Source organism: Convolutriloba macropyga, chromosome 8 (assembly GCF_964194025.1).
Source record: "Convolutriloba macropyga chromosome 8, txConMacr16.3, whole genome shotgun sequence".
Lineage (NCBI taxonomy): Eukaryota > Metazoa > Xenacoelomorpha > Acoela > Convolutidae > Convolutriloba > Convolutriloba macropyga.
The window spans coordinates 52,219,414-52,291,502 of record NC_134475.1 but is presented as its reverse complement, the minus strand read 5'-3'; the positions used below and the strand labels follow the sequence as shown (position 1 = coordinate 52,291,502).

General features: G+C 34.4%; 3 protein-coding genes across 5 annotated transcripts in view; all 3 read right to left on the bottom strand.

Annotated features, from left to right (window-relative positions):
* The window catches only part of LOC142344823 (eukaryotic translation initiation factor 3 subunit A-like), a 143,114-nt gene extending 130,588 nt beyond the window's left edge, over window positions 1–12,526 (bottom strand). For both annotated transcript variants that reach the window (XM_075396802.1, XM_075396805.1), the window contains exon 1: window positions 12,520–12,526. The gene's annotated coding sequence lies outside the window, so the exon portion shown is untranslated. The remainder of the gene's footprint in view (window positions 1–12,519) is intronic.
* An 8,421-nt stretch (window positions 12,527–20,947) lies between these two features.
* Window positions 20,948–24,918, bottom strand: LOC142344178 (uncharacterized). Its single transcript, XM_075395712.1, has 2 exons — window positions 24,785–24,918; window positions 20,948–21,308 (listed from the first exon to the last, which is right to left on the bottom strand). Exons 1-2 carry the CDS (start codon window positions 24,912–24,914, stop codon window positions 21,103–21,105), a joined length of 336 nt encoding a protein of 111 aa, XP_075251827.1. The 5' UTR covers window positions 24,915–24,918; the 3' UTR covers window positions 20,948–21,102.
* An 8,304-nt stretch (window positions 24,919–33,222) lies between these two features.
* On the bottom strand, window positions 33,223–50,795 carry LOC142344177 (uncharacterized). Of its 2 annotated transcripts, none has more exons than XM_075395711.1 (6): window positions 50,625–50,795; window positions 49,457–49,915; window positions 42,304–42,444; window positions 41,515–41,697; window positions 33,786–34,009; window positions 33,223–33,312 (listed from the first exon to the last, which is right to left on the bottom strand). In XM_075395711.1, exons 2-6 carry the CDS (start codon window positions 49,872–49,874, stop codon window positions 33,307–33,309), a joined length of 972 nt encoding a protein of 323 aa, XP_075251826.1. In that variant the 5' UTR covers window positions 49,875–49,915; window positions 50,625–50,795; the 3' UTR covers window positions 33,223–33,306. The 2 variants fall into 2 exon arrangements, with proteins under 2 accessions (XP_075251826.1, XP_075251825.1); XM_075395710.1 differs by having other exon boundaries at window positions 49,457–49,883.
* Window positions 50,796–72,089: the final 21,294 nt, after the last annotated feature.

The window sequence follows — 72,089 nt, the reverse complement described above, 5'->3', positions numbered from 1 at the left end:
TTTTGGGACATATGTTCATTGAGGTATAATTCCTCGCAGCCGTTGACATAGCTACACATGTATTGAGCGAGAACAACACAGAGGCTAAGATTTGTGAAATTGAAGCCTCCGCAAAATTTTATGCTAAAATGTGCTCAACAAAATGTGCAGGTTCTTTAAAGGCCAGATTTGCTTGTAGCACTTTTTGACAAAAACTGGATTAAAAATAAGGAAGAACGCAAATGAGAAAACTTTAATGATCTATAAAACAATGATTGGTTCTAAAAACTCGACGGAACAAAAGATGAAACTTTAATGAGAACCGTAGCTGACAGTTGCTGCGTCCACACATTGCTGAAAATTGTGGAGCTATAAGTAGCATTGAATGGATAAGTCAGGATGACTGTCGCACAGTAGAAAAATTTATGACCTTCGAAGCTATGTACATCGACAAGTTGAAGCAAGGGCCAAAAACATGCGGTAGTGGGAATTGGTAGTGGGAACTCACCCAAAAATTTTAGCTCAAATCAAATTTTTGATTGAAACTGAGGGCGAAAAATATTTTGTACGTGGCAAAACCAAAAAGCAAAACCCCAGAGGAGAGACACTATAGATTAAGAAAATATTCGGAATTATCCCAGAAAAAAAAATTTAGCAAAACTAAAAAAACCTTGGTAAAAAAGTATCAACGAAGATTATAACAGTTGTATATTTGAAATTGAAAACATGCTAATTACTGTAAATATGTAAAAAAAACTTCAAAACATTTATTTTTGAATGATTCCTAGAACTGTTTAAAATGTTGTCTCAGACAAAGATAGATTCTTGTTCAATTTAATTTTATAAATTTTTGAAACCGTTGCAAGCTCTCGATGAACGTAAAGTTCGAAAAAGTAAGTTTTTGAAATGAGATCTAATTTTTTATTGAGAAATCCATTTCGTCTGCAAAGACAGGAGAGGACAATTCACTCAAAGAATCCATTCCTAAAGGATACAAAAAAATTGCATTGGCCACATTATTTAAAAGTAAAAATAGTTTGATTTGAATGACTAGCTATAAAACAATTTGTACACATAGACAACAACAATCGTGAGACGGTTTCAATTCAGCTTCAAATAAAAAACCTGGTTCTAAATTAATATGGTGTTAAAGGATAACAACTGTGTCGTATTGGCGTTTAATGTGAGTTGATTCTATTTTCGGTATTTGTCTTCTTCTAAGTTCTTAATGAATTGTGTTCATTACTTTCATGTTTGTTTTGAAGTTTTCCAGAAAACTGTTGACATTTAACAGAAAAAAATTCAAATTTTTGTTAGTAATCGATAGAGTAAAAGTATTTCAAGATTTTTGAAATTATTGATGTGATGTAAGGAGAATTGTGAAACTGAAAAACCTCTTTTTGCAAATTGGCGTGATGTGTGCATCCCTCTAAACTGTTTGGAAATTTTTCATCAGAAAACAATTATTGGAAAAAAAACCTGCGGATGTTTTAAGATAGAGTATTTACCAGATTTCAATGAACAAGCATTGATGTATCTCAAGTCTGGTGCTTTGTTGACGTTTTGGTTGTCATTAACTTTAAATATTTTACTCAAATCAAAGAGTCCGAAATTGAACGTTTCAAAAAAAGTTGATTTTTGCTTAAACGTTCAATGGTTAGTACTGCCTCATGTAGATGCTCATTTGGCTGTGTGAAATAATAACTCTGTGAAACGCGTTAAAAATTTTAATTTATATTGTTTCATGTTTTCGTTTTTTGATTATTTGCTCTAATTTCAGAGATGTTTACACTGCTGCTTTTTTTCATCTTTCCTATAATTAACTTTTTTCCCTCTTTTTATGTTTCAAAATTTTACAGGAGTTCGTTTGATTATTGGCTCTGTACCTTTTCTATTTTTCTACCTAAGAGTTTACAATACTTCTTATTTGATGCAATCGCATCAGCACTTTGCGTCAATTTGTTTTCATTAGAAAATCCATGTTTCTTGGTAACTGACTTCTAATCGCTTTTACTCTTCGTTTATTTTTCGGACTCATGCTTTTCCTGAAATCTAATTTGGTTTCTGCCGATGCTTGTTGCCCAAAATTTGTCAATGAAGACTCTATTTAAATCTGCACACATCTAATTGCAGTATTTTGTTGGTAATTTATTCTCTTTTCTGTAGGAGCAAGGTTTCTATTAAAAATTTCATCAAGACGATTGTTTATATCAGGCCAAATAAAATAGTTTTGTTTATTTTCTTCAATTAAAGAAACTTACTCTGAAAACAATTTGGATTATGATCGGTTTCAAAAAGAAGTAACAAACGGTTCAAGAAATTGTGTGCCTATAATCGAAAAACAGTGTTCAGTCAAAGTTCTTTTTTGTCGGACATACATATACAAAAATTATTATTGGAAACTGTAAGCCTCGTCCTGACGGAAAGTATTGAAGTATAATTTGCCCAATTATGCTCAACATGTCAATACTAAATTCTTCAAATTCGAGATTAACCTCTGTAGATGAGAACACCTTTGAAACGTCAGCGCCTAACTTGACCAAAAAAATCCAAGGTATTGGGAACAATAGGAAACATGAATGAGACATTTTTCTGCTAAAGATTTGCTGACTTCCAGTCACAAGGTCACAAAGATCATTTATCTGCGTTTGAAATCAAGATTCTTCCAGCCCCCTTGTTGCTACTGTCTGATATGACCTATTTAAGCAAAAATTTTACTCAGCACTAAATCTTATGTTTAAGCTTTTATCATGGGTAATCCAAATTTCAGTTAATTTAAAAATAATTTTTGAGTGGAGCTGCTAAAGCAAATTTGATATATCTTGATACTCATTTTGAATGCAGTGAGCATTATACAGCAATTTTTTTTTACCCTTTTGAGCGTCAAATAGCGTCAAAACATCCTAAGCAGAAAGTTTTGAGGCATCTCTCTCCTGCAAGCTTGGAGTTTTAGCTTTAAATCGTTACGACCAACCCGTCAAGCTTCCCTGGCACAAATTTTCACCCTCAAGCGCATTTTCCAGCTTCTACATTTCTGTTTTCCCCACCTCCCCTATCTTAGTGCGAGTATATCCCCTATGTTAGTGACGCATATGCATTGTAACATGCTATATAGCAAGACATAGTTTTTAACTGGGGACATAAAAACACTGGGGGGCTGAAACAGAATAGATCCACTATTTATATGGTAGCATGTCGTATAATATAATCTTTATGTGGGGCACAAAACGATTACCGATTGCATTTTTTGCTCCTTTTTCCGTTAAAACTCCCATGAATGCTCTGCCATTCTACTTTCAGACTATAACAGATATATTCACTTCAATACTCTTGATTTCATGAGTTTAAAACATAGGTTGAAGAGCTTCCTTTAGAACCAGTTGCTGTTTCCAACATAATGTTAATTTATTTGTACTATATTGAAAGTTACAGAATAACTAATGAAAAGCTCGTTCTTCAAATTAACTCGTTAACAATTCTATTTTCCAATCCACTGAGGCTCTGATATTGATAAATCAGATATTCACGATTCAAAAAGTTTTAAAAACAAACTCATTTCTCCCTTCTTTTGTTAGCTTCTCCTCTGCAATTAAAAAAAAATCAATCGATCTCTTTACTTTTTGCAGGCTTGGCAACTGTATGCAACTATTGGTTTCATTAATTTTTTCCGATTCCTAGAACGTCGTTATTTGCATAAACATTGTAGAAGTGGTAGAAGTTCAAGCTTCAGAGCTCGTTTTTTAACGGATGTTTTCACTCTTGATGGTCCAAGTTAGGAGTTTATGAATTTGTTAAAAAAAATTGCAGGTTCGTTAATTGCAGTACTTCCTGCATGTGCACTTTTTGGTTTCAGAAAAACGAGTTTCGAAAAATTGTTTGTGGAATGGTGTGAGAGTTGCTTTGCTTGCTAAATATTTAAACTTTGGGCAGGTACATACAAGGAATTTGTAATGTTTGTTTTTGTTTGTCTGTAAAAGTTGTTGTCTGTTCTCTGTAGTCTTGTTCTTGAAAAAACAATTCGACTGATTTAGATTGTCTTTTTATTTTGCAATTAGTTTTTTGAATTAATTCTATGTTGTATTGGCTGTACAGGAAAGCTAATATGATAAAGATATTTGGTTTTCAATATGAAAGCAGGTATCTAATCTTAATATTGTTCCGTTGTAACTCAGTCGTTTTGCAACAATCCGTTTTGTTACTAGTTTCTAAAATTTCTCGACGTCCGCCATTTTGCTTTTCCTGGAATTCCAAGATCGGGAAGCGAACGTTTCTATGTTACTATGATCATTATATATCTACAAATTTTAGTTTCCTGTAAACTGGGCAGTTTCTGGTTTCATTTCTTTTGATTAAAAAGAGGCTTGCAATTGACTTTGTTCTCCTTGATAAAAGTACAAAGTTCAAATATAAAAATTGTGTTGCATATCCGGCAGCAACCTCGAACGAAAAATCAGCTTACCTTCTGGTTATCAAACTATTCCGAGCTCCCCCCCCCCCCAAAAAAAAAAAAATGACTAGATTGACTTTTTTAGCTACTGGGAGCTATCGATCTGGACCAAGAGTGGTTCCTGGGAGTCAAGGGAAAAAACAGTTTAGGTTTGTGGCGGTGATAGAACTCGCGCCAAGGCACAATCTTGTGGCGATGACATATTTGGAAAATTTTCCTTGTATCAAGCTTTCAGTGACATTCACTCTTTCTTGCAGTGGCAGTTAAACTAATCATCTTGCTTTTCTTCATCGAACTCTAAAATGAGTCCGTCGATCTATTCTTCTAAGCATTTTTCTTCTTTGGGATTTGTTGTCTGGGTTGCGCCGCAGTTGTTTTTTCAATGATAGTTTCGTGGACTACCAGTGTGTTATTGCCATTTCCTACAATTCTGAGACCATTTCGTGTGAATGGCAGTCTAGAGATTTTTTATCTCTAAACCACTCTGCTGTCATATTGACTTTTCTGTGGCAGTGATTTAAAAAAAAATCCTAAAATTTCTTGAAGAAATTTGTAGTAATAAGCACTAATTTGAGCTTCGAAGATGGATGTAGTCTCTATGCTCTCAGCTATCACATTTAGAACGGCTTTACCAATCAATTAGGCCGATTTTGGTTTCCTTTAGGTCTTGGAAGAGAATTCGGCATTGGACTTTTGTCATATCTACTGTTTGTGCATATTTGCGATCGGGGCAAGATGAAATACTGTGGCCTGATCGATAACGAAATTTCAGGAACTTAATTTTGCCTTGAAAATTTGGATCACTAGAGTAAATATGATGGAAGATGTTTCTTCCGTCTGAATTCGCAAGCTCCATTGCTCAAATCTTCTGATTTTCGTCACAATCTTCTTATTTTCAAATGTCTTTTTCAACTCTCGGCCAAAATTTTGCCAATATCTCTGGATTTCAAATTTGTTAAAAGAGTGTCATTGTTCTACAAAAATTCAACGCATAAAATCTTACAAAAATTCACCGCATAAACTCTCATGTAAGAAATGCGGTGAAAGCGGCGAATGCGGTGAAAAAAAATAATTCACCACATTTCACCGCATTTCATACAAAAATTCACCGCAAAATTCACCGCATTTCGTGTCTTTCCCATTATAGCCCCCCCCCCCCATCTTAGTGGTCAGATAACCTATATTCCCCCAATCATGGTAAATATACAATAATGGGGGGGGCTATATTTTCATGGGGGGCTATAATGGGAAAGACCCCGCATTTCTTACAAAAATTCACCGCATATGATTTCCAAAGTTTACTCAATCTGATTTAAATTCACGAGAAATTTTTAATACGTAAGTGAAAGTTGGAGCAGTGGACTAAGCAGTGGAAGGCATGTAGGAGGTCAGAGGTTCGAACCCTTGTGAGGACGATTCTTTTTTGTAAGAATACTGAGAACGCGGTGAAAATAAATAATTCACCGCGATTCACCGCATTCACCGCAAAAAGATGTAAGAAATACGCGGTGAAAATTATTTTTTTTTCACCGCATTTCATACGAAAATTCACCACCAAACCTCGACCCGGGTGGGTCAAATGGATCATTTTAATATCCATGCCTCATGGAATTGCGAAGCAGACTGCTCTGATCCGGCTATCGTGACCATATCTGCTCCAATATGCATGGTGGATCATTTGCATGTGTGTTGCGCATTTTGCAAAATTTTTCCGCATTTTGTGTTGTTGCTGAATAATTATGACACTCGACTGCAAATTGAAGCATAAACCACGCGAGGAAATTTAATCCTTCAAGTGAGTTTTTTTCAGTTAACCAGGTTTTGATGACTTTTATAAAGATTGGCTAAGGGTTTGGAAACATCTGACTTCCTGTCTGACATTTTTTGCGGCATTTTTACCCCCTGAATTCATTGTTTGAATTTAATTAAGCGTTTAAGAACCTTGATTTATGATTGCTTAAATTGATCGCTTGGTTGTGCCGAACGATTTCTTATTGCAAGCAAAAATTCGTATAAGCTTAGAGATAGAGAGAGCAAAGTGAAGTGTCATATATCATAAAAATTTACTACCTTTTTAACAGACCTATTCTGTTAAAATATTCTGTTAAATTATTTCTTATCAAACTGTTTTACAGTAAACTAAAGTATTGAAATCAAATGAACCTTCGTTTTGACAAAAAATAATGAACTACAAGAGAACTTTCAATTTCCGCAAACGCACTTACAAACGAAGTAGTTTTGTTGGTGGTGGTCAAGAAATCCGATAGGCAAGCAAGCCGAAATTGTGAAAATGAGGTCAAGTAAGCCGAAAGATTTTGGGATACCCGTATTTTAAGTTGCCCCTGGCGGGCCGGTGGGCCTGCGCCGCTATGACCGGCCCGCGGTTTCCGGATTACATCCCACAACGGATGAGAGGCATGGCCATGGACAGCGGTCCGCTAAGGCCAGTACCCATTAGATGTCTAAAAATTGACGTATTTTTGTTTCATTGGTGCATTGGAATACATTATGCATTATAATACTACGCGCAGTATAGATTATAACGGCTAACAATGTATTATTTCTGATAGATTACATAAATATTACATAACTTTCGGCTTTCTTTTCTGTCGACTTACTTTTACTTCGGCTTCCTTTGCGTTCACCAGTTTTGTTACAACAAAAGAGCCAACAGCTTATTGCACAAATACAACGAATCACCATTGTTGAAATCACATCTGTTGACGAATTGAATCTCATAAGCGCTAACTTACATTTGGAAAGTTATTAGAATCAGCACGAACCACAATGTTACCCTTCCATGACGAAAATTCATTTACCTCTTATGTATTAGAAATTTAAGCCAAACTCTTACGAGTAGAACAATTTTATTCATTCAAGATCCTGATGTTTGCTGCCATACTTCCATCACAAGGAAAAATTAAAATTTCCCGATATCAGAATTTTTACGGTTTTTAGCATGTAAAAAAAGTATGCGGACTAACGAATGATCAAATCAAAAAATCATCAAGTGGGTTTTTTGAGCGCTTACCGTTGTTGCTAAAATACAAAACAATTAATTCAAGAGATGAACGTACATATCAAATGACTAGACAAAAAACAGAAGGTTTTCACAACATGAAATCTATACAAAACGTGCGACGCCGAATTAATTGAAACTCAATGGAAGAACTACAAATCTTAACGTGGTTTATGCATCAGTTTTCAGCAGTAAAATGCGTAATATTTACCCAGCAAAAAATAAATTTGCGGAAAAAGTTCAGAATAAATGCCAAAACGCCCAGAATTTTTTCAGTACATATATAAACCGAACTTGTTTGAAAAGCTTATGTATGTATATGAGAAGTTCTTTCAACGAATTAAAACAAGCATAGGAAAAAATGACTCCAATGAATCATGTAGTTCAAAATTACAGTAATTAAGATCTTCTGATTGTACAGTGCCAACAAAGACAACAGATTTTCTGATACACTTGACAAAATAACAATCTGCGTCAGCATTCCATGAGGCATGGATATTTGAAAAAAAATCAAATTGAACCCCACAGCTCTAGTTCGTCCAGCCCAATTTTGGCACTCTCATCTAGCATTTGAAATCAGGAAAGACTGCCAATCTTCTGGCAGAGAAATTTGGAAGACATTTGATAACCAGGAGTCGGAAACTGAAGCTCGGCTATTCCTAGAAGAAATTACAAGAGCATCAGACGCACAAAGTAAAAATTTGATTTCAGAGCTGACTCAAAATATAAACGCTAACAGTAGAAAAACAAAACAAAGATATACAAAAATAACGCTTTATCAAAAACCTTAGACCCACAATAACCAAAAATTGATGCATCAAAAAGATTACAAATCGCAGATGAACAGCATTGGAGACCCATGTCCATTTTGATCAATTTACTTTAAAAAAAACTCGTCAGGAAAATTTTACACGCACACAAATTGATCGTTAAAAGGTCCAAATGAAATCACAACCACTCCTCTAACAAAAACAATCACAAAGAGATCAGAAAACTTTCCAGAAGATCATCTATGAGCAATGGAGCTTGCTGAGGCTCAAATGTTGTCGTAAACCGCAATAAATCCAAACAGCATATCGATTGAAATATATCTGGGCAAAAATGCAAACAATTTTGTTTTGCCCAGATTGTAAACTTTTAAGAATCCAAGACCTTTATCCGAAAAGAAGTCCTGAAAAATCTACCTAATTGAAAAGCAACCACAAATAACTTTAAATGTAAACCACTAGGGTTCAATTGCAAAACAGAAAAGCATTGACAATTTCTCCGACATAGAAGCACAAATATAGGCAATATACAATTCAAATCCAATACAAGTCACTTAAATCAAAAAATACTGTTTTTTTGGGCCTAATAGTTTATTGGGATCTCCATACTCACGACAACAGAACAGCCAATATAAAAAGTAGGCAGAACAAAATAAACAGACAATTTTCAAGACCGTACTCAGCCGTGTATGATAGAGATAATAGTCGCTCTAGGGTACAATTCTCAGGAAATCGTATAACAAAGCACGAAGTGAATGACAAAAAGACACTGACTGTTAGACAAAAAAAAACAACACTGAAAGTACAGATATTGCTGAAACAACGAAAACTGCAAATTTGACAACGTTACAATGGTTTTGACAACAGTTCTTTGAACTCATACTAGAAAAAAAACCAAGACAAAAGAAAAAATTTCTAACTACCAGTAAGAAAGTAAAAGTCCCACTGAAGGTTTCATTCCAACAAATTCATAACGAAGGAGCATCTGTGTACTATCCCTAAAGTTGCAATCATTACAAAATAGCGTCTTTTCAAGAATTTCGTCACCACAACATATCAAAATTGTTTTCTCGTTGACTCAGCAGCTGCTCTAAAGGTTTATAATAGTGACACGTGGAATGAAATCAATGAAGACCCCAAATATCAAGTCACAGTATCAAAACATGTTCTCTCAGCCGCAAGTCATACACAACTCCACTCGAGTGGAAAATAATTTGAACTATACGCCGAATTTGCAGAACTTAGAATATACGACGGGGAACCACTTACTACACCTCTTTTGTGTCAACAAAAACTTTCTTATACCGAGAACTACCTTTCTCGATAATTATGTAGATTCTGTAGTAAGAATGAAAAGCAAATTGCTAATTAATCCTCAAAATAAATTAAACATAACAATTTTTGTGAGTACTCAACAAAACAGTCGCCTTATTACTTTCATTTGCTTCCCATTACAACTAACGTATTCATAGCTCATGATAAGCTTAATAGTGCACTAACCAGAACACGAGCTGGTGAGCCAGTAAATTTACAAAATGAAAAAGCCATGACTGAATTCTTTTTGTACAACCAAACCAACCCATAAGGGACCCAGCTCACTCCAGTTGGCTGCAAACCTCTCACTAATACGAGACAACGGGAGACAATTGACCCGGACAGGAAACCACCTATCAGAATACCCTTTAACTGGAAAAATTAACATACTAACTGCTTATTGAATAGAGAAGCCTTTGCCTACAATTTCACTCGTAAAATTTCCAAAGCAGTTTGACAGATTATTGGCTTCAACTAACACCTTGAAAGAAAAAACTCTGTAAAATGGATGTTTGCAGCAGACAAAAATCAAAATTGTGAAATCTATGCCAATCGCAGACTGAGAAGATTCTTATTATATATATTGCAAATGTTCATTAATTATTAACTTGGTCTCCAATATATTCAGCACCATGTCCATACCAATAATTCCGGCAATAAACAAAAGTCTTGGCGTTATAACTGAATTTTATCTTCATTGCTCTCCAGAGCCGGTTAGTCAGACAGAGCTAGATAAGACAACTTCGCGGGGAGAACTAGATTGGTCTTTATTATTTATAAAACTTGAGGCAATTAAGAAATCCTATAAAAGTAATGCCTCACTGGTACTGCAAACATGGAACAAATGCAACGCATTTTAAGGTGTTTTTGGTAATGGGATATTTTTCAACATGTTAAAAACTGATTGTTGTTACAAATATAATAATTATAAATACTCGATTGAGTATTTTGTACATCCACTTGTTTTCGTTGTGGACATTTTCTGGTTCTAATTAAAAGTTATTGCAAATAAATTTAACAATGAATTTTGCGAATTGCTGCTGAAACTTTTTTATATCCTATTGAAATTACCATAGTTTGAGAATTTTTTTGGATACTACTTTGTTATATCTGTTATACTCTTTTCCTAAATTTACTGTAAAAAAATCTCTCTTCCAAACCATCAAAATTGGAGATTCACTTGAAGAACCGGCGAACATTCATCTCCACTAAACAAAAACTTAGCTAGCACTATTGGCCAATAAAATTTCAAGAAAAATTTTTGCAGAGTGTTAAAGATACCAAAAGGGAAAATAATTATTGCCATTTCGATTGGGATGTAATCAAAAAGTTTAGAAACAATTTGATACCATTGCGTTAAAATTAGAAAACCGGGCCGAGTAGTCAACGCTGAAAAACACCAAAGACTCTAATATTGCGTTAAATATATGTAGGATCTACGCTCAATTGCATTCACCGTTACTCTTACATAGTTTTGCGTTTTTAACCTTAGATCTTACATAATTTTGCGTTAATTTTGGCGTGTTTTTATGTGAGTGTGAGGTGGGAGGCGGGTGGCGGGATTGGCGATAGGTAGTGGGGCGGCGATAGGTAGGTTTTTAAGCATAGATCTTACATAATTTTGCGCTTAATTTCTGCGTTTACATAATTTTGGGGGACTAGTTTTGGTCTTGTGTGAGAGTGCTTTTGTGAGCGTGTTTTTGTGTATATGTGAGGTGGGCGGCAGGCGGGGGGTTCGGCGATAGCTAGTGGCATTGCGATAGGTAGGAGGAGGGGGTATTTGGGTACATGAAGAGATAGGTTCCAGGGTTAGTTAACTGATTTTACAGTATCAAAAGAGATTTTTAATCAAGTTCAAATTACATGCTGTGAAAACTTGTTTAAAACTCAGGTTTATGAAGCTCAACAATTGTCTATGGAACCCCAAAATTTAGCTAATTTGAGACTACTAAATACAGTGATTATTTGGAGGATTTTCATTTAGAAACGCAAAATAAAAATCTAAGCTTGGAAACCGCAAAATTATCTAAGATGTACGCTTAGAAACGCCTAATTTAAGTGCAACGTGATGTTTCAGTCGCAGTTATAAAATGTGCGGTTCTTAAGAAACTTAAGCTACTGTGGGACGGGGGTAGACGAGGGCACAAGCTTGAAGGAGGTCAGTGCTTTGAGTCTCATCCGCAGAGTACTACGGGTTGAATTTTTGTAAGATCAAAGTTAAATTCAACGCAAAATTATGTTAGATATACGCTACATTCAACGCAAAATTATGTACAATCTGCTTATAAAAACGCAAAATTTTTTTTAAGATCAGCGGTGATTAGCGTGGACAAGTTGAAAATTAACAGCAAATTTCCTACGTAAATTTGCTTTGAATGCGTTGACTTTACGTCTCTAAACTCAACGCCTTCAAAAAAAAGTTATGTGAGAAAATTTTGTTGCATTTTTTGACTTTTCAACCCTAGTTACCACTTACACAATAGGCGCAAAGATCCACGGCTCGGGAACGTTGCGGAAAAAGTTTCTCTCGACTGTTCGTTCTTAATGAATTTAAAAAAGGAACAAGAAACAAAAGAGAAATCAATTGTTCATTTCTGGTATGCATGGAAGAATGAAACGCAGGCAGAAGTTTAAAATTTAACATGGAAAAATTTCCGCTTCATTTTTGTTGGTAGCAGACCAGTTTTGAGCTCTTGCCTACTTCGGAAATCAATTGTTTTTATCCATCCTGTTTCGTTTTAAAATGCATTTGCAGGATAAAAATTTGTAATGGAAGCCAATAAACAAAATTGCCACGTTTGTCAGATGCAATTTGGAACCAACTGATATTTTTCACAACTAGTGGAAGGTGAACTGTAGGAAACTGTAAAAACAAAGCAGATTGTGTCCAAGCAGTTGTTTAGAAAGATTTATTTCTTTAATGATTAGAAGTTTTGGAGGCCAAAAAAATGAAAACCCAAAACAAAAGTTTTAGATTTCAACATTCCAGCTAGATTTAATAAGTTTTGATTTTTTCTCGAGGCGACCAAACGATTAGTCTGTCAGAAGACCAAATTCATTCTGGCTAATAGCGGAATATAAAAAAGGATCTTGGCCTTTATTTGTTTTACTTTGTTTGATTACAAATGAAATCGTATATACATTAAAACAAATGACGGTAATAAGGTAAAACAAATAAAGGCCAAGACCATTTTTTGTATTCCGCTATTAGCCCGAATGAATTAAACATAAATATCCCAAAGTATGAGTCAAACAAAGAGAGGTCTCTGCCATTCAGATTTTCATTTAAGCTGATTTCCAGACTAGTTTCCACGTTAAGGTCTGCGGCTAAACAAGGACTCACACCGCCACAACAATAAAATTGTTTCGCCATGCTGTGGATATTGTCTTTTATTTGATCAACAAATGGTCTTCATTGTCTTCAATTTAATCGTTGCAATGTTTCCGTGACGATTGGGTCAAGCTGCTGTATGTAGAATATATAATTTTTCAAATCAATCAAATGACCAAGCTAAACAAAAATACTTATAAAGACATGAAAGCGCTTGATACAAACAACTTTTTTTGTTAATTAAATTGCGTTTTAAAGCAACAGCAGCTAGAAGTAATTATACTTTATCAATGCAACTAATCGAACGCTAATTAACAATGAACAAAAGCAACTTCGACTAATCAACAAGATCTATTAGAAGCTACAAAGCTAATAGACAAAGAGACGACCCCTTTGTTAATAAACGGCAAAAAGTCTAAGAGGGCTAATTACACTTACGGTCACGAAATCCGGGTAGCCTCAATAGCGACGACTCTTGGGTTTTGGTTCCTTGGGTTTATTCAAGGCACCCACGAAAAGCATAGAGTGAGACTCGTTATCCTTGCGGGTTTCAAACCAAGTATAAATTGCGCCATTTTCGCTGCCCCGGCTATTGCCCGAATAATAACCACAAATCCCATTGTCTGCATCGTACTCAATAATATGCACTCCCGTGATCTTGGCCGGGGCAAGCAGGTCGATAGTTTGGATACCGCGTTCTTTCAGGCTCTGATTAAGATCTATACGCGGAAAGTAGTAACTGTCGTACCACTTCTTAAGGTAACTGTCCCGAGCTACCTCCGACGCGACGGCGAGTGCTTCGGAATTGTTGATTGACCATGTAAGTCGTGTACTAACGCAGGCAAGGAAACATTTATAACTGTTAGTCGCGCAATCTTTCACGTCGATCAGTTCCTTCGGCAGATCTATTGAAGGAGCATCTCTAACATTAAAAGGAAGCTTCTCCTTAGGCTCCAAACCTAATGCCCGACAAATTGTTATCCGCTTCTTCTCACTTATTTGCACCAATCGTTTACCATCGATAGTAAGAAGACGTCGATAGGCGCATACAGTAGAAAGCGAAGTAAGAGAGCGGCATATATCCCGCAACTTGCAAATGTCGTAACAATCAGCGGCAAAACTTTCTAATGCTTTTCCCGCACCTTTATGGTCAAGAATTACATCGTGAATATGTTTTAAGTTTCCCATGCTGCTGAGGCGGGAACAACTGTTCTTCCGTTCTTTCGAAGAACGCCATCAAAAAATGATGGCGTTTTGACTTAGAAACGAAAGCGTTCCGGGACAAATTGTCGATACACGTATTAGGAATGATCTTATTAAGATGGTAGTCGGAAATTTGATTATATTCAATTGGGTCCATGGATAAAAGAAAAGGAACCAAATGAATAATGAAAAGAAAACAACGTTTAGATAAAAAGAGAAGAATATAGTTTGGTATATAAAGAAGTGAATCAAAAACGAGCTGCTTTAAAATTGTGGTATAAAGAATGATAGCAAAGCAGAATGAATGAGAACTAGTATCGAGTTTGATAAATTTGACTAAGAATTTAGAAAATTTTTCAAGAAATACGGAATCTACCAAGTTCGGTCAGCATCCCCAATTTCTGAGGAAAGTGACCTATCGACATGAAAATTTGGGAGCGGATAGAAATGATGATTTCAATAGGACCTTATCAGGGGGTATTTTTCGATATGAGAGTTTGAACCCGAGCTATTAGCGCCCAAAGTGAGTTAGGTCGAAGTAGGAGGAAGTCATACTTAGCGTCACTGTTATCTCTTACAAATCACAGGATTTGCAACCCTAAGTACGCTAATTACAAATGAAACATAAAACAGGCTTAAATCGTCTTTCCCGGGTCACTATCCCAGGAAAACTGGGAAAACGCTTAACTCATAAAACTTCTAAACTATTCATTGAAAGTTAACAAAAATCGGGATGAGAGTCCGAGGCAGCATGTCCTTCTGATAGGAGTAGGTTTTAAATCCCAGGATGATGTCATTTAAAGTTTTTTCCATGGAAAACCTAAGAACATGGAAGTTATTAAGTTTTAAAGGTTATGTCGGCAAATTGTTTTTTTCAAATAGCACATACAGTTTAGATTGGATAAAAAAGTTAAATGAGGATGGTTTGCAGTTTCTGTCTACACCATGTATTGCGCTATAGCGAAAATTGGAAAATAGCACAAGGAAACACTATGACTCCTGAAACAACAAAAATTTGCCCGAAATTGTAAGAACGAAGGAAAAAAGAAAATTATAGATTATAATGTTGAAATTATAGGCTAAGTCAACGCTCACTCCCTATGTCGACATAAATTTCGGATTACTCAGATTTCACAAATGAACTCTTCCATGGGTGTTTTCAAGCATGCAGAAGATAACGAAGAATGAAAAAAGAGACTCTAAATTACCCATCCCATTCTGAAACGGACCTGCGAGATTTCAGGAGGGCATTCATGTCGCAATTAGGGTCCCGACGGAAATTCAGACTACTGTTAGAAATATTTTATGGGTTGACTTTTTAAGCAGTTTTAAAGATAGACAAAGGGCAACTATAGATGTTTTTGTTTTGATAAAAGTATATAATTGACGTTTGGCCCATTGAGAAATATGTCGCCATTTAACCCAACTAGAAAATCTCTGTTAGCAGAAAGATGATTATCATTTTTGAAACGGAATGGTTGGTCATTGGAACGGAATACTTCGGAACATTCAGGGGACGTTAGGGAAATTTCCGAAACGTACGGGTTAAATTGCGACATGCGCAAATATTTCGTTGGCCTAATCTTGCAAATGGTGATCCTAGCATGACGACCTTGATTATTTGTGTGCTCTATCAGATTACTTTTGATGAATTTGGTATATGGTAGGGGAGGATTTTCGAACATTGGTTTTTAATTGGTTCAAAAGTCAGGTGATTCGTTTCTTCAGTACAATAGGGAGGAGCTAATATTATGCAAAGCATTTGACGTTTGGTATTTAGTAGGCGGATTGGTATTTGCGTGAACGAATTTGCATAACTTGTGATACAGTTAGGGGTAGTGCAGCTAGACTTGCTTCGTTGACCAATGAGAGTTGAGTTCATCTTCGGAAGAGCGTTCCAAAAGAGCGAAAGTAAAGAAATCAATGCAGCTAGCAATCAACCATCCCCCAAAGAGAGCGAGTACTAGAACAAAGAGGTGTAATGACAGAAGTTCACACAGGTAACGATTTCTAATGCCACGTGGCAGAAGGCGTTGGATCTAAGTTATTGAGAGTAGAAAGCCAAAACCGCGAGGAGAGAGAACGAAAAGAGAGGATACAGAACAGTTGGTTCTAGAGAGAACGAAGAGAGAGGATACAGAACAGTTGGTTCTAGAGAGAACGAAAAGAGAGGATACAGATCAGTTGGTTCTAGAGAGAGAAGAAAAATTTAAAAGTAAGTTTGAGGTTGATTAATCTTTGTCAAGACCAGTTGGACTGTGAGACAATTTGCAATCAACAACTTTGACTTTTAGATTTTGTTAAGACGGAAACGCATAATTTAAGATAACTTTAAAAATAGGACTGAAATAGTTAGGAAGACTTTTCAGAAACGGAAAACATTTTTCAGAAGTTGGGAATTGATTTGATGAAAATTCTTTTTAGAAGTGTTCACCCATTATTTAGTGTAAATATTTTTTGAGTTTATGTATCTACATTTTCGGTTGATTAATTAATTGCATTTGAGAACATTTCTTGCCGGTGTTTGTGTTACTTTGGCTTGATTACTTATTTTTGACTGTTAATTTATTTAATCAACGGAACTTTTGAACGGCGGCCGAGAGCAACTGAGGACAAAAGACATCAGTTTCAGCAAATAGACGACCCACCGAATAAACCTTTTGAAATCGATAGAGACTTGGGCGCTAGCCGGTCCTCAGCTAGAAGCCTTCTAACGACAAAATAAAAAATTCTACACTGTACAAATGTCGAATAAAGCGAAAAAAGCAAAAAAGTATTAAGTTTTGCTCATGCATGTTTTTGAGAAAGAGCGAGAGAAGAGCCCCGAAATTTTTTTCCTCGTAACAAGCTGCTTAGAATATAACTGTCTTATTTAGCCCAACAAATTTCTCCCATAACAATAACAATTTATTAATGCGACTGGTCATTTGTTAACAATTTTTGGCGGTTAAGAGGTTACAACAGCCTACTGGGAATTTTTCGGCGGCAATTAGTCGTTAGGCAGTTTTGCTGTTTTGCTTGTTTTTTTCTCAGTTTCTAAGATGTGTTTATGATGTGAAACCAAACATCGTCTTGTTTGTCTTTTTTATTTTTGGGATGTTCTTTAGTGAATTGTGCGTTCCAGAATACACTTTATTAGAAAAGATCTTGTTTCAGCTATGAAATAGAAAGGGAACGTAAAATCCGACGTTTGACATTTTGATGACTGAAGTTGATAATAGCGTGGGTCTATTGAGAGTCTTTTCCTAAATACACTTGAGCCAAGCTTGGTCTTTGCTTGGGTCGAGGAATTAGTTTTTTGGGGTGTAATAAACTTGTCGTTTTTTTCTTCATTTTTTCCGTGTTTGTGCAAGCATCAACGAGTTGAAACCAAACTCGCACTGTAACTGGCATTCTGAATTAGAAACAGTTGTTAGTTATCAAAAAATATAAGAAATACTTGCAGTAGAAGACTCAGTTGTTGACCATTGCAATACAACAGAATAATGGTAGATGTATGTTTTTCACAAGGCGGCAAAATCAATATGTGAAGTGCTGTGCAAATCACAGAGATAAAATGAACAGATAAATGGTAGTAATCATTTATGATGTCAATAGTTTAAGAACGTTACTTTATATAAATTTTACTAGGGAACTTGTAAAGGTATCCCTGTATCACAATCAGGCCTCCAGTTTGTTTGCTTGCATGAAAATAGTTATCCTAGTTGTTCCGACCCCACTTGTAGGGGAGGAACTATATATTCAAATGGGTTTTTTTGTTCAGACAGTTTTGTTCACCGTAGAGAAATGTGAGTTGAATGTCGTTTTTTTTCGAGAAGTTATCGCGTTTTTAAAGATTTGTGTGAACACGTGATGTTTGGCATGTTTTGTTCACTTTTAGCATAATTTTTGTTCACAATAAGATTTTTTCTATTGAAATACTAATTCAAATTTATATTTGATAATACAAATGAAACAATTTTGTGTTTCTAGTAGACGAAAAGCCATAAACAGGCTAGTTTTTGTCTCATAGGGAAGTTTACTATGGAAAAAATTCGATTTCTATTTGAGAGCTGTTATTTTAAATAAAATTTCATATTTTCTCCAATTCACTTAGAGACTGGTCACATTTTGAAATCAAAGTTCTGGTGATGACAAAGCTCAATTACAGTCAAATGACGACCAATGAATCAAAAAGTCCTTTTCAAGGAATCGCTCATGTTTTTTTATGGCTCCGAGTATGAGTTGTGGTAATTTTCATTTAAACTTTTTTATCTTTTACAGTTTTTGTAGTTTTTTATCTTTTACAGATATTAACTTGTTATTCTGAACTCTAAGTCAATCTCCCTTTTGACAGGGACCACTTTTTTTCTACTGTAACACAAATTAAACCAAAACTAATCTGTTTAGCAGGTTTATCTTCTAACTACTGTCTAATATCATATAACACGATCTTTTTGTTGAAAGTTTGTTCCAATTGGCTTAAGGAGGACTTTTTGTTGATCGTAGATAAGTTTTTCCAAGAAAAACGTATGGTTTTAATGGCCTTGAAACTGTCTTCTGCCATTTTTCTAACTAATTTTTTTTTGGTTTTTGCCTGAAATTATGGTCGTTCTCATAGTAATAGGACTTGTTGAGATGACTTCTTGATGATTTAAGAATGACCAAAATTAATGCTTTCCCATCGAGGCATAACTTTTCATCACTTATGATTTATTGACTTCCGTTGAAAGCTATTGAACTTTTATGGCTTTTATATTACGGTTTTTCCAAAAATTTCGTGGTTTAAAATTGTTTGTCAATGCTTGTTGGTTGTTTTGAAGTCATCAGTTTACAAGAAAATATTTCCATTGTTGTTGAAAAATGATTTGAAAATGAAAATTTTTTACTGAATAGCTCATTTTTTAACTTAACGGCTTCGACACATTTCTCTCATTTTTTCGTCAATTCATTGTTTTGCCTGTTTCCTGAACTTAAAGTAGTCGTAAAATGCCGAGAGATCTTTTAAGTTTCTAACTGAGGGACGTGAAAACAAAATTACTCAAAGCAGCATTTTATGGTGTTGTTTCTCTCAAACCTTTTTTTAATTTTTAGTTTTTTTGTTATATTTGTCAATTTTTATATGTTCCTCATCATCGACAGGCCCAGTCCACTTCCTTGTATTTCAAATAATAGCGTGTTTACTGATATTACCGTGTAACTGAGGTTTTGATTATTGGACGATATGCGTTTAAATAAAAGTTTTTTTAGTGGTCAATATTTGTGTTCTTTTTCTTTTCTTTAATTCACAAAATACAAGATTTCAAATGGTTTTTGATTGAAGCCTAAGTGAACAAAATTAATTTTCAATATAATTTTACATAAAAAAGTTTAATTAACAGCTGAAATAAAAACCATAAAATTCAGATAACAGCAAAAGATTTTAATGGCTTCTATAGTTTTAGCAAATGGTGTTTAACCTTTTCAGTTATGCTTCACCTTTAGTCCCTTTCTGTGGCTTTTTCTAGTACTCTAACCAAAAATAGGTCGTTATAGTTTGTTATTGACTTTTCAGTAAATTGTTCAATAATTTTTTTGTTGAAAGCTAATGGTTGTCAAGTCGTTTGAAAATTTTTTGTTTAAATAATTTTTGTTTATTTTTGAGGTTCGCCTAACTATTTGTTATTTGTTGTCGGCTTTTTGCCTAGTTTCATCAATATAAATTCCCATGTGCTTTGTAGTTACAAAAAAGTTAATTTGGGTAGTTAAGGTTTTATCTTTTTGTATTTCGACGTTGTTACTAGGTGCCTTTTAATTTGGATGTTGAATTTTTGCCGTAGAAAATGTTTTTTTTTTTGCTTTTGCTCAATTTTTGTTTGTTTTTTCTCTACCGTGGTCTTATTAATTGCCGATCTCGTGAGCGCTGTAATGTGGCATGGCATTAGCTAATTCATTCGTGTAACGGTTTTTTATCTATTTTTGGTTTTTTTTTCATTTGTTTGACAGTTAATTGAAAAATGTAGATGAGCGCGGATCGGAACACCATGTGCGAATGCTCATTAACGATCCTCCGTGTTCTGATAATCGTCAGTTGATCATCAATGAGCTTAGTCTGTGTTTTTTGAGCTTATGGCTTTGCTAGCATAAATATTAACTTTTTTTATAATATGTTTTATATCACTTCCTTTTTTCATTATAATTTCCTCAATGCTTAAATTTTGTACGACCATACCCGTTGATTACTTCAAATGCACTAGAACACTCTTAAAATGCATGTACAACTGTTGGGTCTGCCTAATGTTCAGCTAAACTGCAGCTTACACTTGGTTCAAGCAAAAGTTCAGCTGCTAGAACTTGGTTCGAGTTAAAGTTGACCATAAAAACCAGTTCATATCTTTTCATGGCCTGTTTGAGCCAAACAAGGTTCTTTAATGCCACCTTGTGGTCGAGGCACGACCTTTTTCTCAGTCTAGACAAAGTCTAGGGCATGGTAGCCTTTTCCTGAACTAATTGAAATTTTGAGCTTCCTTTACATCAATTTCATTTCATTAATATAATAAGGAAAAGATTATTCTCATTATTTCTTCGTACAGGAAGCAAAGGAGCAGAAGTTAAACAAGGCACGAGCCCAAAACTCAAGCGATCTCTCACTAATGGTTTTTCTGCTGAAAAGCCATTATAGTGAGAGAACGCTTGAGATTTGGCACTGAAACTTTCATTTGGTTTTCAACATACCACTTTTAGCGCATTTCTAAAAAAATTTTCAGCGCATTGTTGTGTAATCATTTTGCCCTGAATTTTTTGAAAGTTAACCGCAATTCCTGCATAATTTTTGGAAAATACTTCGACCCGGTTGCTATTTTTGCAATTCTTACTTTTAAACGAGCTGCATGTTTTTATCGACCTATCGTTGTGAAAAGAGAAAAAAGTAAGGAGATGATATAATCAATTCTTGGTTACCGTCATTGCTGAAAATGGAAAAAGTAATGATCTTCGTACGGAAACCCTATTTTTTATACAATCTGTTCGGGCTCTTTTTCGTCAAATGTATGATACACCACTACAACAGTCTTATTTAGCTATCTTAGACAATTAATAGCATGAAAATAGTCCCCAGCACGATTGTTTTCATAACAGGAGACAATTGCCAGCAATCGCTTTTGAAATTATCCGGGTCGTATTCGACGATGTTGCTTCCCTCATCTGACTTTAGTTCGTAAATCATAGTTCGCTGTGACGTCAGCAACTCTCCCATTTGTGCTCCGGGTTCAACCAACAGGAAGTTGATACCTAAACACGGGTCATTTTGGTCACAGTTGGAGCAAAACATTTGGCTTAGAGGGTTACAAGACATTTACCCTATAATGAATTGCCCAACTTTCCAAAATTGAGGCATGGCCCTAGCAATAATTCTGCTGTATATAATCTCACAGATTGTGCAAAATAGGGTTTTTTTCCCGTTATTGCCCCCACGCCATTTTGCACCTTCCGTTAATAGGTTTATAGCACAAATGACTACATATACATATCCAGTCGCTAGTGCAAATGGCAGACGTATCAAAATGAAGAAATTTTATTGCTGGCCAATCGGCATTGAGAAAAGATTGCTCCAAAATGCCCTCAACAAACTTGACCACATATACAAATACATTTGCGATTACAAATACATAAACGAGTAGGTGACCGGAAAATGGATCTTAAGGAGACTAGATCCAAAACAGAGAAAAAATGGGCCAATAGATCGAAAATTGTTCTCTATTCTCATTGGCTGAAATTAAGCTTTATCTGTAAACTGGCTGAAAGAAAGCTGGCTGAAAGTTTGGGAGCTTCCTCTTGAGCCATGGCAATGCTTTAGCAGCCGATAGGACTTGATATGAGTCTATCAAAACCAAAGATACCCTAGTAATGAGCGGATTCAAGTCTTGCAAGATTCTTGCAAAATGATTCAAAACTTGCAAGAATCTTGCAAGATGTAAATCCATGCGAAAAAATGAAACAGGGTACTAATGTCATAGAAAACACCTTTGAAGCAGATTGTTGTCTATTAAACAAGTTACAAACCTGAAATCAACAAAAAATTTTTAGCCCGGATTTAAATTTTTGCAAGAATCCTGCAAGTTTTTCAATTCAGCAAAATATTGTATGACTAATTTCGGCAGCTAATACTAACTGAAAGCCAGATGAATTGGCTGATACCAGAATTCCGATCAGCAGATTTTGATGTGAAATCTTGCAAGAATCTTGCAAGTTTCTTGCATATAACTAGAAAGATCTGGAGCCATCCAAATTTTTCCTTTTTAACTCCAATTTATTCACCAAACGACAAATTTATGTTCACATTTTCCTCTTTTTTTTTTAAAAAAAAAATAATTATATGAAAATTAACAATTTCTTTAATAATATTTCACAAAATACCAGGCTAAACTAAAAGTACCACACAATCTGCCTGAAATCTTTGTGTTAAAAACGCCGTGAAATTTGATTTAAATTGTCGTGTTTTAATCAGATCCTCATATCAACGTATAAGTTTCTCTAAATGTGTGCTTTCTGATTCAAAAACAATCGTTGGTCTAATTTGTCTAGAAAAAAGTTCTTGTTTTATTTGTTCTTTTTATTCTTTTTAGTTTTTTGCAAGTTTTATTTCAGAATGTCTTTTTTGTTAATAGGATCTTTCGTTGTTTTTTAACTCCGCCGATGCCGGGGTTAAGACTGTGCTGCAAGGGGAGGAGGGAGAAACAACCAAAATCATACTGGAAACGCTCAAAAATTCATTTCTTTCACACGATTTGATTTATTTTTCCAACAGATGTTTATCTTGTTTTATGTTATATTTGTATTTTCAGATAGCTGTGCGCGTTGGTTTTCATCGTTCCCTACCAGTATTCCTATAAAATTCTTTGTAAAAGTTCCGCTACTGCCAGTTCCAAAACCGGAATTAAAACGAAAGAGGGAAAAAGCAACACAAATCATTCTGAAAATAGCTTAAAAATGTCAGCTTTAACATCACTTGAGTAAATTTTTCGACAAAAATATTACCAATTTTAAGCTTAGAACTGACATTTTTAGCTCCTCTGCCGTCACCATACAGTCAGTTAACCAAAAAAATCAAATTCTTGCAAAATAAGACGAAATCTTGCTAGATTATTGCACGAAGAATTCAAGAACCTTGCAAAATAAATGGGAGAATTAGGTATTATTTTGCCAGATTTCTTGCGATATTCTCGCAAGATTTTGGATTTTTTGATCACTAGGGTTTTATCACGACTGAACATGCTATGTGCTGTATTATAAGTGACAGCTAAATTCTGATTGACCACTACAAAACTTGAATAATTTCATTTTCGATCTTTTGTCCCAATTCTCATTTTCGATTTATTGTCCCAGCACTAGACGAATAATGCGTATTTATAAAATAATGCAAAAGGTTAGCTTTATAATCAAAAAATGAATGACCAAAACAACTTGATTATACTGTAAGCATTAACCCGAATCAATAAATTATTAAACTATTCTCTGTAATTAGCTACATACAAGTTCCATCTTCTTCCATCAAATTTTCAAGCAATTTCTGTAAAATGCTTACATTTCAATAAATTAAATCAGAACCTGCCAGAATCACTAACAAAGCAAAGTTGTTATAAAGAAGGTTGCAAATTTGCGTTGGGCGTGCAAATCGAATGATATATATCTGGTTGGGGGAGGGGGACGATAACGGAAAAGATTTATAAATAGTTTCTCTCATCGTTAAAATTATGTGGCGTTTAAAAGCGTAATAAATATTTCGTATGGTTGGTTTTGGAATTTAGGAAACATCTTTTAAACAATCTGACGTTTAAAAACATAAGAAAAATTTCATTTTTTTTCGGTTTTAGAAATTAGGAAATGTTTGTTATGATACGTGCAATAAATGATGCCTGTTTTCAGTAAGAACAAAATTTTTTCGGCTAAACTTAGTTCTATTATCTAATAAATCCAAATACTTTTTGCTATAAGAAAAATAAACATTAAATTGCACGTTTTTCTATCCAAATATTCGAAATCGGTGTAACACTCATTAAAAAATTTTCCCTTATGAGATCTGTGCAAGCCCGTGAGTGTGGCATGGTCATAGTTTACTGGCTTATGGAATAAAAGCAAAATGAGGGTATGAAAAACCTAGCAACTTTTGTTTTCCAGTACTTTCTTGCCGAAGTAACAATTTCTTGTCGAAGTATTTATTGGCCAGTTTTTAACTAACATTTCAAACATCAACGATTTCCTACATTTGAAAAGCAACCATAGTTCTTAAGTTTGAAAACCGAACATATTGACGATTACCGACGATGCCGACAAAAAAACGTGCATATTTCGCCTTTGTCTCCTTAAAACCGAACATACAAATAAGTTTCCTGCGTTTGAAATCAACAGTTTCTGTTCTCGGGGTTGAAAAAACCCATAATAAAGAAAAGAGTTTGAAAAGATTTCTTGTATCAGAATTCCACTGCATTCAGTTTTCCACTTTTCTTAGAAACTTTTGAAAATCGTAATAAATTTCCATCAAGCACTATCCCCCTTTCAGAATAAAAAATTTTATAATATAATTAAAACTTCAACACGGAGCAATCCCCAAATTTGATATGATCAGAGCCTGCTCGAGTCAGACGTCACTGATTACCCAGCCTGTCAGATAATTTTGCGTGTCCGCACTGTCTGTAGACCCTAGTTGGAACACCCTAGGGCCGTCAGAAATTTGGTTTGGCGTGAGAGAATTAGACTTTTACTGTTACCTGGTGCATTGACGCCAGCGTGAAGGAATTCTCCTTCTGAATTTTGAATATAATCCAGCATGTCATAGACAAACACCAGAGCACATCGTGTCTTATCACTGTCCTTGTAATCGTCATCACATGCAATCATGACCTGAAAAATATATAACGCCATAACTCTACATTTTGCACTAAATTTGGTTGAATTTGGCACCATTTTCACGATGGCTGCTAACAACATGTCAGTTGTTGAATGAAAACTTAATTTTCATTAGCAAAAAATGCGCTCACAATAATCATTGCAAATTAGGAAGTCAAATAGGAAAAAAGTAGGTTTGCTTATGAGAGCCTGCACATAATGTTGCAGCCCCACTCATTCGAAAACCTTGCTCAACTTTGAACAAAATGAAACATAACCGACTAACGTCAGGTGAATTGCTCTCAAACGACCGGCGAGCGGTTGGCTTCGTAAACAGCTAGCCATGATTTAGCGAGGCTAGCTTTAGCTTGATTCGACTCTGCAACTTTTTTTTCTAGCTTTGTTAGGAAACAAATCAAATAAAAACTGATATTTTAAAAATTTGCAAAACATTGCAAATATTTAAAAAAAGCTTCCAGATTTCGCAGTGCAAAAGTTCATCAAAACTATTTTTTATATTTTTTGTCACTAGTTATAACAAGTAAACCGTTTGCAAGACTTGAAAAGCTTCGTTGGCCACTAATGACCGTTAAACTCAGAAAAAGACAAAATATACTAAAATTTTGAAAACAATAGCAAATTTTAACAAAATCTTGCTGAAATTCAAAATAATAAATTCTTCAAAACAATTTCCTTGTCTCAAGAGAGTATCCAGTATCCCTAATTCAATCTTTAAATAGTTTCACTTGCTCATAAAGATCCATAAACTTGGAGCAAGATAATAATATTCCAAAAATTTGATAAAAGAATTAAATTTTATCCAAAAGTGCTAAAGCTGGAGTCACATTATGAATATTCATAACCATTCCATTAACTCCAGAAACTATGCGGCAGCTTATCATCAAACCTTGGAGGAGGTCCCCAGGGTCCTGGTGCCAGAAAAATGATAAAAAAAAATTCAAAAAGATTAAAAAAACTTGATAAAATTACAATTGTTTTAAAAAATTAATGAAATTAAAATCTTGAAAAATATTCCATTACATCTAGAAGCTGTGCAGTAATCTGTGATCAAATCCTAGAGGAGGGAATACTGAGGAGGGAAGACGTGAATAAGGAAAAACAAATATCAAAAAGTATTGTCAAATAAAGATTAAATTCGTTATGTTAAAGTGTTGCAACCAATCCACTGCCACTAGAACTATGCAGTAACCTATTATAAAATCCTAGAGGAGGTTCCTTGGTTCTTGAGGCTGGAGAAACCCAAAAATTGACGAAAAATTCCAAAAAAATTGAAAACAGTGAAAAATTTTTAATTAAAAAAATAGATAAAATTTGTGATAATAAAGGTTGAGAACTAATCCATGGCAAAAACGTTTCAAATAATTTTTTTAATAAAACCTAACGAAGATTTTCTGTTAGGCTGAAAAACCTGAATAATGACAATAAGTGTCAAATAAATTGAAAAAAACTTCAATTTTTGTAAAAGAAACACTAAAATTCGTGCTAAAATCTTTTTAAAACGTTCCATTACATTTAGAAACTATAAAGTAACCTATTGTCGAACTCTAGAGGAGTATAAAGAAATGCTAAATTTTGACATATTAAAAAATTGAAAGCTAATCCATGTCAATTAAGATTTTTTCAGTAAATTAATATCAAACTCTTAAGGACAACGCTTTGTGGCCCCTGCGTCTTGAAAGACGTAAATAATGAAGAATAATAAACGTCAAAAAATTGAAAAAATTTGTACGTTTTGTCAAAAAAAAGTTAAAATTCGTGATGTAAAAATGTTGAAACCATTCCAAAACCTATAGAAACTATGCAGTAACTTATTAAAAAACCCTAGAGCCAGTTTCTTGACAATTAGGGCTGAAGTAACTCAAAAATTGACAAAAATTTCAAAAAAAGCTTGAAAAAAATTAGCATAAAAATGCGTACTTTTAGCGATCGGCTGTTCGAGAGTAGCCACGGGTGGGAGTGTTGGCAACAGTGGGGTGGGGGTGGGGGGGCAACAGCGGGGTGGGGGCGGGGTTGGAGTAATAGTGGGGGGGTAACAGTGGGGGTGTCTTCAACCTCTAAGAACCACCCTTCACACCATAAGTACAAGTCTCCAAAACAGTTTGAGCTGAAAGGCTCTAGGAGCACTTAATGCCTGGTGGGCGCTACCTGTTGATTCTGTTTTTGATGACGAAAATTCAAAAGCGTCAGACGGTAAATCGGTCATGTGAAAAATTGCATTAAAAAGACTATAAATTTTAGCCTTTTTTAATTGCTGCGAACTCCATTTGAGAGCAATTAAACACTTACCTTACTAAATACCTGTGAAACATAGCAGCAATTTGACATGAAGTGATTGACACGAAACATTTAACATGGCATAAGCTCTATGAAGAAAAATTCTAATGGAGTTTTTTTCAAAATTAAAATTTGAAATCAAAAACTCAAGGCTCTGATACTCAAGAATTAGGTCATATAAGTTTTGCACTACTTAGATGTACACTATTGACCTTCAACTAATAAAAGTTCAACTAAATTGAAGTTCATTAAGAGAGTTCAGAATTCATTTTTTTAGTGAGGTAAGTCACGCAATTGACCTAATAGCAGAACAAATGACGTTACGCACGCAAATTTTAACTGCAAAGCAGTAGAAATCAGAGAAATTGAAAACGTCAGTTCCAAGAAGTCAGGCCCCAAGAATTATCGATGGAGACGATGAGTTAAAAATACATAGCAGGACAAGTCTTGACGCGCAAGTCAAAGAATTGTCACTGATTAAACAAAAAACTAGACCTAGAACAGACTATGAGTGAATTGAGAAAAAGAAATCAGATCAAAAAAAATAATAAAAAACAGAACTAATGTCAAAATGCCGAATGTGAGCAAAAAACCACTAACGAGAAAAAAATGGTTCAAACAAAAAAACTTGGCCTCCACTTCCTGTTTCGGTGTGACCAAAATCATTACTCCAATTTGACTTCAAAAATCATGAAAATGTGTGAAGAGATCTTTAAAAAAAGACAGCGCCCCAATGCAATTCAATTTTTTTATTTGTACAAACCACGATGTCCCCAAAAATAGTCGCTATTGCTGCTTCGCGGCTATTAAAAATTATCACCTAAACTAAAAAAAATCTAGCAAAATAAAAATAATTTTGATACTTTTTCCAGAAAAAAATTTCAGTTAATTGTTATCGACTTTCATAGGAGGAAAATCTTTCTCTCCACAAGTATTTGATTCCTGCTAGTGAAATTTCGCACTCAATGTCCCAGTCAAAGAGCTAAAAACTGATATTAATGTCAAACAAAACAGCCTGTTCAAAGACATAAATAACGCAGCCAACCAGCCTTTAGCAAATTGATTTTGTACAACTGAGATTTTACAGTTTAAATTGTACTGTTTAAACCGCATCAATTTTACACTGAGAAAATTAACGTTGAAATTGGTTCTTAAATTTGATAGTTTCATTGAAAAAATATTGACAAACAAGAACAAAGAAGAAAAATTGACTTTCTTCCTTCAATTCTCAGATTGCTTTCATTTGAAACTAATGACTACCTTTTTAAATTATGAAACTATCAGTCACTGAAGCACAATGAGAACCAACCAAAAAATATTGTGTGCAAACATCGTGTTTTTTTCCCTATCCGGTCATTTTTAGCTTTCGAAAAGGAGGCCAGAGGCACCAAAAGGTGCAATAATAAAAAAAATGACTGCAAACACAGTCGAAATTGACACTTCAAAATTTTTTTGTGTTAAAAATGAACTATTTGAATCTTAGATATATGAAACACATCAGTAAATAAAAGGTAAAGAACACTGTGCACTCATGAAAAAAAGAACAAATTTCCCATTAGGCCATCCGGAAACTTTTTTAAATTTAAATCATGTCAATAACATAATGCTTTTTAAAAACTAAAGCAAATTTAAATTAATCTTATAAGTTGATGAATTAGCTTTTTAAAAATATCTTCCCTCTTTGTAGAAAACAGTCCTTTATTCTTTTCTGAGAGTGTTAATCTGCGCCCATCTGACTTTCTTAAACAAAACCTCTTACTCACGTATAACACAGGTAGTTTCTTTTCATAGATAACAATAAATTGTTGAACTACCATTATTTGATCGAAACACTTCGAATTTTGAAAATAAAATACCACGGAAAACTTTAAACGTTCCAAATTTTCTTGTTCCCGTTCCATGTTATCAAATTCACGATCTGATCCCTTACATATCTCGATTTCATACATGAAATGCCTAAGAAAATTAGTATTTTAGTCTTTTGAACTTTTAGACCAATTGCAGCTATGAAAAATGCTGAATCGACATTTGAAAAGTTTTCATAATAAAAATCATAATAATTAAAAAAAACGGAATCTGACCAAATGATCCTGAAAATGACTTTCGTAGCGTGAACAGTGAACAATAACAGCAGATATATAAATCTCATTAGCTCCTTGGAAAAAACATAATTCGAAAAATTATTCACTGAAATGTTTTACACTAGAAAGATTGTCTTATGGTGCGAATGACGACATTACATTTTCTAGCTTACTTTTCGCTCAGAGCACTCATGTGCAAGAAAAATATTAACAAAGTAACTTTGGAAAAAAAATTAAACACCGTTTCAAGCTTATTCATTCCAATCCTGCCAATTCAATTTTTATTAGCCAAACTTTCATTGTTGTAATTTTTTAAATGCGTGAATCAGAAAATAAAAGGCAGCGTTGTTCTCACAAGTGAATAGAAAATTATGTAACCTTTTTTGTTTTCTGAAAGGAAATTTCCTTGAAATGCAAAAGCCAATTTTTATAAATCTTGTTGGGCTTTTAACAAAAATAAGGGGAGCCAAAAACCAAAAACGTTCAATATCTGCAACTTGCACTGTGCAAAAACCGCAAAAATTCTAAATGTTGCAGAAGCTATGAAATATTTTTCATCGGAAATGTCATAATTGATCAAAAAACTTGAATTTATAAAGAAAGGAACAGAATTATCCGCTATTTGGAAATCAGATGGAAAAAAATGTTCTGATATATCAGAAGAAAAATTTGTCCTATAAAAAAAATTCGTCTAGACTTCAGATAGGGTCTTTCTAAATAAAGTCAAAGTAAACCCTTTCATTGAATTTATAAGTTATTTATACAAAATTGAGCCCTGTACTTGAATTGAACATTACATTTTCAAAGGATTATTCAATTATATCGCATTAAGTTAAAAAAAGGATATTGATAAGCAGACAAGGTAACCATCGTCAGGATTAGCTCAGCGGGCACTTGAAGGGTTTATTCGAAACAATACGTATTGTATTTTTAAGTTAGATATAGCACCAAAAGATAGATATAATGACAATTTCTGGATTTTTTCAGCGAGCCCGTACCTTAAGCAGATCCCCAGTTGCAAAGCACGTGTCAAAAATAGTAAATTTCTATAAAAAAAATTATGGCACGTTCGTCTGGGGATGCAAATAATATGCACCCACTTAGCTGGAGAAGGAGGTGAAGCAAAAAGAGGAAAAGATTCCAATTTCTAAGCTGAGGCCATCTCTGGAGCCCAATAGAGGTTACAATTTTGGCGGTTGTTGTCAAAGCTATCAAAATTACGTTTTGTTAATGCGGGAAAAGGTGAAAAACAAGTTATAAAAAGTGGTTTAAGCAATATCCGCAGTTAGACTGAGAAGATGAAAAATGCTGTTTTGGCTTGCAAAAAGCAGTATGAAACAGCAAAAAATTGGGATTCTATCGATTGTGTTTATCACATCAGCAAGAGTTACATTAATTTTTTGACTAGAAGAAAGTCGTCCCCTTCTGTACTATTCTTTACCACACTATTATTTGGCGTAAAGTTTAGATAGCCGAACATCAGTTTAAGCGCATCAGTTGTTCACGGCCATACCTCTCATGCGCCATGGGATGTAATCAAGAAATCGCGGGTCGGTTTTGCCGGCAAAGCCGCGACGCGCACGAAGTTGGAAATTGTATCGCTTTGTAATCTAAGTCGGCTAATTAACGCAGCATGGCGTATTTAACTCTATTCAATCTAACATAGTGTGAGAACACGTGGAAAAATTTTAGTCGTCTCTGTTTTGTTAATAAACTGCTCGCTTAAATTTTATTCAAGAGTAACCCCAATTTGCAAAAGGGTGTAATTGTTGAAAAGGTCCAAACCATGTTTTACAAAAATCTAAACTAAATGAAATGAACCAATTAATTTGATTTAGCTACAAATTGGTTAGGTTTTTAAAAGAAGCGCATTAAACTACTTGTGGGAGAGAGATTAGATTATAGTTGAGGGCTTGCTCCCCGCTTTCAGGATGCTGGGTCGAGGTTTTGTCAAAAAATAATGAAAGATCAGCGGCGAATAGCGGTGAGAACATTTTTTCATTGCGAACCGCCCGCATCTTTTTATGGTTGAATGCATTGATAGGGTTGAATTTTTGTAAGATTAGCGTTGAATTTAGCGGTGAATATTTGTAAGTTTTTCAGTTTTAGCAAAAACTTTTTTCATCGCACCCTGGTCACACTAAAAACTTTCTTTTAATTCAGTTGGTAGCAGTGCAATAATTTCTTTCATCGCTTAAGCGGTGAAAAAAATTTACCGCTACCAGCTGAATGGGGTGAAAACAAAAATTTCAGTGATTCCAGCAGAATGCCATGAAAAAAGTTTTTTGAGAGCTACCAACAAAATGCGGTGAAAAAAGTTGTTTGCCGCTTAAATCAACGCTAGGCGTACGATAATCATCCACAACATCATTTCTTAGATTATCTGAACCAGCACCCGAGCTGGTGTTTTGTCAACCACAATCCAGACAGCTGCAGACATATTTGCAAAGTTTTAAGTCTAATTTTTTATCAGCGGAAACATTTTTCATATTCAACGTTTATATTGCAATTAGTAATATATGAAAGTTCTTGACTCAATGAAATTAATTTTTTTCTGAAAATACAATTTATCTGAATATTCGCTTACTTTCAAAGAAAAAGTGATATAAACCTAACTTTTTTCTGCAGCATGCTTTAAATACTGTAGTTGCGGTCTGAAAGCCAATGTATGAAAACTAACATCCTCAGATATGGTTGAAAAAACAAAACATCTTTGGTTAATATGCATATCTTCTATCCATAAGCTTATTATCTATCTATAAGGTGATCCTCGATTGACATCATGTCCGACATTCATTATTAGTTTTTTTATATTACGAGGTTGCTTGTTATTCAGCGCTATTCTTGCATTTTGTATACAATTATTCCAATGTTGAAACTTTGTAAGATTAGTGGTGAATTTAGCCGTGAATTTTTGTAAGAATTGCCATTTTTAGTGGTAATTTTTTTTCAACGCATAAATGTTTAAAAAAATGTTCACTGCATGAAATTTTTTTTCATTCATTCATCGCATTGAGCGCAAATCTTACACTTTTTGGTCAAATTCACCGCAAATTTTTCATCTTTTAGCGATTTTTAGCGGTGAGCATTGTTGTTGTATATGAGTTTGAATTAAAACTTGTAGACAATAGAACTGTTAAGAGGTTTTATGATGCCGTCCGCCACAGCGATGGCAAACTGGAATTGAATTGCTTTAAAACAATTGTTCATAAGTGAGATGTTTTTATAGGAAAAAAACTTCAGACGATGTTCATAAAGCAAAAACGACAAAGGCGTGATCAAAATGACCCCATATTTTAATATGTTTACCTGGACTTTATTTTTGATCGGAAATCATCAATGTTTTGATCAAAAATTTCTCGTAGCCTCAAACTTCATCAAAAATGAATTTCCAAAATAGATAGATTGATAAATGAAATATTTTGAAAAGTTAATAAATGAAGTATTTTAACGCAAAAATGTCAATAAAGGAATTGAAAATAGGTCAGAAAGTTCCAGAGCCGATTAACTTGATTTTCATTGTATTCAATTATAATTTGAAAAGTATGAATGAAAGCAATTAAGGGAATGACGTTAATTAATATTCAACCAAAAATCTATTTAAAAGCATAATACCCTGTTTTCATCAATCTGTTACGTCATCATTCGCAAGAAAAACAAGTTAAAAGTTTTCTGGTTACCAAAGGTGATAAAAACGCTATATCACATATCCTCAACGCACGGGCATCTTTCGCAAAGGAGGTTAACTAATTAATTAATTATTGTTGTTATTAATAGTTCACCCAATAATTCCGGACAATACAAAACCTGGAAAGTGTTGGTCAACCCCGGATTGCTAGCAAGATCTCCAACACCAGCCCAGGTTGCCACGAAACCATAGACTGTTGAGAAAATCGGGTCCCCAATCAATTCACTGATCTGGTCACTGTCAGTCGAGGTCAAGTTGCGGAACATTACACCAAAGTTGGGACTAAATGAGGATTGACGTCTGTGTCTTGAGGCAGATGCGGCTGGGAATGTGTAGCCCATCAAACCTAAGTCAGTTGTTTTTAAAGCGAAAAAATAATTCAGCCAATGTTCATAAATCAATAATGACAAAGGCGTGATCAAAGTGACCACATATTTGACTAAATTTACCCGGACTTTATATATTATCAGAAATCATCAATTTTTATCCAAAAATTTCTAGTAGTCTTCATCAAACTTCATCAAAAAAGAATTTCCAAACTTGTTTTTGCAGTTCTCGAAAGTGATATAAGCTGCACTCTTCAAAAAGACTACTAAGGAGCTAGTTTGTAAAGGAATTTCTGACCATTAATATAAGTTTACCATAGTAAGACCGAAATTTTGATACTTTTGTGAGAAACTATCAAAACGTCAAATTCTCATAGCTCCTCAAAATTGATCAGATAAATCTCAACATGCTTAAATAAATCTCAACATCTCAAAACGACTTCGGCTGTTTAAAGACAAATTCAAAAGTTTGTTAAATCAGTTTGTGATATACCTCCCGCGATGATGAGACATTCGGGATTTTCGAAGTCTGAAGGTTCATTTGGAAGCTCACTATCAGGACCACAATTGAACCCAATACTCCGTTGTTGGAGAATGTCACGTTCACAATTTCTGTCCCTAGCAGAACCGGCTTCTGAGAGACTGGAAGAGCTTCAGATGTGGCATCGTTTTGGGCGTCGATAATCGTGTCACCAGCTCCAGAGCCATACGACAAACCTTAAAAGTTCTAAAAGTTAACCAAGCTTGACTTCATAAATCAAAACATCAAAAAATTAGGACTCCCTCTTTTCTGACTTTAAAATTTATTGTCATGGATTTCTACTATCAAGAATCTAAAGGGTCGTAATTTTGGCGTTGTTTTTCCTTTCCACTTTAAAAATTGCACCCTTATAATGACTAATAGTAGTTTTAATGACTCTTCCTGCCTATTATGGAGCTAAGAAACCGTTATAGTTCGAAAAACATAGTTAGTTTGTCAACACACGCTCATGAAAACAATTAAATTGTTCACGAGTGCGAGTGGAGGGGACTTAGATAATTATCAATTAAAAATTTTGAAAAAGATGGACAGACATCATTTCGAAACAAAATACTGATAGTTGACGAAACCAAAAGTTTCAACATGATAAACGTGCGTTTTGTTCCAATATAAATTGTATAAGTTCAATGAAAATGTTTTATTCTGAAAGCTACATGAAGCAAAAATATACAGATCTGCTAATATATTTCATGAAAAGGAAACATGCAAATATAGTTTTCTTAAAATTTTATGAGTTGTTAGCTAAACAGGCAGTTCTTTCATTTTTGTTCGGACCCAAAAAATGGGGAGTGAATCCATATGCTCGTCTGCTTTTGTTTAGCCAATTTTGGCTGATCGATATATTTGACGTAGAAAGAGTTGGAAAAGGACATCTGGAGGCCTGTTGAGTGTAAAAAATTTTAAATTAATTCGAGGATTTCTTAATTTGCGTCTTATTTTTGGAGTTATTGATGTAACAATTTTTGAGAACATTCAGCTGATTTTCTCTGTTTTGATTATATTTTCAAAATTATTGGTTTAACATTTCTTTTTTTGTCAGATGGTACAATTAACGATCATTGTTTTTGGTCAAATGGTACAATTAATAAACGATCATTGTTTTTCTGACGCCTTTATAGGAAGAAGAAGCCAGTCAAAAAAATTCATCAAATTTTTTGCTAACAGGACTTATTTTCCTATTGCTCAGAGTTTCTATGAAAAACAGGAACCAGAGTAATATTTTCTGCCCATTTTGTCCACATTTTTCAAAAAATAGGACTCCTTGGGTCTTATTTGTAAACTGCACAGATAACCTTTTGTACTTCTGTCCCGAAGAGTTTCTGATTTTCTCTGTTTTGATTATATATTCAGTAATTTTTGTTTAAATTTTCTTTTGTTGTCAAATGGTCCAATAAAAAAATCATTGTATTTCTGACAAGGAAAAAGTAGACAGTCAAAAAATGCATCAAACCTTTTGCTAACAGGACTTGTTTTCCGATTGTTCAGAGCTTCTATAAAAAACAGGACCCAGAGTAATATTTTCTGCTCATTTTGTCCACATTTTTCCAAAGCAAGGACTCCTTGGGTCTTATTTGTAAACTGCACAGATGACCTTTTGTACTTCTGTCCCGAAGAGTTTCTGATTTGCTCTGTTTTGTTTCTATTTCCAGTAATTTCTGTTTAATTTTTCTTTTGTTGTTAAATGGTCCAATAAAAATATCATTGTAATTCTGACACCTTTATAGGAAGAAGAAGACAGTAAAAATATCATCAAATTTTTTGCTAACAGGACTTATTTTCCAATTGCTCAGAGTTTCTATGAAAAAATAGGAACCAGAGTAATAATTTCTGCCCATTTTGTCCACATTTTTCAAAAGCAAGGACTCCTTGGGTCTTATTTGTAAACTGCACAGATGACCTTTTGTACTTCTGTCCCGAAGAGTTTCTGATTTTCTCTGTTTTGATTATATTTTCAGTAATTTTTGGTTTAAATTTTCTTTTGTTGTCAAATGGTCCAATAAAAAAATCATTGTATTTCTGACGCCTTTATAGGAAGAAGAAGACAGTTAAAAAATGCATCAAATTTTTTGCTAACAGGACTTATTTTCCGATTCTTCAGAGCTTCTATGAAAAACAGGAACCCGAGTAATATTTTCTGCCCATTTTGTCCACATTTTTCAAAAGCGAGGACTCCTTGGGTCTTATTTGTAAATTGCATAGATGACCTTTTTTTACTTGTGTCCCGAAGAGTTTCTGATTTTCTCTGTTTTGATTATATTTTCAGTATTATTGGTTTAACATTTCTTTTGTTGTCAAATGGTACAATTAAAAACGATCATTGTATTTCTGACGCCTTAATAAGAAGAAGAAGACCTTTTATACTTCTTCTGTCCCGAAGAGTTTCTGACGTTTTTTGTTTGCCGTACGGAACCAGGGCGGATGCTATCAATCAAAAACAACTCATTTGTTTTACATGTTATGGAATAAACGTTGAAAACGGCTAAGTTTTACTTGATATATGACAAAAGTAACTCCGATACTACTGAAAACGTTTTCTTTCCAAATAATGTGAAACCGAATGGAGAAAAATGTAAATTGCAGAGATTTTTCCCTGAAATGAAACATTGTCCACCAAACTTAATGACTTTTTGGTTATTATTTTATTCTGTTTGATTTTATCAGCTCATGCCGTGAACTAATCCATAACAATACGTAACTTGGCAATACGTAAATTTTATAATTGCTTTTGCCGACGTTAGTGATATATTTTTTGAAGACCTTATTGGCAGGTTTTGAATTGTGTTTTCTCATAAAAACAACAATTTGACGCTCTAACGTTCCCCTCATTGAAGGCAGCAACAGTACGGTCTCATTTAAAATTTTGAGTTGCGGGCCAAAAATGGATGTTTTAAGCAAGTTTTGTATTATTGTAGAATAATTTTTGACTAAATTAAAGTGAAATCAGTTTCAATTAATTTTCAGTGAAATCGTTTCACTTGATTCTTTGCATTATACATTTGTTAGCAAGTGTCTTAGTAAAACAAAACTGACCCAACAACCATCAGAAAACTTTGTAATCATAGCAAATTTCTATCAAATTTTCAATTTACCGGCTATTTTTTAGGAACGATTGCTTAAAATTGTCGGATTTGCAATTATTTGATTAGGCGTTGAAATTTTTTTGTTGTTTGAAAATATTTGTTGCAAAAACTGACTATCATTAAAGAAAATTCACCAAAATTTCTTTCATTATGTCAAAACTTTAGGACTTGTGTTGTCATTGAAGACCCCTATTGCTTTTAAATCCATTTTTTTAAAAAGTTGGGTAGTTATAAGTTCAGTTAAGAAGAGGAACTGGGAAAATTAATGGGCACAAATAAAATTTTCAAAGTAATAAATAAATAAGTTGTATCTTCTCGGGAGTTGAGAGCGGTTTTCCGTTTTTTGCACCCCCTCTTCCCCAAGTTCAACAATTTATAGTTGGCTTTTTTGGAAATAGTGATTAAGAATAACCGCATCATATTCGACGCTGATTTTTGAAAATTGAAGGCAAGTGTGTTAATTTAAGAGCGTTGAGTCTGAAACGCTTGGTTAGAACGAGATCAAGAAAACAAATCATTAAAAGATCTTTTTTCGTGTTGGGAGACAAGTAAACGAAGCCGCCGATCTCCTAAATATTAGCGTAATTTTCTTCAAGTCAAAATTTTCTGACAAACCACAATGCAGAGCTTGCTACTAGACGTAACTGGGTCTAAATATCACATTTGCATATCTCCCACTTGATATTCTAAATGATAAGAGATAACATCTGTATAGCCTAATCCTACACTTATTACAGTTGGTTTTAACGTTTTATTAACTTGTGTATAGCATCTGCTTTTTGTTTTATTTGATTTATTTTTCATCTTGTTAAAGTTATTTCAAGATTTTTACTACCACTTCTATAATTTCCTTGGCTCATTTTATATTTCTACTACGGAAGCAATCAGCTAACGCTATCAGTCGCAGTTGTGCTTGGTTGGAGTAACGTGATTTTCAGTTTTAAACATCGATCTTTTTTAAATACTTAAATCATTTTCAATTTGACCTGTCCCTTTTCGACTGCAAAATTTAATTGAATGTAAGTTGAAGATGAAATCTTGCTACAAGGAAAATCTTCCCGGGTTGAGGTTTGGTTGAAAAAATAATGTAAGACTAGCAATGAAAAAAATGTTTAACCACAAAGCGTGTGCAATTTTCAGCGTTGAAAATGGTGAAAGCGGTAAATTTTGTAAGATTACGAATTTCTTTAAAGAAAAGAAACTCAACACGGGTTCGAACCTCTCATCTCGTACATATCAACAACTAATTATCCACTACTCCATCTGTCATTTACCCCAAGGAAATTTCTTGTGAATTTAAGATAAGCGTTGAATTTAGCGGTGGATATCTGTAAAATTTGTGATTACAGTGGTGAACATTTTTTTCACCGCATCTTGGAAGCGCTGAATTTTTTTTAAAGTTCAAACCCGATTTTTTGTTCTGCCCGTACATATTAAATTAAGAACATTGTTAATTTCCTCTGATACACATAAGAATAAAATGCAAATTGTAGGAGAGGCAATGTAAGGTTATATAACATGTGAATTTAAAAAATCATTAACTTACTTAACTAAAAATTTGATCTTTCATTGATAAAAAATGGCCTATAATGAGAGCATAGAACGTTCTCACAATTTTATATGTACATCATGAAGTTTAAAAATAAAATTTTATATCTAATGCTCTCAACATCTTTCATAACAGTTACTTTTGGGTCCTTCAAAAATTCTTTCCAAAAATATTCTCTAACTTCTGTTTTAAGGAAACTTTTGATGTTGTTTTCCGTCTATTATTAGAAGGCAGACTATCATAAATTGGAATGGCTTGTGCAATAAAGGAATCGGTAACAAATTTATTGTTCTTTTTTATGTCGAACGGTATTTTTTTGAATTGTCATGTTATTTTATTCTCATGATAGAGAGAGGTTCAACTTTATATGCTGGCAGATCGTTGCTAAGTAAGCAAAGAATTCATTTTGCGCAAAGATTTTTCAAGAGAAAAGACACTGGTAATATTTTGTTGCAAAGTTTGAGATCTGTGGACCGATAGTATTTTCTCCTATTAAAAATTGTTTTATTCACAAATTCAACTGTTTTCAAAAGTTGTGGGTAATGAGTTTTGCAACCCTATCCAAATTAAAGCGGAATAAGGTAAATGACTTCGTACTATTGCATTAAGTAATAAGATTTTCGTTTTCTTTGGTAATCTTTCACTAAAAGTTATCAAAACTTTTTTCCACAAGCCACTCTCTGAAGACCCATTTCACTTCTCAATCAAATTTTAGTTTTCTATCAATAATTACGCCAAGATACTTCACAAAATTTTATTCTGCAATTTTTTCATTGTCGACATTCAAAACAAAGTTTGTTAACCTCTGCCTGGTGCTGGACGCACTATGTTCTGTTTTTTCTTTGTTCACCACTAACTGGGACTTTGCCAAAAAAAATTGACAATTTTTGATATATTATGTTCAAGTTTTGTTTTTGAAAATATTTCATCAGTGTCGGATTTAAAAAAAGTGCCATCTGCATACTGAATGTCAGTGTAACTTTTTTCTACAGTCTTTGCTAAACCATTTACTTAAATGTTAAATAATAGTGGTCCTAAAAAGTACCCTGAGGAACTCCTCTTTTCAAATTTATTCAATCTGATTCAATTCCCCTAAGGACAACTCTTTTCGTTCTTTCACTCAAATAATTCTCTAATAGACTGGTATCATGTTCATTAAAAGCTATATTTTCACGTCTTCGTATTGGTGTTTTGTGGTTTATAGAATCGAAAACCTTTGAAAGATCTAAAAACGCAACTGTGACATTTTTTCTTGTTGAGTTCCAATCTTATTTGTTCTGTTGATTTCAGGATGGCATCAATTGTTGAATTTTTTTTTCTATAACCAAATTGACTTTAGGACAATAATTGCTCTCCTTCTGGGAAACTAGTGATTTGTGAACTGAACGCCTTTCCAAAAATTTTTGACAAAGCAGAAGTGACAGAAATTTGTATATAAATGAGTGGGTCTTCGGGATTTCCTTTTTTGAAAAGTGGAGTGCCACGAGATTTTTTAAGATCTACTGGACAAGATTTTTCTTTCTGTAAAGAACTGATTAATGAGGTTACATAGTGGTTCGGCTAATGCTGCTCTAGCATCTTTTATTGCCCAGGCTGGTATTTTTGAAAGACCTATTGCTTTATTTGTATGCAACAAATTTATGAGCACATTTGTTTCCTTAGTTTTTATAAATTGGAGCTTGAAAACTTTCTCGGGTCAATTTTAGAAGGAATGTTGTTTGTCTGTTGCAAACCACTGAACTCTCCTAGATTAGAAAATCTGTATTTAGAAGATTTGCAATTTCCATAGGTTTTGTTATCTTAACTGTTTAATAAAGATTAAATTTTTGTTTGTGTCTTTATTTTATTACGAAGATCTTGAATGAAGTTCAATCTGGCTTTTTCTTTGCTTAACTCCATAGAACATGAGAGAAGTTAATTTCATCATCGTTAATTCTTGAAAGTTTTCCCATATAACAGAATTTAATTAGAGCATGTGGTGCTAATGCTCTTCCAATAATTCTTTGAAAATTCATTAACATCATATCTCCCGTCACTGCACCGTAAAAGTGTCTCCAGGCTGAATTTTGAAAAAAAAAAAATTGGAACGCTATGGCTGAATAGTTTCTTTTTGTCCAAAATTTTTTTGTTGTTTCTGATTTTAGCATCACAGATTCAAGAACTGTGATTGTTGCAAAATGATCAATTTTCAATATTGTATCCGCTACTATGCCTGTTTCATAATCGTCTGTTATGATGTAATCAATAAGAGTTGAAGAAGAGTTACTCATTCTTGTAGTTGTATCAATATTCGATGGTTTATGATCATATGCAGAATTAACAGATTGCAGCAGACTTCTGTCGTGCTTTGCAAAATATTGTAAGTTGTAGTCTCCAGCAAGTATGACAGATTTTCCTTCAAACATAGCAAGATCAATTACCAGGACCACTTTTTCCAAAAACATCAAGGTTTTTTCGGGACAGTATGATAAATTTAGTACGCATTTCTTTGTTTCTTTGCTCCACTCAACCCATAAACTTTCAAAATTTGTATCAAGAGAGTAGTTGTGATCATCGTGGAGTTGTGATCATCATCGGTTTTAAAAACTTTGGTATGTACATATGTACATTATGATACCACCACCTTTTGTCTTTGTTGTGAGGATGCGATCTTTTCGATCTTTGTTGTGAGGATGCGATCTTTTCTGTCAAAATTTTTCTTATATACATGCCAAAACTCTTCCGGACGATTTTGTGACAACCATGTTTCACTAAACTCATATATGCAGTTGTAACAATTGCATTAAATGAGTTCTTTCAACAGCAGATGTTGTCCTGTTAAACTTCTGGTGTTTTGGTGTAGAATTTTAATTCTAGAATCAAATAACTCTAACTCTTTCATCATAAGTGCGCATGGCAAAATTGATCCCGTTAACTCTACTCACATATGCACTTTGATAATACTGCAATGATTGTAAACGAACAAGATTACAAGAAGTTTTTCTCTTATATTTATGAACAGAATAATTTGCCGAGATACGGTGGAAAAAGTTGAAGTTATGACATCACTAACCAGCATCGTCATTACCGAACTTAAACGTCTGACAAAAGCTGTCTGGATCAAGAGAAATCACTATGTCAGCAGAACCTTCCTGGTCCAGCTCGAAAAGCCAGGAACCATTACCGTCAAAGTTGCCATCCGTTAGCAAGTCAACAACGGCTGCAGTCCCGGAACCGTTAATTTCCCACTTTTGAACTGAAATAAGCAAAATGGAGTATGGGCGAGATTCAGACATTTGATATCATCAGAACTTGTGGAAAACTATGATATTTAGTTTTGAAGAAAACAAATTATTTGAAAAGGTTAAAAGGTTGAGAGAGAACAATCTAATGTATATTTTGCATACGATAATTATGATATGGATTGAGAAGAAGCTCTACGTGTGCTTGACTAGAAAGATGAGATCTTGAGGAGCAAGAAAGAAGTTAAAGGAAAGAGAAAGAGTTATGAGAGATCGGATTGGGCACTTGAGATTAGATGTAATTGTTGCAATTAAGAGATTATTATTCGGATTAGTGGTCCAATTTCAGAGGTTAGTTGCGCTTGCTTAGATCCCTTAACAAAAGAAGGTGGACAAAATTGGTATATTTTTGGTACAAAATGTCATTAATGAACGAAATACGTGATACATGAAATAATCAGGATCGAAATGCGTTATATAAAATAACGATTTAGGATCGAAATGAATGATCTATATCGAAATGCATTATTTAAAACGCATTTTAGCACAAATCGCGGTCCTGTTAAGTATTTAATAAAGGCATTAGAAATGAACTACATTTAAATCATATTTTGACTTACAGTCAGGTCCATTTATCCCAAATCTCATATACTGTCCGTTGTCCATAACTCTGGTCAAGTTGTTAATGATGAGCTCAAGCAGACATCGTCTTCTTCGAAACTGGTCATAACCACACGCTACGTATAACTCACGACTGTTCCCTATAAATGTAAAATTTAATCAGTCCTTTTCAAATTTACCATGAAGGAACTTTTTAATTTTCTGAAAACTTTTCTCATTTTACAACTAATTTCCCGAAAACTTTTATCGCCATCGAGACGTTATCAATAATAGACCTTGGCAATATTATCCCTGTTGTAATCTTTAATCAACTCTTGTTGCTATATTACAAAAGTTGCATAGCTTAAGACATTCTTCATATAGCAGCCGTGTTGCGAAGAGAATGGTGTATTAAACATTACCACACTGTTTATATTGCCCTCTTTCTCCCCGGCAAAAGCGGGTTTTGGGATAACTCGGAAAGGGTAACAAGAACCGTGTTGTAATAGATGTTCTGTTGCAGTTACAACAATTGCATAACACATGCCATTAGCAGCTACTGATTGTATAGGTTACGTGACTCTACCTATAACTTCTGGCGTAGCTGTTCGAGATATCAAGCCAGAATTCGGAAGCGAATTCTGCATAGTGAGGTAGGTATCCTATATATTAAATGCATGACAGTTTATAAGGCACCGTGTTTAACGAAAGGCGAAAATGCATGTTTAAGAGGCATCTGAAGAGCATGTTTAAGAGCTATCGAAGAGCATGTTTAAGAGCTGTTGAGCAGCATGGTTAAGAGGGCAGATTGTGAGAGGTCAATGACCAATAAAATTTCTCTCGTAAAAGGTCAATGTCCGAAAAAGCGCAGACTGCAAAAGAGTCATTGACCTAAATACAAAAAGTCATTGACCTAAATGCAAAAAGAGTCAATGACCGATAATCCAGCTGCCAAAAGGTTTACGCGCCGCAAAAAAAAAACAGGGAAGCAAGAAAAGTGATTCACCGAAAAATGTCAATTAGAAATAGATCCAAAAAGAGGGTATTGCTATTTTTGGCCTTTCAATGATTTCTTATTATTCCGTTGACAATATGCTGGTTGTCAGCATATGAGGTTAAACTACTCTATTTAAATGCTCTCAAACGAAGTTCGTAGCAAAAATATTAGTCCTGTTGGTCTTTTTCATGCGATTTTTTCTTGACCGATTATTTTTGACGCCTTTGACTTTTTGTCCTAAAAAACGGGATAAACAGGTAGCGCCCACCGGGCGTTAAGTTTCTTTAGAGTCTTTAACTTCTCCTGAACACAAATTGTTGCGATGCTTTAATCGGAACTTTGTATGCAAAATGTATGTGTGAGCGATATGATATTTTTGAACAATCTTTATTTTTTTTCGGTTTTGCTTGATCTCTGTCTCTTGAAAGTTTTTAAACCAAAGTTTAATTAACTGCATCATTTGTTGCCAGTTTTTTTCTAGATCAAATGAAGTGCTAGCCTGCGAAAAGAATTGATTCTATTTTTCTTTTGTACTCTCGAAGGAAGATCTTCTCTCTTTTTCTCTTTCTTTTTGTGCTCCTTCTTTCTCTCCTTCTTTTCTCTCTTTTTTTCATTTCTCTTCTTTTATTTATCTTTGTTTTTTTCTGTGTTTTTCTCTTTTTTCTATCTATCATTTTTCTTTCTTTTCTATCTTTTGTTCTGTCTTTCTGCTTTTCTGTTGCTTTTCTTTCTATTCTGACGTACTGTTCTGTATTTTGTCTTTCTTTTTTGTCTGTTCTTTTCTGCCTTTCTTTTATCTTTCATTTTGCTATTTTGTTTATTGCTTTTTTTCTGTCCTTTCTGTATTTTTTCTTTTGCTTTTCTTTCTCTTCACTTCTTTCATTTGAATTTTTTTCTGTCTTCGTTCTATTTAGTTTCTTCTCTCCTTTCTGTTTTTTCTCGCCCTTTTCTCTTTCTGATTTGTTTTTCCTTCCTGTTTTTCTTTTCTCTGTCTTTTTTCCGGTCTTTTTTTGCCTTTCTTTTATCTCATTTTTTAAAATTTTGTTCCCTTCTTTCGTTTGTTTTTAGTTTGCCCCTCTCTCTCCTTTTCTCTCTTTCCTTTCTGTATTTCTTTCCTGTCTATCTTCTCTTTCGTTTGTCTTTTTCTTTTCTGTTCTTTTCTTCTGCCTTTCTTTTTGCTCATTCCTTTTTTGTCTTTTGTTACTGTCTTCATTTTCTTGTTCTTTTCTCTTTTTAATAGCCGCACAGCGATAGCTGGGGCTATTTTTAGTCTTCTCACGGTTTTTTATTTCCTTGTCAGGATTTTTGTTACGACCATATGACGTCACAACCACTTCAAATCTGCTTTTTGTTCATTCGTCCATATAATTTCAATTGAAATGCGTGCGTGGCGTCATTTTCGCTTTTAATGGAGCGAGTTTTTTTGTTCTTTTGTTCATTCGCTGTGATTAAATTTTTGGTCACACTTGACTTACCCACTCTCAAAAATGACTTCCTCTTTTTGAATAATCTTTTTTATACCTTAAGTCAAAGAGATAAGGTCAAATGGGTGTGTGTCACTCTAAATGAAGGTTATTTGAGATCAGCTTATAGAGGCAGCAAAAACTTATCAAGATTTTTAATCAAAATATAACATATCAGCCTTGAATGAAAAGACGATTTTTTGTTGGTCTGTTCTTTTAACTGTTTTAGACTGCAGATCTACGAAGCTATTGCAGCTAATTTCTGGCAACCTGCCAGCTATGTTTGTTTTTTTTCTGTCTTGTTTTTCTCTCTGTTCTGTATTTATTTTCTCACTTGCTTTTCCTTTTTTCTCTTGCTCTTCTTTTTCATATCCTTTCCGGTTTTTCGTCTCTTTCTTCCTGTTTTTCTCTCTTTTCTGCTTTTATTTTCTTTTTTACTTCTTTCAAATTTGCTGTTCGTCTGTTCTGTCTCTTTTTTGTTTATTTTGTATTTTACATGTCTTTTCTTTTCCTTTTCTCTTGTTATTTTTCTGTCGTCCTTTTTCTCAATTTTTTTACGTTCTTTTTTCGTTCCCCTCTCATTTCTCTTTAGTTTGTCGTTCTTTGCTGTTTCTGTTCTGTTTTGCTTTTCTCTCTTGTTTTGCTCTTTCTTTTCTACTTTTATTTTCTGGTTTCTCCTTTCTGTTCTTTTTTTCTTCCTCTTTTTTCTCATACTTTCTTTCTCTTTTGATGTTCTCTTCTTTTTTTGCTCTTTAGTCTCTTTTCTTTCTGTTCTTTTCCGCCTTTTTACTCTTTATGTTTTCTCTTACTTTTTCTTCTTTTTATTTTCTGCCTTTCGTTAGCTCTGCTTTTCTGGTTTATTTTTCTGTCTTTTTTCTGCCAATCATTTTTCTCATGCTTTTTCTCTTTTGTTTCTCCTTAGCTTCTCTTGTTTTTCTTGCTTGCTTTTCCGTCCTTTTTGTCTTTCTTGTCTCTTTCTTCTCTGTCTTTTGTTTCTGTCTTTCTGTTCTCTAATTTCTTTGTTTGTCTTTTCTGCCTCTTTTTGTTTCTTTTGTGTTTTTCTGTTCTGTCTCTCTCCTACTCTTCTGTTCTTTTTAGTCTGCCTTGCTTTTCTTTGTTCTCTGTTTTTTTTCTCTTACCTTTTTGTATTTCGGTTTTGTCTTTCCTCTATTCCTTTTCTCTTTTCTCTTTTCTTGGTTTTTTCCTGCCTTTCTTTGTTCGCATTCGTTTTATCTCCTTCCTGCCTCTGTCGTTTCTCTATATTTTCTCGTTCTTTCCCTTTTCTTTTGAGTTTTTCTCTCGCTTTTCTGAGTCTTTTCTGTCTGTCGTTTCTCTCTTGCTTTTGTCTTTTTCTCTCTTTTTTTTCTTGCTTTTCTTTTTCTTTTCTCCCTTGCCTTTCACTTTCCTTTTTCCCAATTCTGTCTCTTTCTTATACCTCTTTCTCTTGTTTTTTTTCTTTCATTATTTTTTCTTTCTCTTCCGTCTTTCCATTCTAGATTTTTTTAACTATATCTTTAATCTCTTGTTTTCCCCTTTTTCTCTCCTGCTTTTGGCTCTTACTTCTCTCTTGCTTTTCTTTTTCTTTTTTGCTTTTCTTTTTCTTTTTCGCTTTTCTCTCTTTTGTCTCTTTCTTTTCGGTCTTCCGTTTCCCTTTCTTTTCTCTCTTTCGCTTCTCTTTCTTTTCTCTCTTCCTTTTCTGTCCATCTTTTTCTCTACTCTTTCTCTGTTTCTCTCGCTTTGCTCTGTATTTTCTGTCTTTCTTTTCTCCTTTGCTTTTCTCTCTTTCCTGTTTCTCAATTCTGTGTGTTTTCTATCTTTCTCTTACCTCTTTTTCTTGTTCTTTGCTCTTTCTTTCTTTCCCCATTTGTTTCTCTTTTCTCTTTTTCTCTTCTCTCTTTCCTTTCTGCATTTTTTTTACTTCTATCTTTCATCTCTTGTTTTTCTCTTTTTTTCTCCTGCTTTTCTCTCTTACTTCTCTCTTGCTTTTCTCTTTGTTTTCTGTCTTTCATTTCTCTCTTTCTTTTCTCTCCTTTTTCTGTCCATTATCTTTTTTCTTAACTGTTTCTCTCTTTTTTTCTCTGGCTTTTCTTTTTTTCTGTTTGTTTTTTTTTGCTCTTTCATTTGTCGTTTATGTCTTTTCTCTTTTTCGTCTTTTCTCTCTATTTTGTCTTTTTTCTGTCTTTGTTCTCTCCTTTTTGCTCTTGCTTTTCTCTTTCTTTTCAGTTTTTTTTTCTGTCTCTCTTTTTTCTGTCTCTTTTCTCTTTTTCGTTTATTTCTTTTCACATTCTTTTCTGCGTTTCCTCTTTTTTTGTCTGTTTTCTCCTTCCATATCTCTTTTTACGCTCCTCAAACATGCAGCCTAACGTATTAAGTGCGTTACGCTACGCCACCATGTAAAAGTTCGCTATCTGTACTAGTCTTTGCGCTCCTTAAATATGCAAATTATCAACGCCCAAAAAAATTGAACATAAAATTGCTGGTACTTGGTGGTAATATACTAAATCAAACACATCGGTAACGTAACGTAATACCTATGGCTGTTGAACGAGTGGCATATGTTCCAGCCCGACGTGGTACGAGAAAAAAAATGAATTTTAAAACTTCTATTCTTCTAAATTATCTTGTTATGCTTTTGCGGGCCTGCTAGTTTTTGCTTGAAACACGCAACTTGCACGTTTTAAACTGACGAACGTCAATGAAAGCAAACTTCTAGCTTTTTGACTGACGTCTTGCGGCATTTTATGAAGAGCACGTGCGTGTTTTAAAGATAATTTTTCTGCCACCAATTCTGTTCTCTCTATTTTTCAGAGAACAATAGCGAGAAAAGGGCGGAAAACATTGTAGTCTCATCCTAAAGCAGTTTTGTCAATGTTTCAGATTTTGGCTGTGATCTCATCAGACGCTAACGAGTTATTTCAGCGAAAAGTTATGCATCTATTTTTATGGCAATGAGAGTTGATCAAAATTTTGAAAGCAACATGAATTGTACGCAAGTTTTCAATATCAGACTAAACAGTAACGAAGAAACGAATTAATGCCAATTAATCATTACAATGAGAAAAAGGTACGTAGCATTTAATTTAATGATGTACTTCATTTTTACCAATGTAAATACAGCCCTTAACCGGACAATAGCTAGAAAAAAAACCAAAAACTGTGAAATGAGGATCAAGGATGGAAGAAAAAAACTGAAATTTGAGAAATCGGGACAATAAATTGAAATTTTTTCTCTAATCACATAATTACGCGGCCAATGTCCTAAAAAGCGAAATTCAATCAATTTTGCGTTTTGTGGATTCGATTGACAAAACTACGTCAACAGTTTTAACGAGTCATATGCCATTTTTAACCATGTAATAGAGTTCCGCAAAAGCTGGAAATAAGTTAACTATATTACCAAAAGACAGCAACCCATTTTCACAACTTTTAGCATAAAATTAACATAAAATTTTTTTGCCCGAATTTAATTTGAAATTAATTGAGACACAATTCAAAGACTTTCTTGTTCCCGTAAACAATGATTTCTATAATTGCAAAACTGTTAATTGTCCTCTTAATCTGTTATTTCTATCCAGAGGGAAATTTGTGAAATTAATCACCAATTGGGCTTTTTTCTCAGATAACACTATCTTACTCTATTTGATTCTACTTGGAAATAGTTACTTGAACCATGGATATAGAGACGCATGTTTGACCAAAGTGAATATCCCAAAAGCAAGCTTTGTGAAAAGTTAGTGCGTATATATATATATATATATATATATATATATATATATATATATATATATTATATATATATATATATATATATATATATAAATTTGATTTTAATTAGCCTAATGTTGATAGTTTCCACACATGCGTACGCTTACAAGACTAACCTAGTAACCTAATTTTATGGGTTGTGAAAAAAACCGGCAAAAACGAGTATATTCGATTTTTAATTTCTCTCAAACAAATTTTATGGCATTTATATCAGTCCTGTGATCTTTCTTATGCAATTTTTCGCTTGATCAATTTTTCGCCTGATCCTTTTGACTTTTCCTCCTTCAAAAACGGAATAAACAGGCAACGCTCTGAGGGGAATTACCTTCTCTCAGAGCCTTACGCATAACCAGTCTCTAAGAAAACGGTTCGCCAAAATAGTTTTGCGGCAACAATTTCATGATGTGAAGGGCGGTTCTTAATCTTGAGAGTTTGAGCTGGTCGACCAATAATTTCAATTGAGATTTACAATACCAATTTTTGGTTTTCGATTTGCTAATTTTCGATCTATTGTCCTAACACCAACATAGCCGTACCACCAAAAAAGTCCATTAATACTGCCTATTAATTCAACCTCCGGTTAGTACAATCCACTGATGGCGCGGAAATGAAATCGGACACCCTTTTGTTCGCTTAAAAACTTTAAATATGCTATAAAAACTTTAAGGAGCTTTAAAATGACGCACATCAGGCTGCTGCTTTCTGGCACTGTTTTTAATGGTTTCACGCAGTGACCAACATTGCCGTTCCAGTCCATTAATGATGCGATACGTCCAAAAACGCTAGTCTAATATACTCATATTTCTTTGTACTTTCCCCTTATAACCACCTCCCATGAAACCCATGAAATTTAAGTTCACCATTATTGCATATTTAGGGTAATGGGGTGCTGATTATATGACTTGACCACTAGGCAGGGAGCTATAAGTGGAATACCTTCTTTCTTACCTTCATCCAGCATAATCCATTCTAGACAAATCTCGTATCTGTGAGTGAAACAGGGAACAAACCACTCGAAATAGTCAGAGTCTGTAATGATTGACAAATTAGCCATTGCGCTGCTGTTAGAGCTGATCAGACCACCCGCAATCACAGTGGAGTTTTCAGTGTCTTCTAGGTCATCAGGATTTTGCAACTCAGAGGGCTCCCCGCCATCGACTGTGATGTATCCGTCGTGGCACAAGTAGACGGAGTTGACGGTGACGTTGCCAACTTTGAAAGATTCTTCAAGGAAGTATGGTACCGGGGCACAGCCTTCTTCGTTTGAGACTTGAACTACTAACTCGGTCTCAGTTGCTTGTGTTAGCAGAGTAGCCAAGAAAACGCAGATTCCCAAATACTGCCGAAATTTTCTGGTGTTCCACATATTGTGTAACTACAGTTAATCGTGGATGATTTTGACAACACCTTACACCAAGGATTTATTTTGATTCAAGTGCGCGGATTTTTCATAAAAATTGCTTGGTGAACATGGAATTTAAACTTGAAGTTGTTTCGTTTGTTGTATAATTTCAGCTTTTTTATTTAAAATGACGGAGCGGCAAGTTTTTCAAAAATACTCAAAAAAGCATGAGGAAAAAAGATACGATCCGTGATGTCTGTTTTCTGCATGAAATGCCGCTTACGCCGTACAAAAACGATTCTACAATTTTTGAGAAAACTTACTTCAATTCGGACCATAGTTTGGAACTGTTTGTGGTTAATGCAATTATTATTCACAAAATTATAATTAGATCAAATTTAAAATGCAGAGCCAAATCCATAATACGCATTTTTAAACGCATTATTTTGAATGTTGACGCATGCATGATATTAAAATTCAAAAAGTCCGAACATCTCCAATATAATAAACGTTTACGGGTTGCCCACTTTTTTGTAACCGTGCCCGGGTCGAAAATTGGGATGAAGAACTGTGATAGAATTGCGATGAATTCTTTGACAAAATATTCATTTCTTTTTTAAATAAACTCGTAAAATAATTTTTAAAAAGTTCTCCAGTAGTCCCAACCCCTCCCTACCCCAAGCATTCTCTTAAAGTTAAGTAGGTTTATATACATATAAACCCCAGGTAGGGGGCGCTAGCAGAAAAAATCTGAGAATTAAGCTGAAGGTGTACTGTATTATCCGTTTGATCAACTCAATGTGTCAAAATTGTTTCTGATTAAACTTGATCAGTTGAGAAACACATTAACTTTGACCAGCTGTCGAATTGAGGTTCTCTTTTAAACGCAACATGCATTGTTTTGAGTCAATGGCTAAGTACCACGACATTAAAAAATGTGCCACACCAAAGCGATATCAAATTAAATGACAAAAAAGCTGTTCAATTAATTTTTATGCCTTCTGAATTGAAACTTCATATTGATATTTAATGAATTCAATTAAACTTTAAATTAGTCATCCATCTAGAAGAACTAAAGATAATTTGATTAATTAAAGTATTATGAACTTCAGAGAAACAATTAAACTTTGCTTAGCTTTTCTTGACACTTTATAAATAATTAAAATTGTTCACAACAAATTCTTGACCGACAAATCATTTCATTCCACGTTTTTAAGTGACGGCTTATATAATCATAATTTGAAGGAAAAGACGACACATTAACCAGAAAAACAACCAGAAAAACATTTAATAAATCTAACGGCTTTTTTTGTCTAATTTAATCATTTATTCTAGATACTTTTTGGTTACAATTAATTTAAGGCTTTAGAATTCAGATAAGGAACATAAAATGCAGAAATATTCAAAAGATGCATGACAGAAAACTACTTCTCAAGAATTAACCACACCAAAATTTGTAAACAAAATCTTTGGCATATTTGAAAAAAGAATGTGCGGCTACTGTGCGACAAAGTTTATCTTGAAGGATCCTTGAAGGAGAGAAATTAGGGCTGCCCAAGGGCAATCTTGTTCGATCAATTTTTGTGACCGTATGTTAGCATACTGTACGAAAGCAGCAATCGAAAGATATCAAACTTCAAACGTTCTAATTGTTTTCCAGATATTCATTGATTTCGTTCTTTATAGTTTTTTTTATGTAAAAACTAATTAATCAAGCAAAAAGTGTTATAATTAGGTGAATGCAAAGTAAGCCGAAGTAAAAGTAAGCCGACGTAAAAGCAATCCGAAAGTTATGTAATAGTTATGTAATCTATCAGAAATAATACAATTATAACCATTACAATCAAAACTGCGCATAGTATTATTATGCATAAAGTATTCCAATGCACTAAAGAAACGAAAATACGTCAATTTTAAGACATCTAGTGGGCACGGGCCTCAGTGGACCGCTTGCCATGGCCATGCCTTCATCCACTGTGGGATGTAATACGGAAACCGCGGGCCGGTTATCGCGGCGAAGCTCGCCCACCAGCCCGCCAGGAGCAAATTCAAATACCGGTATGTTAAAATTCTCTGGCTTATTTTGCCTCAGTTTTTTAAAATTGGGCTCGCTCGCCTATCGGCCTGCTTGACAAGGTCGGCGCCTTTTCTTGACGATTACTGCTGTAGATTTTCTGATGCAGTTTACAAGTTTAAGCTAGTTGTGTTGTTTTTTAACTCTTTCATGTTATCTTGTACCAAATTAGACTTTTTGATACAGATCTGACTGACAATCAATCTCCCTATAGTCTCGGAAACAAATAGTTAATTTGGTTTTAAACATTTTGAACCCTTATTTTCTTATCAAGATAAAAATCAAGAGAAAATGTTACAAAGAGATAAAAAATCAACAGAAAATTTGTGAGACTTTTAAGCAACAATTCTAGAAAAATGCATATATTTCAACTCGTTTTCGAATTTGTCCTGTGTTTTTAAATTTGATCCCTTTCACTAATTTTGGATATAATAACTAGTATTTAAGTTAGCCTACCACATATTAATACAGAGCTGAACACGTTTTTTCTATTCTATTCAACGTATTAGATGTCTGAAAATTGACGTTTTTTTGTTTCTTTAGTGCATTGGAACACATTTTGCATCACCGTCATGATGACGACACTTATTATCATGAGAAGATCATCATTTTGTTTCTGGACCATTAAAAATTCCGCAAAAATTTTTCATTTAATTGCTGCTACATGAATTTTGTTTCTGAAATATTAAAAATCCCGCAAAAACAATTCAATTTAATTGCCGCCACTTGAATTTTGTCTCCGAATTATTAAAAATCCCGCAAAAAATTTTAAATTAAATTGCTGGCACATAGTTTTTGCCTTTAGAAACAGTGCTTTTCAATATAACCTTATGCTCAAACCGGAACATCGTCTCTATAATTTCCGTCTGGATTTGACGGCAAGTTTTTGCTGTCCATGAATTCGGAATATGACCAAGTTTCAAAAACCAGATAACCAAAATGTGTCCAAAAATATCTTTGATTTAACAGTAACAAATAAAGTACTAAGAGTAATATCAGAATTGAAAACTGCACCAAACACATAGTTTAGGTTTCGCAAAATTGCGATAACTAAACATTTTAGACTCGAAGAAAAAAATTGGAAAAAAAATATAACTGTAGCAATTAAAGATAGTTAACTGAAAATTTTTTTTGAACAGATAGTTTTTATGCAAACAAAAATTTCCCAGATTATATAAACAATCGGGAAAACCTTTTCATATCCCATGTTAACTACTAAATCAAGATCACCGTGCTAAACACAATAAAAAACTACTGTCAGCTCAATTTGAGATCAGATCAAAACTCTCCAAAAACTTTCAGCCAAAAAATTTCAGGCAATTTTTTTACGCTTCGAAAAATGCGGGAAGTAAGCTACGTGTTTTGTTCGTGTAATTGGAGAACAATCCGTTTTTTTATTATTCACTTATGACTTGGTTGACATGCAACGTGCTCTAGGGCATAGAAAGGGACGAACAGCACATTGGAGATTACATCCAGTTTAAGTAACCCAAGTCTGGAAATCCGCATCAAGAAGAGATTGACCTATAAAATATGCTAATCAGCCAAAACGCTTGCGTAAGCGGAGACGAGCAAACGTACGTGCCGTAAGACTTTTTCACCTTCACAGGCAGTTCCTGAATATCCCGTCCAGGACCCAGCTCCATAACACGTCCAAGATTTCAAAATCCGCGTAAAGTCATATCTTTCAAAATCCAGACTTGTTCATAATCATTCTGAGCGGAGTCTGATGACTGCCAGTCCATCTGGATCTTCTTAACAGTGTCGGCAGATGCTCTTTGATGTGTTGTTTCCAGAAGTGACAGACCATCTGCTGCAAATTCTTCTTTTATTAGGGAGTTGAAAAGTCGAATAATCAAATTGTTATTTGGAATAAAAAGCATCTTGTTTTCTGGCATCTCGTTGGCGACAATAGTCAGTTGTCTGGAGTTTTATATCGGTTCGGTTTTGACCAAAATCTTCCAGATCTCATCAAGTGACATGCTTCAGAATTCTAGAATGGTCAACAGAGTGCATTTCAAGTTTTGGATCAAGCTCTCTCAAATACCGCCAAAATGAGATCCAGCGGGCGAATGGAATTTCGAGGTTTTGTACATTGCTGCAATGCTTTGTAGATTTTATTGTTGTCGAGACGTTTCACACATCTTTTCAACTCTTCAGACGCAACTATAAAAGTCTTATCCTTTTTACTCAGCATTGAGTTCCGCTGGCTTTTTTGGCTTACAGAAAGTGGGTGGGCGTTCAAGAAAAGTTCGGTGTGCAGATCAGGACAGTTTTCTAATTGAACAGGCAGATCTCGTGACTAATCAAGTAAAGATGAGGTTGTAATGCTTTCCAATTTATTTTTTTGCATCTTCTATAAATAAGGGTCCAAAAAAATTGACACCCCTGTTTGCGAATGGATACCGTGTAGAATATGTCGGGAAGCCGCAAGCTGGGAGAGGATCCAAGACATGTTAACTATTGTACGCTGCAAGTCGTGTGAAGAGAAAACATCGAAACGTAGTGCTCAAATGGGTTTCTCTGAGATCAATTTGATATCTCTGCCGCGCAAAAGTTTTCACGGGCAGTGTTCCTTGGTGAATGCAAATGAATTCGCATCTTTCAAATAAAGCCTAGAAATTCTATCTTTATTGTTCAGTACAATTGGAAACCTCTAATTTGTTTTAGGTTACCGGGCACTCATCGCAATCTTTCGCAACAGTGAACGACTCAATTGTTGTCCAAAAATGTGTGGAGTGGACATATTTGGACTTCACATCTACCCTGGAAACGTGTTTCAGAGCTTGGATTGTTGGGGAGATGAAATCCTGCTGTCAAATTATGTTCAGTTGAGTTCTTGGAAGGGTGATGTCATCTATTGGATACGGCTTGTTTGTGTGCTTTTTAATTTGTATTCCAAAGAGCAGGCTGGAAATTGTTTCAAACGTTGGTATCAAATTGTTCGGTGCTGGGTGAATTTGTTTTTTTTTCTAGTAAGCTACAAGAGGTCTTTTGTGTTGCTAACACCTGCTTGGGAGGGTTACTAGACGTGCTGTTGTTCCTAACTAAAAAATATTTAAGCAATCTCAGCTATTGTGATTGAATTTCATCTGTATTTAGGCCACGATTACCGTGGTCAGCCGGATTATGTTTTCTTGGTTGATTTCCATTGAAAAAGAGATTTCTTCTATAGGCAATGATAAGAGGTTATTTCTTTGTTTGGGATATCAAATCAAGTTTTACTTGATTGTCTGTTTAGCGACCGAGTATTACGGAAGGATGACCCTTTCCATATGGTTGAAAATAGGTGCTCTCCAATTAGTGCGGCTTCCAATTCTATTTTATGTATGCTGACTTGCACAAATGTGGAATTGCCTTTTTCTATTAGAAAACGGTTTTCAGTTTAATTTGCAACCTTAAGAACTGTCTTCAACAATGTAACGGCTACAACTCATGCAGTTGAGGCAACGACGAATCTGTGGAGTTCATTTTCATCGTTTGATGAATTGCAACTCTTAAGAAGTTTTCCTTTAAGAATTACCGCTGTCGATTAAAAGTACACCCCAATTTGTTCTGAAGAAAATTGACCAATTTAACTGCAATTTGTTTAACCCACTTCAACCAAATTTTTAAAGTTCCTGTACACTTTGGAAATGGATTGTTTTAAGCAATATTATCCATATTGGGTCGAATATCAAGGCGAAAAGACTGAAGATCTTACGTTTTGTATATGACGAGGCATCATTTTGGAAATCGCCAAGTGGTTTCTTGATAAATCAGATTCCAAGTTTCCAGTTAGCAGCACCAAGATCTCTAACAGCATCTGTATGGTTTTCCCAATCTTCTGGGGAATGTGATTTATAACAAAAGGATTGTTTGAAATAAAATTGTGTGGGTCGCAACCCACCAATTTTCAGACTTGGTGTTGTTTCCAGTGCAGCCTTACTGGCGTCTTCTTTTGTTGCATTTGAATATATGTAGTCATCATTGTGAATAATCTTCAAGGACTTTGAGGGCGTCTAGAAATCGTTGATTGCTTTGCCTGGCACAATTGCTTAAAACTTATATTGCGCACGAAGGCGAGCTCTTTGCTCCAAAAATTAGACAACTAAACTAATATTGATGAATCTGATTATCTGCAATGTAGAAATGGAGGAGCAGATTGACATTCTGATAGATGGCAATCTGCAAAAACACAATGAGATCTTCTTTAAATCAACACGCCTCTCTAAATCTCAACAGGTTTGAGTTAGGTGATTGACCGTGGAATTTACGCAACATTTATTCTTATTAACAATTTAAGCTGCAATTGCAACTCGACGTAGTTTTTCTGGCTTATTGGGATTTTCTACTGGATGTTGTGGCAAGTAACAAATTCTCTCCAGTGTAGGATTATATGTTTCCACAGATTTAACATAGATTTCTCACGATCTGTCAAAAATGTTTTATTGTAATTTTTCTGTAACAAGTGTTTATGTCAAAGCCCCGTGCTGAGGCTTTTGGCCTGGTTGAGTGCAGAAAAAAGATGTTTTCTAACATTGGTTCAGATTTCCAGACCAGTTTCATTTCATTTTTGTGGTTGATGGAGCTTTTCAAGCTATCAAACAATTGTTTCTGATGTGTTATGTGAAATTTTGTTCAGGATCTTTTTGAATGCCCTTTGAATAGATATTTCAGAACTGTTGATAAAGTTTGCCTATGCTGTTTGTCTGTTCTGTTTGTTAACACGTTGAAAATAAAGATATTTGTTTGCTGGCTGACAGTTTATTGATTCAACGCAGAGAAACAATTCTCGTATTTAACGGCAAGGGTTCAACCAAGTTCCTTTTTTTAAATCAAGCGGATGATTTTGATTACCTGATATGACGTATGTAGGATAGGTGAATGCAAAAGCTTTAACACCAAGTAGTGTGCCTATTTTGCACTTGGCATTATATGTAAAATGAATGTGGAGCAAACAATTGAACCCATCACCACAAACTTCATTAAGTTCACAAATGTACAATGATATGGTGCTGAAAGGTTGACAGAATTCAACGGCTATTTCCGTTGACTTATAGGGAATCACTGTAATTGGCTTTAAAAAATTTGTTAGAGGGATATGCTGTTTTAAATATTGAGAAAGCGTAGAATTGATGATTTTGAGAACTGCATGCAAGCTCAAAGAACTCCAGAGTGTAACTAAGTTGTCTACAAGGGTCAATTAAAGCGTATGTGTCAAGGGCTTTATATCTTTTCAAGAATGGAACTGTGATGATTTGAATCTGCAAATACCAATTTTTGGTGCATAGGTGCTCTGTTTTATGCTGAACGACTGATAATTACTATTTCAACTCGGATATTGTCTTTGGGCGTTGATCTGATGGGAACCGCTAATTGTTTTTTCAGTCGAGTTTTTTTTTATTTGACGAGACTCTAGATTGATTATTCCGGATGTTTTCGATTGAAAAGGTGCCTGTTGGACGTTTAATTGGTTTTACTGGTTCGTTCAAAACAGTATGACGGAAAATATTACATATTTGACTTTGTTTTGTTGCAGGACAAGTATGTTTGCGATTGTTTCTCAGACAATTTGTTCAGAAACTGTTTTGGCTTCCAATGCTGTATCCTTCACTGGAATGGCTAAGTTGCCAATCAGGAGAAGTAGCAATGCTCTGATTGCGTTTGCATTTTTCACTAGATCTGGAAAAGTTAAAGGTCTGTTGATTTTTTTGCGGGTTCTGTTGCGATGAATATCTCTGCTCCTCTTCCAAACTGGATTGTTTGAAGATTGTTTTGTGTTTTTTTGGTTATTGGGGTGGGCATAGGAAATATGGATTTCATAGGTTTTTGAGCTAGAATTCGTGTTTTGCAATTTGTTCTTCACGTTGATCTGTTCGTAAACCTCAACTCGATTCCCTAAGCACTGCTGACGCTGTGCAAGCAAAGGGTCTGACTGTCACTAAAAAAGTTCGGGGTCAATTCTCTACTTAGATTGCGTGGAATTTTTTCGTCGGCTTTTTTCAGCAGAGTTGTTGATTGAAGACCTGCTCTGAAACCAAGGTACTGTACTGAAATGATTTCAGTTATGTTTTTAAAAAAACAAAAACGCCATAAATATTTGCTTCTTCTGGTGGATTATGCGCCAGTTTTTGAGCTTGTTGATAAAGGCATTAAGAACAATGTCTCTGTCACAGAAATGTTTTATCAATTCGTTTAAGGCTAACTGAAGGAAAACTTGAACATCAATACGCATTTATCAAGTCTTCTTCTCTTTCAGGCACGGAGTTCTGTATATACGTGATTCGAAAATTATTTGTGATTGAAGTGGTGAGTTGAATCGTACTGTAGAACTTGTTGCTCCTTTCATGGAATTGAAGAAAACTTTCATTATAGTTTTTATAAACTTTGACGGTGATAATTTGATTGAAAATATATCATTAATTTTTTAGCTGTTGAGCAAAGTTGAAATTAGAGTATAATTTTTTTTTGAGTTATATGTTAATGGCAACCACTTTATTTGAAAAAAGAATGAAGCGCTCAGGCTAATTTTTTGCTTCTATTGTTGTGATTGTGAGACCACAAAATATGGTATATCTGGACCGGGCATTGAAATATTTTGAGAACAGTCCTAGTTTTTGTCCTGAAGTTTTTGTATACCATCAGGCCAAACCCTGGGCCGAATGGTGGGACAACAGTTGAATGAGAGGTTGTTCATTCGGTAATTGATGAATTTAATGATGGTTAGGAAAACTTCAAACATATTTCAGTTTTGATGAAAGGTTCCGTTAGTAAACTGCTGGAATAACTTAGGATTTTATTGCTCGGAAAAAAAAAATAATTTTTTTCTTAAGGGAGACCAAGCTCAGAATATGTTGGATGGGTATACCGAAAATATATAAAACTGAGTTTTTCCGCAACAACATATGACGCACTTTTCGGCTGCTGTAGGAAATTTTTGACTGTGTTGAGACATGGAAATAGCGCTGAATTCCAACAAAGCTTCTTCAGCAAACGCTAATGAGCGTTGCCTTTGAGCTTGTTGATAAAGGCATTAAGAACAATGTCCCTGTCACAGAAATGTTTTATCAATTCGTTTAAGGCTAACTGAAGGAAAACTTGAACATCAATACGCATTTATCGAGTCTTCTTCTCTTTCAGGCACGGAGTTCTGTATATACGTGATTCGAAATTTATTTGTGATTGAAGTGGTGAGGTGAATCGTACTGTAGAACTTGTTGCTCTTTTCATGGAATTGAAGAAAATTTTCAATATGGTTTTTCTATATTTTGACGGTGATAATTTGATTTAAAATATATCATTAATTTTTTAGCTGTTGAGCGAAGTTGAAATTAGAGTATAATTTTTTTGAGTTATATGCTAATGGCAACCACTTTATTTGAAAAAAGAATGAAGCGCTCAGGCTAAGTTTGTGCTTCTATTGTTGTGATTGTGAGACCACAAAATATGGTAGATCTGAACCAGGCATTGAAATATTTTGAGAACAGTCCTAGTTTTTGTCCTGAAGTTTTGTATACCATCAGGCCAAACCCTGGGCCGAATGGTGGGAAGACAGTTGAATGAGAGGTTGTTCATTGATGAATTTAATTATGGTTAGGAAAACTTCAAACATATTTTAGTTTTAAGGAAAGGTTCAGTCAGTAAACTGCTGGAATAACTTAGGATTTTGTTGCTCGGAAAAAAAATAATTTTGTTCTTAAGGGAGACCAAGCTCAGAATATGTTGGATGGGTTTAACGTATGACGGACTTTTCGGCCGCTGTAGGAAATTTTTTGACTGTTCTGAAACATGGAAATAGCGCTGAATTCCAACAAAGTTTCTTCAGCAAACGCTCTTGGGCGTTGCTATTGAATTATACAACTTTTTTCTTCGGTTGCTATGGCAATGTCTTCTTTTTGAGTATTATCGAAAAGCTATATAGGGTGATTAGAAAAGGAACCTCATTCAAGATACTGGTTTCGAAATTAAAAGGTCAATATTACGACAATGAGTGTGATTATCAGCACAACGTTTGCATTTTGCTGTTGTTGTTGATTGAAATGCTCAAATATTTGATATGAGGCAAAATTTTAAGCAAATTCTTTACCTTTGCGTCACTCTTGTTGGGATTATTATGCGCTGTACGATAACAGAAGGTTGCCATTTTAGCAGATCAGAACAATAAACTGTATCAATTTGCCTATTGCTTGCCACTCTAAAGGAGACATGCGCATCACGAATTAGTGTAAAAGGATTGAGAAAAGATTTCTCAGTTACAGCAAGAAGGTCATCTTGTTTACTTTTTCCTTCATTTGAATCTATGACTGTTGGTGATTTGCGTTGGGACCACCTTTTGAGTCATTTTGTAGAGCAGCTGAGTGTTGAAAGAAATATTGGTCTTCTTAGTCAAGGGGGAGGGCAGGTGGCTGATTAGTAATGACTCTGCTACTTTGTTGTTGTGCGTCGCGTGGGAGCTGGTTGTCTTCGTTGTGATCTTCTGAGACATGCAAAGATTGTCGGGTCCGGCTTCTTTGCTTAAGACTAAACTGAAATAATCTCTTGTGAAATAATCGGGCTGGATAACTTACTCAATTGACCATCATTGTCCAAAAGAATGACTTGCAAATCTAGTTCATTAGTACGACTCGTCAGCTTGGCTTGCCTGCCCAACATTGATGTTGCTATAGGTTTAACACGTTCAGTGACAGCTCTTTCCACTCTTTTGTTCTCTGAACGGTTCGATCAGCAGAGACCAGGATCGAAAACTCGAAATGCCATAAATATTTGCTTCTTCTGGTTTATACGCCAGTTTTTGAGCTTGTTGATAAAGGCATTAAGAACAATGTCTCTGTCACAGAAATGTTTTATCAATTCGTTTAAGGCTAACTGAAGGAAAACTTGAACATCAATACGCATTTATCAAGTCTTCTTCTCTTTCAGGCACGGAGTTCTGTATATACGTGATTCGAAAATTATTTGTGATTGAAGTGGTGAGGTGAATCGTACTGTAGAACTTGTTGCTCCTTTCATGGAATTGAAGAAAATTTTCAATAGTTTTTCTAAATTTTGACGGTGATAATTTGATTAAAAATATATCATTATTTTTTTAGCTGTTGAGCAAAGTTGAAATTAGAGTATAATTTTTTGAGTTATTTGCTAATGGCAACCATTTTATTTGTAAAAAGAATGAAGCCGTCAGCCCGACTTTGTGCTTTTATTGTTGTGTTTGTGAGACCACAAAATATGGTATATCTGAACCGGGCATTGAAATATTTTGAGAGCAACCCTAGTTTTTGTTCTGAAGCTTTTGTATACCATCAGGCCAAACCCAGGGCCGAATGGTGGGACAACAGTTGAATGACAGGTTATTCATTCAGTAATTGATGTTATTCATTCGGGAATTGAGTTTAATGACGGTTAGAAAAACTTCAAACATATTTCGGTTTTGAGGAAAGGTTCCGTTAGTAAACTGCTGGAATAACTGAGGATTTCGTTTCTGGGAAAAAAATAATTTTGTTCTTAAGGGAGACCAAGCTCAGAATATGTTGGATGTGTATACTGAAAATATATAGAAAGAGTTTTCCCGCAACAACGTATGACGGACTTTTTGGCCGCTGTAGGAAACTTTTTGACTGTGTTGAAACATGGAAATAGCGCTGAATTCCAACAATTTTTCTTCAGCTTTGTGTTTTGTAGATTGGTTGTAGCTGTTGAAGGTGTGCAGTTCTCTACTGAAGTCGGAAATGGCTGAAAAGAACCCAAGGGACGCAATTTTGATATAAAAAATTTCAGTTGTGATTGCAAATAAAACTAGTTTTTCGTCAATATAATACCAATCATGTCAGTTTTCTTGAAATAATGTCTTAAATGGTATTCTTGCTTGCTAAATCCAGCTTTAGTGCAACCTAAATGCAGAAAGTTTTTTCGAAGGTTTCCCTGCCCCAGTCAAGTTTTGTCTCACAAGCTCAAATAATTGCTCGCTATTTATTGGAAAACACAAGTTTTACCTGAACAACCGCATTTGAGTGCTCAACTAAATGGTTGTGTTTTGCTACTCCAGTTAATTGGAAACCTGTGTTATATCACAATTAAACAGTTATACCTATTTTAGAACAAAACTCAGATAATTGTAATATAAGTTCCTTACTTTGAGAAAACCTAACAAATTGATTTTTTTTCCAAAAATACTAGAAACATTGAAAGGAGAGATTATAAACCATCAGATAGAAAATTTCGGAGCTCTCTAACTCTAACGAAAGACTATGATTAAGTGATAGATTTTTCACAAGTTTCTGCAAATTTAGATCTTGGAGAACTTTTTAGGGATTTTTTTATGGCTGAAGCTTAAAAAATTACCTAAATTGCGATGCGATCACTCAGCAAGTGTAAAGAGAAGGGACAAAGGTTCAAAATTAAAATAAATTGCAGGAAGTTTTAAAATTTTCAAAAAACATTGTTTTTCATCTTTACTGAAACTCTTTTATTTTTTCCTCTATGGCCCTTTGAAAACATGAACGGACATCATTGTTTCGATTGTTACTGTGTTTCATACACAATTTTAGATTACGATTGGTTCTCTGCATGGAGAAAATCCGTTTCGAATATAAGAAAAAAATCAAAAGTTAGGTAACTTCTGAAACGTTTCATTTTGTTAATTTTCTTATTATTATGCTATCGTCTGAAAACCAAAAATAGGGGAATATACAGTTCGAAACGTCCGAGACCGAGTACCTCTGCATATAGTTAGGTTTTGCGCAAAAAAAAAATATTTTTTGAGCTCTTCTGTTTTTGGCAGGGATTGCGATATTTGTAAATCGTTTTCTCATTATCTGAGTTTTTTCTGAGACTTTTTTGTTAAGATTATTGTTCTGAAGGTACTTCAGTAATAATATTGAATCATAATATTTCAAATATGCGGCCAATAATGCAAACAACTTTTTAAATTTTTTTCTCGTCAAAAAATTATTTTTCCTTGATTTTCGTTTTTGAACGGCTATTTGCATTTTTTTCTATCACTTGTTTTCCTTGATTCACTCACTCAGAATTTGATCAAAATAAAGTTGAACCGATAGAGTTGGATTTTATGAAAAAATGAAGCCATAAATTTAACAATTCAAACATTTTATGAAAACATAGAGCTCAAAATTTTTAAAAATTTTTTTGAAATCTTGTTTTCAAAAAGGTTTTCTTCGGCAACTGTTTGAACAACCGTTTGTAGTTCCTCCAAGAATAATTTTTGACTCAATCAACACTGATTCAAAACTGGGTTTGAGCCATTAGTGTTAGGTTTTACGAAAATGCAAAGTCTTCTTTCATTTCAAAGGAAATTGTTGTGCGTTGGAAAATTGGCTGGAGAATAGTGATGGCAATAGGTAACTGTGCACCTGGAAGTTTCACGAAACAAAAACTCAGTTTCAAAATCAAATTTGCAATGTCTAGGAAATTGAAAAAAGAAAAGTCATCAATGATCTGTAAAAACAAGCCACGGATGTCCTGTTTTGTATAGAATCCTTACAGGAAAGAAAAAATGAAGCAAAAAAAGTTCTATGTTTGTTGAAAAGAAATGCTTCGTATAAAGTGAAAACTGTGATGAAAATAGGACTCCATGAGTCTTGGCTGCGCTTTTGTACCGTCTAAAGTGCTGTTTTTCGGTTATCCACTTCATGTTTATAAGAGATTAAACACACTCTTTGGTCACACAATCTCCAATAAAATAAACAGAAATTTCTTTTTATGCCTGCTACAACATTATTACCACATCCACGTCAATACTAAATCACTGATTTCCAAGAACTCCTAACGTTTTTCCACGTAGACAGCTTGAACTTGTTTGTTAGGTTCAAAACAAAAAAAGCTAGTCGTTGCTATTGAGTAACACCAAAACATCAAATGGTTCCATGAAAATATATTAGGAAAATTGGTTGACGTTTTACGGTGTTCAGAAAATATCCAAGTTTTGCCGTTTCAGTGAGATTGTTTTCCTTTTTTTAAACCCAAATACTTGAAAAAAAATCACTATGCCAGTTTTATAAGCGGGGGATACGTTTTTAATTGACAAGTGCTTGTTAATCTTACAGGAAAGAAGCAAGTAAGCGAACAAAATTCTATGATTGCTGAAAAAAAATTCGTAAAAACAAAGAGACTGTGATCAAAATGGGACTCTTTAATTTATTGTTAAATGGTGTTCTTTTGTACTGTCTAACGTTTTTTTTCGACTACTCAATTCACACACTTCTTGGTTATAGGAGATTAACCACACTCTTTTGTCTCATGCCAAAGTCCATAACGGGGAACAAATGGAAAATACTTTTTATGCCTTCGATGTCCGCCTATTAGCAAATCCACGTCAATATTAACTAACTGATTGCCTAGAACTCTTAAAAACTTTCCACTTAAGCAGCTTCACCTTGTATGTGGGGTTAAAAATCCTCTAAAAGCAATTTGGATATATTTTTGTACCATTGCAACTGTGTAAAAGCAATTCTAAGTAATTTTTGCAAAAAAAGTATTAAGACAACTGGTTGAGGGTCACTGATATTCAAACAAAACCATAGAAGTGCCGTCATTATTGATATCGACATTGTCCACTATCTGCTGAAACCCACAAACTTGGGCCGAACTCACATTGCAAAATTCCAAATTTAATAAGTTTTAAAAGCGAAAATTTTGCTATGAACTGACAACTCTTATTAAAATAGTTCAAAGGGCTCCGCTTCGGCTAAATCAACAGAATGATGGAAGTAATCAACACTAATATGGAAGAAATAATCGAACCTAAAAAACCAAAGAAACAAGTTCATACAGAAAGCTGCTCTCATTGCGAAAAATTAATCCTCGTATTCTTCTGTCCTCTCACCTTTCCAAAGAGGTTATCTGTCAAGAAATGAAAAACAATTTTATTTGATCTGAACAAGTCAGCAAGCTGGACTTGTTTTATCTCATTTTTGTCTCTTCGAGAGTCCTGTATAGCAAATATATAATCTGGAGATAATCCGTTTCAAATATATGAAAAAAATCAAAAGTTAGGTAACTTCTGAAACGTTTCCTTTTGTTAATTTTCTTATTATTATGCTATCGTCTGAAAACCAAAAAATAGGGGAATATACAGTTCGAAACGTCTGAGACCGAGTACCTCTGCATATAGTTAGGTTTTGCGCAAAAAAAATTTTTTTGAGCTCTTCTGTTTTTGGCAGGGATTGCGATATTTGTAAATTGTTTTCTCATTATCTGAGTTATTTCTGAGACTTTTTTGTTAAGATTATCGTTTTGAAGGTACTTCAGTAATAATATTGAATCATAATATTTCAAATATGCGGCCAATAATTCAAACAACTTTTTAAATTTTTTTCTCGTCAAAAAATTATTTTTCCTTGATTTTCGTTTTTCAACGGCTATTTGCATTTTTTTCTAACACTTGTTTTCCTTGATTCACTCACTCAGAATTTGATCAAAATAAAGTTGAACCGATAGAGTTGGATTTTATAAAAAATGAAGCCACAAATTTAACAATTCAAACATTTTATGAAAACATAGAGCTCAAAATTTTTAAAAGGTTTTTTGAAATCTTGTTTTCAAAAAGGTTTTCTTCGGCAACTGTTTGAACAACCGTTTGTAGTTCCTCCAAGAATAATTTTTGACTCAATCAACACTGATTCAAAACTGGGTTTGAGCCATTAGTGTTAGGTTTTACGAAAATGCAAAGTCTTCTTTCATTTCAAAGGAAATTGTTGTGCGTTGGAAAATTGGCTGGCAATCTTCAGAATAGTGATGGCAATAGGTAAAAAATTCGTAAAAACAAAGAGACTGTGATCAAAATGGGACTCTCTAACTTATTGTTAAATGGTGTTCTTTTGTACTCTCTAACGTTTTTTTCGGCTACTCAATTCACACACTTCTTGGTTATAGGAGATTAACCACACTCTTTTGTCTCATGCCAAAGTCCACAACGGGGAACAAATGGAAAATACTTTTTATGTCTTCGATGTCCGCCTATTAGCAAATCCACGTCAAAATTAACTAACTGATTGCCTAGAACTCTTAAAAATTTTCCACTTAAGCAGCTTCACCTTGTATGTGGGGTTAAAAATCCTCTAAAACAATTTGGATATATTTTTGAACCATTGCAACTGTGTAAAAGCAATTATATGTAATTTTTGCAAAAAAAGTATTAAGACAACTGGTTGAGGGTCACTGATATTCAAACAAAACCCTAGAAGTGCCGTCATTATTGATATCGACATTGTCCACTATCTGCTGAAACCCACAAACTTGGGCCGAACTCACATTGCAAATTTCCAACTTTAATATGTTTTAAAAGCGAAAATTTTGCTATGAACTGACAACTCTTATTAAAATAGTTCAAAGGGCTCCGCTTCGGCTAAATCAACAGAATGATGGAAGTAATCAACACTAATATGGAAGAAATAATCGAACCTAAAAAACCAAAGAAACAAGTTCATACAGAAAGCTGCTCTCATTGCGAAAAATTAATCCTCGTATTCTTCTGTCCTCTCACCTTTCCAAAGAGGTTATCTGTCAAGAAATGAAAAACAGTTTTATTTGATCTGAACAAGTCAGCAAGCTGGACCCGTTTTATCTCATTTTTGTCTCTTCGAGAGTCCTGTTTAGCAAATGTATAATCTGGTGCAATGCAAGATTTACTGTATTCAATCTAAAATTGAGTCCAGTTGAGTAAAAAAAGGTCTGATGATTTCTTAAGCTTCAACTCTAAAAAAATACTGATGAGAACAATTTTACAATCATATTGAGAAGATTATGACCACCAGTGAGCAAGATTTAGAAAATGATGATCGCGGCAAACAAAACTGCTTTTGTTTTTTCACACCCAAAGCAACTCAGCCTCGATTTTCACTGTTTTCTAAACAAAAATTTCAATAACCTTCTACAAGGTTCCGTGTAATAAACTCATCAGAAAACGTTTGCCTAAGGAGCTGCTGTTGAGCTTCTAGAAAAACCTTTCGATTGTCCTGAGATCTAAAAGTGAAAAATAATCAAAAAAGGATTCCACAAGGATCTTACAAGGGTCATTTTTTGTTTGCTTCATTTACCTGCCTAACGATCTGATCTTTCTTGAACACTTAATTATTTAGAGTGATTTCAAATGTTTTGCATTAGTAGAGAGCTTCTCTTGTAATTGCCGATAAACCTAGTTTTTCTAAAAAACCAACCATGCAAATTTTCCTAAAAATTGAAATCCTAAATGGTATTTTTGCTGGCTATATCAAGATTTTGTTCAGAGAAGAAATAAAAGGATATTCGAACTTTTGCGAGCATTATTGGAGTTTGGTCTTGCATACTGAAATAATTGCTTGCTGTTTGACGGAAAAACACAAGTTTTACTTGAACAGCCGCTCTTGAGTGCTCAAAGGTTGTGTTTTGCTACTTTAGTTACAGTAAACTTGTGTTAAGTTACAATTAATCTTTGATACCTATCTTAAAACAATACTCAGTTAATTGTCACTTAAGATACTTATTTTGGAAAAACGGCAAATTGAAATTTTAACCTAAATCACCAAAAACTTAAAAAACTGAGAGCTTATAAAATCATCAAAGAGAACTTTTTGGAGCTCCCTAACTCTAACCAAACACTGTGATTAAGTGAGTTTTTATTATTTTAAGGCTAAAGGCAAAAAATTTGCTAAGATGCGATGCGATTAGTCAACAAGGTTGATGAGAAGGTGACAATGTTTCAAAATTTTAATAAACTGCACAAAACTTTTTAAAAATTTTAGAATTTTTTTTCCATCTTTTTCATTTCGACTGTTTAAAAAATATCAAAAGTTCGGTAACTTCTGAAACGTTTTTTTTGTGAATTTTGTTCTTATTTTTGTAACGGTAGCGTCTGAAAACGAAACAATCAGGAAATCTACGACAATCGACAACGTCTGAGACCAGGTACTTCTGCAAAAAACTCTGCAACCGTCAGATTTTGCGCAAAAAATATTTATTTTTGTGCGATCTGCTGTTTTTTGCGGAGATTGCAATATTTTTCAGTTTTCTAATTTTCTTCTTAACAAAAACTTTTATTCATATCAACTTTAATTTTTTAGCGGCTATTTGCACTTTTTATAATATTGTTTTTCTTTGGTTCACTAACATCCAGTTAAAAATGGGGCTGAACGCGCACTATGGTTTTATGACAATATGTTGTCACAAATTTAACAATTTAAACACTATTTTTTGAGTTCTTGGGACAAAAAACATTTTCGCTTTTGATCGACTATCTGTAATTTCTTGAGGAAAAAGTTCTTTTGGCTTGCTAAATACAATGCAAAAATTGGATTGAACTATTATTGTCACGTTTTATTAAAATAGGAGGCAAAGAAAAAAATCAACAATTTTTGAATTTTTGTTGACAAAAAACTTTTTTTTTTCATCAAATTTATTTTTGGAACAACTGCTAGTAGTTCTTCCACGGATAATTTTTTGGCTCACTAAACACTAATTCAGTGATTTTGATCTTTTAGTGTCAGGTTTTACAAACAAATGAAAGATTTTTTCCGATCAAAGGTAATCGTCGTGCGTTGAAAAAGTCACTGGTTGCTGTTGTTGTTGTTGTGGATTTTCAAGTTTTCCTCATGGGATTTCTCTCAGTTGTGTCGGTAGATTTTTCAGCACTGATCTTGGCATAGGTGGCAATCACATACCAGCTGCCAAGAAAACGTTTCGCTCTGAGAAGTTGATTTGACGATTTTTCATAAGTTTTATAATTCGGGTTTTTAGACCAATCGGATTCAAGACATTCACTTCATTTCCAACAATACTGACACTCCGGCCCATTCGGTAGAAGAACTCACTTCGGTTCTGACCTTTATGAGGATAAAGAGTAGATTTTTTCTCTTTTCTGCGTCATTCCGATTTAGAATGGGGCATAATTAGAAGTTGTGCTTCATCAAACTCAAATAGAAAAGTAGGTTGCTCAATGGCGGATACATAGAGAGAGAGGCAGTAGTACCACTCGAAACAGAAGCTCTTCGTAGTTAACTGTGCAGTCGTTCGCTAACCACTTCAGTACTTTCTTTTGAAACTTCTCTAGCTTCTGCAAGTCAAATTGAGACAGGTGACTGAACTGGACGCCATACGTCAAAATCGTCAGTAGAAACGTTTTGTAGAGACACATCTTGACTCTCTCTCTCGTTTACTTTGTTTGACGGATTTGGACGGCTTTCAATGAAAAAAGTTGGTCTTTTTCAGTCAATTTTTCTTTTTCAGTCAAAATTGGTCTTTTCAGTCAATTTTTCAAATGCTCAGACCATGTTAGCGAAGCCTTGACAACTACACAAAGTTCGGTTAAGAAATTTGATGACTTTGTAGGGCCTCAGTCAAATTGATATCTGCGTATACATTCTATAATGACTAATTGAGAGCACTTATTTGGGGCCAGCTCCATCTTGTTTTCTTTCACCCATCGTGCAATTTGTTCGAGGTCAGATGGAGTCTCTGACTCAGGATTCCCATGTGCAAAAATTTTGCAATCATCCTCAAACAGAAAAGGATTTCCGAACTTTACGACAGCTGGAAAAAAAATTCAAGAAAAATGCAAAACAGTGGTGGAACCAAGAGAGAACATTGGGGAACACCACTGGTTGTGTCCAACAACTTGGATGAAACATTGTCTGCTCTCACTAATTGCTTGCGTCCATAAAATATTTTGCCATTAATTCTAACAGACGACCTCCGACTCCAATATCGGCTTCATAATCAGCTCAAAATGAGGCACCTTACCGATGGCTTTCGAGAATCGGTGTAGAAAGCCACAATTTGCTCTTTTGAGTCATCATCTAAAGCCTGATAGATTTTCTGTAGAAAACCAACCATGTTGGTTGCGACAGACTTCTCTTCCACAACACCAATGACAAATTGACAAGTGTTTACGAAAATGTTTCATCAATGGCTCGTACAAGCATTTCTCGAACAATTTGCTAGCTATGTTCAGTAGCGACACAGATGTGTAATTGCTGTCATGGCTCAATTTTCTTTTCCTAAATATCGGTGAAACTAACGCCAACTTCTACTGGTTTGGTCGCTTTTATAACCTCTTGATGGTCATGAGAACTCTTCGATTAATTTCGCTAATTTGATCCGCTATTTGCTTGAAAAAGAATGGTGGTAAACCATCTGGACCAGGAGTCTTTGTAAAGTGAAGTCATCGAGAGATCTCTATAATTTTACTGCATGAAGCGGAGAAATCCCTCAAACAGGATTCTCGCACCTTACTTCCTTAAGGTTGATCTCTTTTTTCGGAGAAAAGACCAAATGAAAAAACTCAATTAAAAAATCAGCTTTATGTTGGTTATCCTTGCATATTATTTCTTCCCATGTGAATTCTTCGGGTAATGTTTAAAATTTGTTCAAAGATTTAAAGTGTTTGAAGACAGCGTCGGTGTTTCTGGTCCTCATGATGCTTCTAACTGCGTCAGCCTCAGCTTCCGATATCTAGTTGGTTTCTGTGCCAGGATGTGATTTTGCGTCTTTAACGGTTTCAAAAGTTTCGGAATTCATGATGTTATCCAGGGACGCAAAATTTGCCGACCAAGAGCTATCAAAAAATGTTCCACGTAAAAAGTTTGGCCTTGTATGTGGGGTTAAAAGATTTCGGAAAGCAATCCGAAAATACGTCATTTTGAAATGAGAAGAAGCAAAATATCAAATTTATCCATTAAATTTTTTTTAAAACAAATGATTGACGTTTCATGATGCTCAAACAACAACCTAGATGTGCCGTTCTGTCATTTTTTTGAATTGACGACATTTTTTAAAACAGTTCAAGGGACTCAATCAACTGCTTCGCCTAAATCAACAGAATAATGGAAAAGATCAACACGTACCAGGAACAAAAAATCGGATTCAATTATCCAAATAAACAAATGCAAACAAACGATGCTCTCATTGCGTACTAATTGCTCTTATTGCGTACAATTTTAATATCAATTCAAGGGGCTACGCTACGGTAATATCAAAATCAGGATTGAAACAATTAACAGGCATCTGGAAGAAATGATCGGATCAAATAATTAAAAGAGACAAAATTCCAAAAAACGCTGCTCTCCTTCAATACTCGCGCCACATCAAATTTTTTGGATATTGGAATGAGTAGAAACACTGCAGCGCAAACACTTGGCTATGAAAGCGATATCCTACAGGACGAAGTTTGTTTGATACTCGAAAGATCAGTTGACGGAGTTCCTAGCAATATAATTAGCTAAAAGCTACTTAAATCTAATTATTACGACAGATATCAATATCATCTTCAAAAAAATGCCAAATTGAGTCATGTGTCCTTCTCAAGAAGTCTTGATTCAGGAAAATAGGTACAGTCCTATAGGAACAAGTCGGGGTGCTGGACCGGTTACATCCCATTCTTTTCTCAGCAAAAGTCACTTTTAGCAAATCTATGTTCTGATATATAGCAAGCTTTTTCATATCCAATACAAAACAGTGTTCAATTGGGTAAAAAGTGTACCAATACATTTTCAAACTTCGACTTAAAATGATGATCGTGGCAAACAATACTGCTTTGGTTTTTATATTGCACAACTAAAGCGTTGCAACTCAGTAACATTCTACATGATTCCGTGTTATAAATTCATCAGAAAACAAATGACTAAAGGAGCGGCTGTTGAACTTCTGGAACATTTATTTGATTGTCTAGAGAACGAAAAATTGTAAAATGAACCAAAAAAAGATTCCACTAGAATCCTTCAACGGTAATAATCTCTGCAAACTTTAATCACCTGCCTAAAAATCTGATCGTTCTAAGACTATTCACTATTATGATTGATTTCAAAAGTTTAGCGTCAGTAGAGAGCTTCTTTCAGTTTAAGGGTAATGATAGTGTGCAAGAAAGGTTGGCATTTATCAAAATCAAGAAGGTAACTGCGCATCTTGAGGTTTCAGGAGACAAAAGCTCAGTTCCAAAACAAATTCAGGGGCCAAAAACTTTTTCCGTCAATTTTCGTTTTCGACAGACTATCTTGTTTTCCTCTAAAAAAGATTCTTTTGGCTTGGTAAAAATTAATTCAGAAGTTGGGTTGAACAATTCTTGTAAGTTTTTACAAAAATATGAGGCCAAAAGTGCATTCAAATTTTTTTTCTGAATTTTTGCTGCCGTCTTTTCATCAAACATGCTGCCAGTAGTTATTGAACAACTGCTAGTAGTTCTTTCAGGGGTCACTTTTTGGCTC

Coding starts and splice junctions, on each gene's coding strand:
- LOC142344177 (XM_075395711.1), bottom strand. CDS start 49,874: ATGTGGAACACCAGAAAATTTCGGCAGTATTTGGGAATCTGCGTTTTC. Junction 41,698..42,303: donor TGGGATAAATGGACCTGACT/GTAAGTCAAAAT, acceptor TGCTTATTTCAG/TTCAAAAGTGGGAAATTAAC. Junction 34,010..41,514: donor GTTCGGTAATGACGATGCTG/GTTAGTGATGTC, acceptor AGAACTTTTAAG/GTTTGTCGTATGGCTCTGGA.
- LOC142344178 (XM_075395712.1), bottom strand. CDS start 24,914: ATGATTGCATGTGATGACGATTACAAGGACAGTGATAAGACACGATGT. Junction 21,309..24,784: donor CGCTGGCGTCAATGCACCAG/GTAACAGTAAAA, acceptor ACCCGTGTTTAG/GTATCAACTTCCTGTTGGTT.